Raw genomic sequence first — 50652 nt, forward strand, 5'->3', positions numbered from 1 at the left:
AAGCTTTGCCGGTTCATTAATTATAAGAGAAAGAAGACGAATCGTTGTACCGTTCTCGACTCCTAATCCTAGTCTGAATTCAGTTGACTCCCCCCCCCCCCCCCCCCCCCCCTCCCGCGCGAAGCGCGGAAGCTTTGCCGTTAAAATTAAAGTATTAGAGAAAGAAGACGATTCGTTGTACCGTTCTCTACTCTTAATTTTTGTATGAATTTAGTTTCCCCACTGGGCCCCTTAACGGTACACGTGCAGTGTTACATGATTTGTATATGTGTGTATTGCTAATGAGACAGGGCCTTATGGAAGACCAGTTTTTAATCTGAATGAGATACCCTGTATAAACATGTGAAATTAATAAATAAATAAATAAATGAATACATGTAAGTATGGAACATTCGTGCGCAAATCTTAGCATGCACAGCCCGAGTGTTGGGTAACATGATTTTCTCCCGGCAGTGCTTGTCGCATTAAAGCTTCTGGAAAGGAATTTTCTACTAGTGTTACTGTTAGTGGCCACTAAGGCCCATTATTGACTATAGAAAACATATGCTCTTCCTGGCTATTTGGGAATGTGTTAGTTTGGAACAGAAATGGAGAAACGCGATGTTGAAAATCATATGATATCACGAACATTTATAAATCACTTGTATGTAATTGAAAATAAACAAATCTGGCAGGCACCCAGTCACGTCGACATAGAGGACTGCTACGTGTGACGTCATTTTAGGCACTGCCAGTGCCCTAAAAGGACGTCACATGAAGCAGTCAACTTGTTCAGGACAGCTCTTTTTATTTATTTTAAAAGGAAGGAGGATAGGTGGAAGTTTCTGCCTCCTCCTCTAAATCCTCAATGGTCAAAATCAGAGCTGACATCTTGTCGTCGTCTCTTGATGAGGATCGCTATGATGAAGAGATGAACGACCATGATGGCGTGAATGAAGCCGACGATGATGAACACCATCGTGAATGACTGGGTGACATCAAACAGATAACCTAGGAAATGATCATAACATAATCATAAGTATTTGTCAAGGAATTGTAATATTAAAATTGCAAAGCGTGCTAAAATACAGTTTCGACCATAGCCTTTTAAAACTCCTATTAGTATCCTACCAGGTAGATCTTTGTGACAGAGTTCGAACTATTTGAGGCTACATGAATTGCCTGACCGAGCAAGAGCAATTTCCATAGACGCATCTTTCTCTCTCAACTATATATGACTCGTATACAGAAGCGCCGTCGATAGCTAACTCTCTTCACCTAAAACTCACGAAAGTCTTTGCCTGTTTGTAGCGACTCATTCATTCGCCTTACTTTTATTATACATTCATATTGTACATAATAATTTTCTATCACGGTACTTATTTATATTTATTATTCATAGCACGTGTAAACTTCCAATCGAGCATCGTGGTTCCGTGCACTCGTTCAGCCCGCGTATTTTCAACAACACGATTTTTTTTATTCACTCCCGCTTATTACATCCTCGGTCGAGTCAACAACTCCTGCTTACAACTCAGTCGAGCCAAGCAAGACGTCTGATGATTTTCTCTCCGGGCAGATTCTCTTTCGTGCCTATAACCTCTTTTACGGCAAGCAAACCCTTTCTCTGCCGTCTTCAACGGGTTGGCAGTCCTGCAGTGGAACGTTTAAATCAGGACCCGACATGGCTCTTGATATCCGCCGGGAGCTGCCAGTTTGTTCGTTCCGGTAGCTCTTTTCACACACGAGCTCGATTCACTGTAGCTCGTCTGAACCTTCATCAACGAGTTAGACTCACTGCAACTCTGATGATTTCACTTCAAAGGCCGGCTCATTAATCCATCGAGCAACCCTCTGCCCTTCATCACCACCGGCTTTGATGTCCACATTTCAACATTGGCCTCCGACATCGAGCGACTAGCTGCCTTCTCGCCTGTGAGCTTCATAATCATCATCATCATCACGAGCGTCAGCGTTGAGATTCTTCACGGCTCTTCAGCCACGACAACGAAGCAACATCTCCGCCATCAAGCCTCCGCACCATCATCGCGTGAGCACCTTCCTTCGTGTTACCCGTCATCATCTTCATTGGACTTTCGACGCCATTTCTATCAGTCGTAAGCTTTTATTCATGTCATTCCATTTATCCATGTCCATCTCATTACATGACCATTTAAACTCCGTGCATTATCTTTGATTCTCATTTATGTGATTCGTATTCTGAATCATTTATTCGCTAGCATGACAACACCTTGCAAGTGTTTAGTGTACAGGTCAGTACCTCAATAAAATAACGAAAAGGAAATTCTTGTTATCATGTATTTTATTGCCAGTGTGACCTTGCTTCCTCGTAGCTAAATTAAAAGAGAGTTATGTTGTGTGACCAGTGAACACGCTTTACAATTTCCATTCACAATACCACACATAATTTTAAATGTTTACTGATAGTGACGGAATAGTACTACTAAACATGATTACCAAGAGCTTTGAGAAAATCAAGCTAAGGCAATTTAAACTAGACTCGTGCGTCATCTTTTGAAATGTATGATTAGGCCTGACTAGATAATCTACCTACGTCTCTTAACTTAATAGAGGCCGCAGAGCGACAAGGAAATTGAACTTGAGACACTGGTTTCTCTATAACTTTCTGTCTTCAAATTTTCTATTTAGCTGCTCAAACAGCAATCCAGTCCAAAGCATTGATGCTGTCAGTCCATAATCCGAAAATGATTTATAATGGCAATATATACAATGAGGTATTGAACTTAAGTTGATTTCTCAAAGGTTCATCATGTTTAATAAAAAGAAGCTGGCTATGAATTACTCACCTGAAATCGTTCCTGCACATGTCGCCCCCAGTCCTCCCGCGAATAAACCGAGAGCCACGGCCATGTTAAAATTCCGATTGTCAAAGACTGCATCTTTGAATAAACTGGACATAATAGCATCCTCGATGAAGAAGGAGAAACCCTGGACAAAAGCCAAGGTAGCACGCACCGCGTAAGCAGAACTGATGAAGTCCAGCAGAAATGATGCCGTGCCGATGAGACCTATGGCGATGTAGACGACATAAACATTGATGCCTTTGCCGACGAGGATGATGAAGATGGTCCGACCGATGATGCCACCTATGCCGCCAATTGTGGAGAGGAAGATAGCTTTGGAAGGAGGGATTCCCAGGTGTTCAGCGTGGGGGACCAGAAACAGCATCCACGAATACATGGAGAAAAGGCACAAGAAATTAATCGGGATGGTGAAAAGATAGAGTGGTTCGTTTAATATTCCACAGAACCGTTTGCCGGTTTGAAAGGCGGAGCTTGTCCAAGATGAGCGCGCATTCGGGGATGTTTCCTGTGTACTGGTGTTACGTCTCTCGTTTTGAATCAAACGCCTTTTCTCTAAGACGCACTCTTCACTATCATCTTCCTCCTTATCCTCCTCTCTTTCCACTTCCTCCTCCTCCTCGCGATAACAGATGCCTTCTGTTTGCATTGAAGGCTCTCCTTTAGAGAGACACTTCTGTTTCTCTTTTACTTCATTATCACTTCTGCCTTCATTTGTAGCTGCGTTTCTTGGTGCTTTGCGTATCGTTGCACCGCACGCGAAAAGGTTTAAAGCAATACCGCCAAGGATAATAAAAGCCCCTACATAGCCATATGCTTCGAATGACCGTTCCATTATAATAGGGAGCAGCATGGATCCAGTGGTGTAGCCGTACAACGTGATTGTGTTTATCAAAACGAATTTTTCTCTGAAGAAATCATTCAGTGCAATCACTGTTGGCATGTAGGTCATTGACAAGCCAACACCTGTGGGAAAAAAATGAAAATGAAATATTCTGCGTTCGTCCCTGCTAGTGCTACTACTACTACTACTACTACTACTATACTACTTTTAATATTACTACTGAAGAATGCAGAATTGACAACAGACTTAACTCCGTTTCGTTGACAATCAGCTATGCATGAAGTCTTTCATCTACGGCTGATTGTCTACGAAACGGAGTTAAGTCTTTTGTCAACTCTGTTTGCTACTACGGCAGGCAGCCAGTAAAAACGATTTCGTTTGATAACATTATGGAAATGCAAGCACTACTTTAAACAAACGGAACTTTGGCATTCCTTGCTCATTTTTCATGATTGAGGTGTCATATGAAAGGGCAGAAACTCAACTTTCTAGAAATGTGATTTTCTCTATGAAATTCAGATACCGCCCGCCAAATGTTTGGTTTCCTCTCTTCAAATTGGTTTTAATCACTCATGCGTGAAATATGCACTATATGAGTTGCATCAAATGAAAGAAGAGTATCTAAGCTTTCCAAATATGTGTCATTTATCAATTATAATTGTGATTAAGTTATGATAAAACATCGATGATTCTCGGTTTCGTTTTTTCTTGGACGCACTGTATAATACTTAAACGCTAATAATGATAATAAACAAATAGTGAATGGTCATGAGTGCAATGGTACAAGATTTTGCCCGAGGTGAAAGATAAGAGACGCTATATTCAACGAGGCGCAGCCGAGTTGAATGGAGCGTCTCATCTTTCACCGAATGCAAAATATTGTTCCATTGCACGAATAAAGACCATTCACTATTTGTTTTATACAACACCTCGGACATTAACGGGCTTAACACAGTTTTCCTAGGCCTAAATCTCAGCGATTTTTGTTTGTTTTCAATTCATGAAATTGATGATAGTGAGCGCGCACTATCAAGCAGGCAGCAAACCTTTATGTTTATTGTTACGCGGAGTGCAATTTCGTTTGATCCTTTCGCACCATTGCACTCTGACGTCACTTAGCTTACCATATACTTTGTACATTCTTAGTGACTTCAGAGTGCAATGGTGCGAAAGGATCAAACGAAATTGCACTCCGCGTCAATGATGCCATTCAATGGTACTTTTAGCGCATGTCATGTGATCAAGAATTGACCAATGAGGTTGCAAGAATCTTAGTAGGCGTTGTATAAAATGGCCTATGGACCGCGGGAGTTATAATGATTTAGCAGCCCCATATGTTATGTATTTACTCATCACTTTCGTCAGCATATATGTGCGCCAATTCGTATATCTATCATTCCGTGTTCCTGCTCCAGTAATGCACCAGGTTATATTTTTTTTAATGAATGGAACTACGAATGACTTTATAATATAATTGTATTGACATAATGATATGATTCTCTTGATGTTCTGTCAAATTAATTCAGAAGAAGAAAACTTTTTTTTTTCCATTCAAGCTATCCACTTCAACCAGCCTCTTAAAGGTGAATTTGGAAGAAAGTGGTGAAAATATGCATGTTTGCTATTGTTGCAATGCTTATGACATAAGGAATACAAATAGATTGATTGACAGAAATTGTGCATGTGTTGTTAAATTATTATTAGACTTGGAAAGATCAAAAGTGTAAGCAGAGGAACCCGGAAGCGTTGATATTCTCCTTCGTGACGTAGTATATCCCAGATAACAATACGGCGTTGGGCCAACGTCGGCCACGGTCGGCAGGGTCGCAGTCGGCAAGCCAACGTTGGCTAATCGTTGGGCCATCGTCGCCATTTTTTACTGATAAATGGTGGCTATTGGTTGGCTCATTCGACGTTGGGCCAATGTTGGCTGAACGTTGGTCCATTGTCGCCATTTTCACTGATAAATGGTGGCTATTGGTTGGCTATTCGACGTTGGGCCAATGTTGGCTGAACGTTGGTCCATTGTCGCCATTTTCACTGATAAATGGTGGGTATTGGTTGGCTATTCGACGTTGGGCCAATGTTGGCTGAACGTTGGTCCATTGTCGCCATTTTCACTGATAAATGGTGGCTATTGGTTGGCTATTCGACGTTGGGCCAATGTTGGCTGAACGTTGGTCCATTGTCGCCATTTTCACTGATAAATGGTGGCTTTGGGTTGGTTATTCGACGTTGGGCCAATGTTGGCTAAATGTTGGTCCATCGTCTCAATTATCACTGATAAATATTGGCTATTGGTTGGCTATTCGACGTTGGGCTAACGTTGGCTCATTGTCGCCATTTTCACTGATAAATGGTGGCTATTGGTTGGCTATTCGACGTTGGGCCAATGTTGGCTGAACGTTGGTCCATTGTCGCCATTTTCACTGATAAATGGTGGGTATTGGTTGGCTATTCGACGTTGGGCCAATGTTGGCTGAACGTTGGTCCATTGTCGCCATTTTCACTGATAAATGGTGGCTATTGGTTGGCTATTCGACGTTGGGCCAATGTTGGCTGAACGTTGGTCCATTGTCGCCATTTTCACTGATAAATGGTGGCTTTGGGTTGGTTATTCGACGTTGGGCCAATGTTGGCTAAATGTTGGTCCATCGTCTCAATTATCACTGATAAATATTGGCTATTGGTTGGCTATTCGACGTTGGGCTAACGTTGGCTCATCGTCGCCATTTTCACTGACAAATGTTGGCTTTTGGTTGGCTATTCGACGTTGGGCCAATGTTGGCTGAACGTTGGTCCATTGTCACCATTTTTACTGATAAATGGTGGCTTTTAGTTGGCTATTCGACGTTGGGCCAATGTTGGCTGAACGTTGGTCCATTGTCGCCATTTTCACTGATTAATGGTGGCTATTGGTTGGCTATTCGACGTTGGGCCAATGTTGGCTGAACGTTGGTCTATTGTCGCCATTTTCACTGATAAATGGTGGCTTTTGGTTGGCTATTCGACGTTGGGCTATTGTTGGCTAAATGTTGGTCCATTGTCGCCATTTTCACTGATAAATGGTGGCTTTGGGTTGGCTATTCGACGTTGGGCCAATGTTGGCTAAATGTTGGTCCATCGTCTCAATTATCACTGATAAATGTTGGCTATTGGTTGGCTATTCGACGTTGGGCCAATGTTGGTTGAACGTTGGTCTATTGTCTCATTTATTACTGATAAATGTTGGCTTAATTTGGTTGGCTATTCGACGTTGGGCTAACGTTGGCTCATTGTCGCCATTTTCACTGATAAATGGTGGCTATTAGTTGGCTATTCGACGTTGGGCTAATGTTGGCTGAACGTTGGTCCATTGTCACTATTTTTACTGATAAATGGTGGCTATTGGTTGGCTATTCGACGTTGGGCTAAAGTTGGCTCAACGTTGGTCCATTGTTGCTATTTTTACTGATAAATGGTGGCTATTGGTTGGCTATTGGACGTTGGGCCAATGTTGGCTGAACGTTAATTGGTCCATTGTCTCAAATATTACTGATAACTGTTGGCGTTTGGTTGGCTATTCGACGTTAGGCCAATGTGGGCTGAAAGTTGGACCATCGTCTCAATTTTAACTTATAAATGTTGGCTATTGGTTGGCTATTCGGCGTTGGGCCAATGTTGGCTTCATGTTGGTCCATCGTCTCAATTTTTTTTTAAATGGTGGCTTTGGGTTGGCTATTCGACGTTGGGCTAACGTCGGCTGAACGTTGGTCCATCGTCTCAATTTTAAATTTTAAATGTTGGCTTTTGGCTGGCCATTCGATGTTGGGCCAATGTTGGCTAAACGTTGGTCCATCGTCTCAATTATTACTGATAAATTGTGGCTGTTAATTATTCGACGTTTGGCTATTAACGTTGGCTCAATGTTGGTCCATCGTTTCAAATTTTACTGAGAAATGGTGGATATATGTTGGCTAATATACGCGACGTTGGGCCAACCCGGGGGCCAACCTTGGCTTCATGTTGGTCTATATCGTCTCCATCTTTACTGATAAATAGTGCATGTATATATTGGTTGGCTATATGACGTTGGGCCAAAGTAGCAAATACGACCTAGTACCGCTACATCCGGGTAAAAAAATTGCATGCGTGCGCATGCCCATGTGCTCATGCAATTGCAACGTACGTCAGCCATATCCTGTCCGTTTGTCTGGATCAGTTGCCGGGGAGTACCAACACTGCATGGTAAATGAATGATTTTCTTTCTCTTTCAACGTTATTTTTGTGAGCATGTCGCGTGAAACTGATAAATTGTATAGTGTGAGAACTCCCCGTCACAAAGCGAGGGAAATAGCATGAGAAATTGTTAAAGTAATCATTGATAATTCCCTGTCCAAATGAAAGTGAAAGTGAGTATACGAGCTAGTGTACCGCGCTGAGTACGCTTAGCATGCACACCCGCTGCGTGCAATTGAAGTGTGAGTGATGGCTATGATGGCTATGATGGGGGCCGAAGTGTCGGCATCAGATGCATTGAGTGTTTGCCGTGATAAATGTTAATATGTTCCTGACTTAGAGTTAGACCTAGGTGATGTATTGATGCATCATGTTGCAGCGTCCGTGACAGTGATGATGTTCATCCCAATATGCAATATCGACCATGAATCAAATGATTGTGAATCTGTTGGTGTTATAAGTGTTGAAGGTGCTGATGCATTGTTGGAAAGACCAATTGAATCAAATAGAGCTGAATGGGAAGACGCATCATTTTGTATGCATATCTAAATGATATTATAGTCTCTGATACTTTCAGATTTAGAAGTAGGTCTATACTATACTCCGTAGTAGCTCAATATATTGTGATGATGATTCAGTTCGAAAAGGAATAAATTACGAGATTGAGCTGTGAATTAAAATATCCCGCTAGTACATGTTTCTAGCCTCCTGAAATCTTACAAGGGTGCCAAGTCTGCCAAAATATGCAAGAACTATGTATCAACACATTTAGTGGATTGTGAGTGTGATTTGAAAGAGGTAGCTGGTGGGAATTACCCTCATTTTGGCATTTGCAATCATTTAAAGTCGCAATTGGCCAAGAACCTCAATTTGATCAAATAGTAAATAGGAAAAAATATTGAGGGCGGGGGTAACACTGATCGATCCCATAATTTTCATTCACAATTTTCATTCACAAATTTGATTATTGCTGCATTTTTATTCTCATTTTCAAATTAGTTTTTATTGTTTATGCACATGTATATTAAATTGCTATAATTTGAACTGAAGGTAAATATTCTAATTATTTATTTCTAAAATTCTGACGTTCTTTATTAATACATTCAATTCTATATAGCTCTTCCAAATCCCAATACATTTTTCTCCCATAATCCCAATACTTTTTTCTCCCATAATCCCTACAATTCTGAAATTTAAATATTAAATCCTGCCTTTCATATCGTCAACTTCACAACAAATTTCAGATTCCTCTACCCGTTTAGATCCAGCTACCCCTACCTCGATCATCCAGAACAGCATCAACAGCACCAAGGACCCCTTCGACATCGACCCCATCAACCTCCAGAACACTGTCGACCCCAACGACCCCATTGACCTCAACATTCAGAAATATGGGTATGTCATTTGGCATTTTATTCATTTTGTATTTAGTTATACATGTAGACAGGATAGCACTTCTTAGTATTCGTTATAGTTGTGCCCTGCACACAAAGTACAAATGTACTGGATTAATGTACGTTTGTGTAGGACATAGCTGCTAACGGATGCTAGAATCTTTTTCCTGATTATATTGAGAAACTGCATTGTGATCACTTACAAAACTATTTAACAACAACAAATCATGAAATACTGCTTATAGCCGTATTTTTTGGGAAACAATTCTGAATGCAGGGTGCCACAAAAAACAAAACACAGTCAATTGATTTGTTTCTTGTATAAGCAACTAACGATATAGCTTTGTGTTTTTGTTTCTACTTTGAAGCCCCTCGAGCTCTCTCAAGTATTGGGAGCTTACATAAATACAAAAAAAAGTATTGGGAGCTTCACATTTCACTTCAATGTTATAATGATGTGAAAGAAAATGCCACTCTTCTTCAAACATTTGTCCTAAAATTAGAAAGAATACAAACTTACTAACTAAGGGTTTTGTGTTGTATGCAGAAAACGCAAATTTTGTATTCTTTCATCCATATTCTACTTCAAACGCATTTGTTAGGGCAATATTCTATTTGCAGAAGTGTCCGGGTGTTAATGACATCCTCTTTTACATCATACCATTTAAGTGAGATTGTGCCATCTATTCTTTGGCTAATTTTGGGATCCAACACTTAAGAGGGGCTTTAAACTGTTATCAATCAAGCATCTCAACACTGAGCAAACAGATACTATAAATTGGTTCTTTCTATTGAAGAATATTACTGCCATTTTACCTCAAATGTATATTTCCTTTGTTAAGAAGAGTGTTTGATGCTATTCTAATTAAACAAGACAAAAATAAAAGAAATCCATTCCTTTCTAATTTCCGTACGTCTGGGTCATTCGCTCTAAAGTTTGAACGAAGTTATTTTCATGACAAAGTACTTCTATCCATGAAATTTCATCAAAACTAGGGAGGATGTGCCACTCAGGACTACTTCCCTTGAACGCCGTACTATTTGATTAATATCCGTACTATTTCAAGGTGATGTTTCCATGATCTGCTTTTAAATCTTGTTTGGTTTCTTTCTTCTTCTTTTTTTTTGCCGCAGATGTCGAAGCTGTACCACCACAAGCTAGACAAGATTTTGATTCCGACTAACCCATTCTTTAAAGGTCCATTGCCTTAGGAAATTAAAACTTTTATGTCTTGTATCAAGACCCTTTTAAAGCAACATAATAACAATTGTTTCATAAATAAATGCCTCCTTATATTTTTTACAATTTTTTGAAAACCTCTCCAAGTTGCTCGTCTAATGGTGGACCCCGCCCCTTACAATTCTCAGAGTTCCTCGGAATGATTGACCAAAGGATTAGTGATGTTATATCAAGAACGATCTCCGCTTAGGCAAGCTACAGTGCTTGCTAGCCAGCTCTGCAGGCATTATGTTTTGTACACAAACATAAACAATAACTTTTGTTATTAAATAGTGTGCTATGCATCTTTACTTGTTATTTATTGTGGTGAAATTTCACTAATGGCCCAATTTTAAAAAGAGAGCTATACCATGAGTCGAAGAAGGTCGTAATTGATTTGAATGCCTGTATTACGTGTCAACTAAATGCATGCTATAAAGAATTTCAAAGGTAAGAAAAAAATGTTTCATATATCTAAGTGACTGAATGTTTTTCGTACTACCTTTTTCTCAATTTAAAGAAATATTGAAAGTGGTATATCAGAGTGAAGAAACTTGTGTTTTTCCCTTTACAAGCTCTGCTCTTTCTTACTTCACTTTCAAATTTCCTCTCTCGTTATATAAACATTTAGCGATTGCTTTACTTCACACATTCAAGCAATGTATACTATCCCTCCTAAAAAAAAACAGTTTGTAGATGTGTTAACAATAGATATGGCGACGAAATGTATCAGCATCTCTGAAATGCCTAAGCATCAAAAATGTTGGCAATTTCTCTGAATTTTATTTTTTATTTTTTATGGAACATTGTTTACATTAATTGCCTAGTTCTTGGTATGCAAATGGTGGACACTTTATTAATTTCTTTATATTTTTGTGCTGTACATATGTAGAGGAATCTTGTCATAAGCAATCGTGTTCGTCTGCCAGAAAGTTTGTTTTGTTTTACTCGGGAAGTTGTGAGGATTGTTTATTATATTCGTACAATGAATTTCAGTATGTTATGTCGTGTTACGTGTAAGCGACAATTCATTTTATAACAGCTCCTATCGTCCTAGCATTCATTGATAGTAGGCCTATATTGTGACACATTGAGATACCTTGAACTTGAAACTATGTTTACATCTTTTTCGAATTCAAACGAAAATACAAAAGAAAGATGTACAATAATTGTATTCACATTTACAACAGTTTGTTTATTACACATAAAATAAAGTATGTTTTATCACAAAATCAGTTTATTTTCCTTGTTCTTTTGTTTTGGAGGGAGGGGGATGTATTCAGAGCAAATTCTAAGAAGCAAGATGGTGAACTTTTCATTAAAATGGGACAAATAAGTTGTTATCAAGTTTTGATAGTGATTAAAATGTACAAGATAATAGACATGACGAAATTAAAATAACATGTCCCTCTTGCTTCAATATTGTTATTATACATATCTTCCAGAGGGATCTAAGTCGAGTTCTATAATGAACTTTTCTCAAATTCAGTCTAATTTTGATGAAATTGTTACTATCTTCATTTTGTGGATTTTGCTCTGTTTATTTATTTACTCCAATCTTAAACTACTTGGTTTTTCCTTGTCACGTTGTGATGCATGTGTTTGAATGATTGTACATGTCCGATGTAGTATGATCTTGACGATGTTCTTATGAACGGACGATTGATGTTGGTGTGAATATGTTTTTGAGTTGGTGTTGGTAATGTCAGAAGGATGTTGGCATGAACTGGAAAGGGGAGGTACAACGTCGGCACATGGTGGGATACGGGTTGGCATAACGTTGCTTCTACGTCGGCAAATGGTGGAGAAGAGGTTGGCATAGCGTTGGTCTAGCATTGGCACATGGTGGAGGAGGGGTCGGCACTTGGTGGGAAAAGGGTTGGCATTATGTTAGGACAACGTCGGGGAGACGTCGGCACATAGTGTAAAAGGGGTTGGCATTACGTTGGTCCTACGTCAGGGAGACGTCGGCACATGGTGGAAAAGGGGTTGGCATTACGTTTGTCCTATGTCGGCATATGGTGGGATAGGGGTTAACATGACGTTGGTCATACGTCGAGGGGACGTTGGCCCGATGTTGGCTTAATGTCATTTCGTCGCTGTCGAGCCAACGTTGGCCCGCCGGCAAGAAAGCCGTTGGCCCAACATCACATTGGCGACGATGGCGCAACGTAACAGCCCACGACGTCGGCACATGGTGGGATAGGGGTTGGCATAACGTTGGTGTAATGTCCGAACTACGTCGGCACATGGTGGGATAGGGGTTGGAATAACGCTGGCCCTACGTCGTGGAGACGTCGGCACATGGTTGAAAAGGGGTTGGTATAACGTTGGGCCAATGTCGAGGAGACGTCGGCACATGGTGGGATAAGGGTTGGCATAACGTTTATCCAACGTCGGCACATGGTGGGATAGGGGTTGGCATAACGTTGGTCGTACGTCGGCACATGATTAAAAAAGGGTTGGGACGACGTTGGTCCAATGTCGGAAAGACGTCGGCATACGGTGGAAAAGAGGTTGGCATAACGTTGGTTCAATGTCGGGAGGACATCGGCACATATGGTCGGATAGGGGTCGGCATAACGTTGGCCCGATGTTGGCTTAATGTCATTTTGTCACTGTTGGGCCAACGTTGGCCCGCCAGCAAGAAAGCCGTGGGCCCAACATCATGTTGGCGACGTTGGACCAACGTAACAGCTTACGTTGGCCCCACGTTGGCGTAACGTCGTATTGTTATCTGGGATGTGACGTATTTCCGTGGACTGTTCCTAAACCCGGAAGTACAACGTATTATTTCAATGTAAAAACGTACACAAACATGGGTAATTTTGTTAGTAGATTTTGCAATTTTTGTGATATTTAATGAAGTGTTTTATCGAATTTACAATCAAGAAATAAACATTCTTTCAATTATATAAGCATTGGTTACTTCCCGATGTTTGGTTTCCTTGAAATATTGACGTTTGGTACTGTAAAATTGATCGTCTTGCAGATCCTGACACACCGGCTTCGCCTATGTTTTGTTTTGATAATTAGCGTAACTTGAATTTCGCGGCACGGGGAGAACTCGCGATAGCTCAGCTCACCCGTTCGTAGTGCAGTGTTCAGTGAACACTGCACTACGAACGGCTGAGCTGAGCTGAGCTGCAATTGCAGCGTGACATTTTTTGGAGATAAAGTTGTTTTTCTCGGGTTATAAATTAGCTGAAACGTCTGTCATTCGAACAAATTAAGTATTATTACTCGGCTTGTAATTACTACTGGTCTAGATGAAAATAATGTCTCAGTGCTGATCGAAAAAAAAAACTCAGCAAAGAGACGGCGCGGTAGTGCGGTACTTTCTCTTCGCCATGCATGTTGAATCTACGATATACAACAGGGAAGAATCGTCGGGGTAGGACGAAGAATCTCCCCCTTTTCCCCATCGAAGACTAATACCGGTACTTCAAGTTATAATTTCAACTGGCCAGCAAGATGCTCAGAGAAGTCGAGCAACCTAGAGTCAAAATTGTAATTACTCCCTTCGCATATTTTGAGATAATGTCGCCCCACCCGCTGCATGTTTGAATGTTTCTCTATGCACCCGCCGAAGCTCGCGGCGTCGGAGCTTCCTGGAGTAGGCCTAGCTGGCAGCTTGAACTCCCGCATCACGATTCGATCAGCGTTACATTTTCGTCGTCTTTAATTCGCCCAATTCACCATCATCTTCACTTATATACCATCATCACTGCTACTAACTTCTTCTTCATCATACTCAAAGATCATTTCGAGTTCATCTGAGCTGTTTTCTGTCATTTTTACTGATGATTAATATCCCGATATAACGTCTATATACTTTCACTCTGATATGTACACTGCAGTGCTATCTGATTGCGAATAGAATGCGCGCGGTGACCGTGTTGTGAATAGTCCACGGAATGACGTCACATGCTCAAATCTCCTAATGGTATCGTAGACGAAATTCTCTCAGAAAAACTTGATTCTCGTAACTTCATTCCATTATATCTCCTTCCCCTTATGTTTATTGACAATGAACTTAAAAACAAAAATGAAGAACTAAAAATAACCTTTCTAACGATACCTAATTCAATATGAATGGAATTCAGCTTTAAAGCCCAATGCATTAATCATATCACTAACTCCACCCATCCTAGGACCAACACCATTAAAGGGGAAGGCCACCCTTTGTTGGTTTTTGATAAAAGAAGCAGCTCAGTGAAAGTTTGAGCAAAATTCAATTAAAAAGAAGAATGTTATGAGTGTAGTTGGCAACGTTATGACGTATCTGCGAGCTCCTCTCTCATTTTTTATCTACATAACATTTCTTGTACTTTCATTTTCATCGTTATTGATAACGGAATATATTTTCGTCCATACATGGGTCGTCTAGAATCATATTTGTAATCATTACGAAATGGCGCGTATGTAATTACGAAAATGATGAGGAAATACATATGGGACTGCTACATAATTATAACTCCCGCTGTCCAATGCGTTTCATGCAGCGCAAGTTAAGCAATGCGCATGACGTTCATGACATCATAGTCATGTTTATTCAGCCTGGTACTTTCATAAGCTTTCGTATGTATGGTTCTCTATATACCATGCAGGGCACAACATGAGCTACATAATGAAATATTCCATTACATAGCTAAACTAAAAGATATTTTGCTTACCTGATAAAGCGAGACAGACTCCTACAGTAACTGAGTTTTTGAAGAAAGCGCTGGCAATAATACATGATCCACACAACACTCCGCCTAGCATAGCGACAACGCGATGGTTGATCTTCTTCAGAACAAGTGTTACAAAAGGACCTAATATGTTGACAAATAAGGAGAAACGATACTAAATTAAAGTTACAAATATGAACAAAACGTGATATAATTACGTCCAAAAGTAAACACTGTTTTTAGAAACGTTTAGGAATTTCCCATCATCCAAATGTCAGAGTTATACTTACATGACAACATGATTATACCATATTGCTACCCGAATATGAGGTGACATTTAAACAGATAAATAAGGAATTACATTCAAGGTGGGGGAGGAGGAGGAGGACACATTTGACTTACTTAAGAGGTACATAGATGTTGCAGGCAAGCTACATATCAATCCGACAGTAGCATAATCTGACTCCAGACGCTCGACCATTGTAGGAATAAAAACACCGAAAGACTTCGCGATGCCAGTTACTATAAAAAGTACCACGGATTTGGCAACAACAATCCAGTAGCCCCAATACCACATACTGAATCTTGCTATAACTTGTGTACCCTCAATGCAGATGTATGATTAATCCAATCCAATCGAATCCAACAAGTATTTTATTTAGCCCTGAAGATATCGCTTCACATGATAGGGTCACCAAAGCAAGATTTCACTTAAACAGGACCAATTTGGGCAAAACAATCCAGTGTTGTCTAGCAAAATAGATAGGGCTTCAAACATTCCATGAACTAGACGGATGAAGCTGACTTCCAAAGAGGTATAGGGCCCGTTCCACAATTTTGCACCAAATAAGAGATCATTCTCCTGCGTACAAACGTCCGCCAAAGTTGCTTTTCGAGTCGATGATTATTTCAAAATTAGGTTCACGTTGATTTATTCAGTGTGTAGGCTACAAAGAATAGACGATTCTTCTACTGTATTTCCACAGTACAGTGTCTCGTGGCAAAGTACATGTGCTTTCTTAATATTCCCATCAGCTTCTCTTCAAACAGGTTTTGATGAAATAGCTACAAGTTCATCTAAATGAACACTAGAAAATAGTCGTATACATATCAAAAACTTGGCAGGAACCTCAACAAGAAACCGACATTTGGGCTACAATCGATTTTAAAGTTAAAAGCAGTAGGTCTGTATTGCGAAAATTGACGATTAACTTGCAATATCAACAACATGCAAATACGTGTTAATAGAAAGAGGATGCCTGAATGCCTATGATGTGCAGTATCATTCCCTATGAAAGACCACGGAGTACGCCATTGTCATGTATGCACCTTTCAATAGATTACCTTGGGGAAAACAGATTTGTGTGACATTGTTTGTTTAATCCAATTCATTTGATATAATCTTTTTGTCCATTACTCGATAATTTGTACGTTAAATGAACTTTAAATGACATTTGCAATACAACATATGAAATTAAACGTGTTCGTAATTATAATCTTAATTGTTTACACGTAATAAAATCATCAAATGATATATATAATATACAGGCCTAAGTATATTATAATTTAAGTCTAATCTAAATGAAAAGAGAAATCCAATTAAAAAGCAGAGCTTGTTTTTCCGTGGATTACAAGGAGAAAAAAAAACCCGTAGTATACAGCGCACAGACTCATATTCTGATATGCGCTATATAAGGTATATTATTATTATCTATGCAAATACATGTGCATAGCAAGAGGATGTATGAATGCATATGGGAAAAAGGATATAGAGTATGGGCTTCATGATTCCCTATGTAAGGAGGCATACATTTATTAAAAATGTAATTGTTTATTTATGACTGCATTGAAGAAAAAACGAAAGATTCATCGGAATTTCGAATGACGACTATGCAGAAGAGGAACAGAGTCTGGGCAATGTAATCAGTGGTGGATCAATGTGGGGCCGAATTTGCCGCGACCCTGCTACCCGACATAGGCCCTAAAGCAAAAAGTCTCGTGGCAAAGCAGTTCCTTATATTTATATATTTCATCAGCTTCCCATCAAATAGAACCTACATGAAATATCTACGTGTTCCTCTAAATCAATACTAAACAAAATAAAGTATAAATATTCAAGAACAAAATTATTATCAAACTTGTACTAAAATCAGTGCCAAAGATAAAAGCGATTGGCCTTTATCGCGGAAATGGACGGTGAACTTAACGTGTAGACGTAGGCTGTGCCTAGTTTGAGAGTTACGTCAACGAAATGGAAATCGAAACGCAATGCTTGAATGAATGCATATTATATAGGTCAAAGTCTGTGAATCTCTGGCCAGTATCGGCTTTGTTATTCCCAATGAAAGGCCCCTTATATTCAACAGGAATTATTAAAGACTGGTTTGGGAAATCTATTATTTATCAAATTCATCGGAGTTTAACTGTAACTCGACAATTGCTACCTTGACCTTTGTTTGTTGCATGCACCTCGCTAGGCCTTTATCTTCTACACAGATCAATTTCTTTTAAAATCCGTTTAACGCGGAATCCGTCATTGATTTTAGGTATATTTCAAGAGTTGGATTATGATTGCATATCATGGCAATGTTCATTGAATAAATAAGTGATGGGCAATAATAGTATTTATATGGAATGTAAATGTATATAGGACTGTTTGAAGGTTTGGGTATACATTTCCGTGCAGTGTAAAATGATGTAGTGTACGTTATACACCGATTCGGGCGACTTCTGGTGGAAGTGCGCCGTCATAAGGTGACGCCATAACTGGCGTCACCTTATGAAGATGAAACAATTAAACATTTTATTTTCTATTGTACAAAATACGACAAAGATAGACGTCTCTTAAAAGAAAGGATTAAATTGAACAACCCCAATCTGAAACAATTATTGATGTCTAACCCAATTTTTACTCGTGAATTATTGGGTTACATATACGATACTAATCGTTTTAGATAGCTTTTAAAGCTATCAGGGATCCCCTTAACTTATGTCGATCCTGTAATAATATATAAAATGAAGTATTTGCGGTTTTTCCATGAACAATTGCAACTAACTCCCATCTCGCCTTTTCTGTGCATTTTATGCAATTTTAATATTGCAGCCTTTTTTTTTTTTTTTTTTTTTTTTAAATAAAACCATATCACTATTAATTTCATTTCACCAAGGAAAGTCGCTCGTGGGCTTGATTTCCGAAGCCCACGCCAAAGCTATACACGAAATTGACTGGCGCAAATAATCTTTGAGATTGAAGAGCGCCATCTAAACGAAGAACCAACCAACCGCGTCTGACTGCAGCTAGCTAGCTTACATTGCAACGGGTATGCTATACCTATACCGAACCTCGCCCAGGCCGGCCAGGGTCGCTGCTCCGCTAGCTAGTAACCGCTCTCGAGCTCTCTGTACAGCTGGATCGGAGAAGCCCCCCAGTTATAGCGCCGCCACCGGCGGGCAGGTACATAAAACCCCCAAACCGAATCGGTGTATAGATGAGGTAATCAATATAGATATGTTGGGAACGTAATTATAAAGACATATCACACTTTTGCTTACATAATAGGAGGATAATCATCGCAGGCGTGTTACATACCCCTCAACCATAGTAGTAATAAGAACACAGACACATTTACCGATCACAGTACCATTAACAAGTAGAACAAACCTTCTTATGGCACGAACTTGCTTCTACAACAATCACATACACAGGAATACACAATGGAGCTTGCTATGACAACTTTACCTTCAAAGTAGAAGTGTGATTATTCCAATCCAATTCAAATGATAAGGATTTGAATTAAGCCTTGTGCCTTTTCTTTGCAGTTACAAAGAGCTGCACATATCGAATTATTCACATATAAATAAAGCACAATTTCAACTATGTTAGAAAAATCGACTCGAAAGAATCCTCTCCCGAAAGAAAAAGCGCAGGTAATCTGGAAACTAAGATGTATTTCTGCCCTTTGATGTACAATAGTCCTTGCGAAAATGAAAAAACAGATATATGTCACAGGCCTTCTATATGTCTGCGCCGGTTCAATTGATTAAAGATTATCAAACACGGAGATCCACTAAAAACATAAGTCTGAAACATATATTTTGTGCCAATAATTCCAAAGAGGTATTTATTAGTATCCGATGTCAAAGATACACCGAAAATAAATTCCCAGTGTAACAACTGGCACTGTCTAATTCAAAACAACAGTTATTATAAAATATATTTCATGCAAAGCTTTACAATATATTGTACGGGTAGAATAAATGATAGAGAAGGCACACTCTAAAAAAAAACTGCTCATTTTGAGTCAAAATGTTACTCTTTTGGGTGGTCAAAAGGAAACCACCCGACTTTTGAGTAAACTTTACTCAGCATGTGTTGAGTAACAAATCTTCCCATCTGTTGAGTAAAAATATTACTCAATAAAAGACTAAATATCTACTCAGTTTGAATGAGTCAACCTTTACTCAATATTTAATCTTTGTTTAGCGGTTTCCTTTTTTACTCAGTACTGGGTAGAAACGTAATCAACTCATGTCGAGTAAGAAACTGCTCATGAGTTGAGCCAAATTTTACTCAATTAACGAGTACATGTTTTGACTCAAATTGTTTGAGCGATTTTTTTGCTCAAATATTGAGTATGTTTTCTGGGTAACGCTTAGTTGCTCAATCAATATTGAGTAAAAACATGTACTAAGTTAAGTACATGTTTTTACTCCATTAGGGGTGCAAACCGATGCAATAGCAGCACCTTTAGGGGTTCAATCCTGCACCCTTTAAAAGGTGCAATCCTGCACCCATCATCGAGGAATACTGGTAATATTTGCTCGTACACAAATACATATTAAACATGCATGGTGTTTCTTGGTTAGTAATCATATAATCAATATATCTATTGCTAAAACGTGAATGTAATTGTAACATGATCAGACAAAATAATATATTGGTTAATGATTGCCAAAGGAAAATACAAAATCAAAAAATTGATGTGCATTGTCATAATTTGCTTAACAAATCATGATAAATGTATTTTTATGTGAACACGTGGAAAGTAATCATGAATATGCATGCAATATGCAAACTTTTATTTTGCACCCTCTTTTGGTCAATAGGGTTCATTTTTGTGGGAAGGGTGCAAAATCTTATATTGCACCCTTTTTTTAACCCCTTTTCCTTCAATAGGGTTCATTTTTATGTAAAGGGTGCAAACTCTTATTTTGCACCCTTTTTTGCACCCTTTTTTCTAAGAGTGTATCTCAGTTCTTTCGCATCTTTCTGCACGCGCACATGCATGCACGAGACATGCACATGACAGACAATGAAAGAGTACAAAATATCCAGTTCCTTAGGTAGACAAAGGAACATACAGCTGCTATTATGTAAAAATGTGTAGAACAGGTGTCACATGCATATTGACAGCTAGTTGCACTTTCCATCGATCCAACTTTCACTCGCACCCGAGGTAAATTCGGGTAAGAGATCAATGTTGATTTATTTATCACCTGCCGCAGCGTAATACCCAACCGTAGTTTACTCAAAATTGATACAAACGAAATTCGTACTCAATGTTGAGTCATTGATTTACTCTTTATCGAAGGTAACAAATTACTCGGGTGACGAGTACCACTAAAATCAAGGTCTTACTCCAGCTTGAGTACTGAATTGCTCATTTTGTTACTCAACTTGTTTTACTCGGCACAATTTACTCGCTGCCATTAAGAGTGCACTGCGTAAGCTACACTGTACAGTGCGTCCCAGAAAAAACGAAACCGAGAACTATCGATGCTTTATCATAACTTCATCACAATTATAATTAATAAGTGACACATATTTGGAAAGCTTAGATCCCCCTCTTTGATTTGATGCAACTCTTATGATGCATATTTCACGCATGAGTGATTACAAAAAAATTGAAGAGAGGAAACCAAAAAGTCATTTGACGGGCGGTATCTGCATTTCGAAAGGAAATCACATTTCTAGAAGGTTCAATTTCTGCCCTTTCATATGACACCTCAATTAGGAAAATGAGCCAGGAATAACAAAGTTCTGTTTGTTTTAAAAAATGCTTGCATTTCCATAATTTGATCAAACGAGTTCGTTTTCACTGGCTGCCTGCCGTAGAAACAAACAGAGTTGACAAAAGACTTAACTCCGTTTCTTTGAAGATCAGCCATGCATCAGGTATTTCGTCTTCTTTGTGATGAAGTTATATTTGGTGCCATATATTAATAAAGGGGAACAATTGTAGCTCATTTATTTAAGAATAATAACATTTAGCAGTTGACAAATGGACAAAATGTTGGTAAAAGTTGTACATTTTTCCGGCAGTAAGCTGCCTTAAAGTCTTGAGTTCTGGTAAAAAAGGAAAATAATACAGCATGCATGGCGTGATTGCAAGATGAAGATATCGAGGCAAAATGTTCAGATGATGTACTCCTCGAAAATTGCTGTAATGGAACTGATCAGGCGCGGATCCAGGATTTCTTAGGGGTGGGGGCCCAAATTTGAAATCAATTTTGAATTTAGTGTGCTGAAATATGAAAATCGTGCCGGCCGATTTTTTGCTCGGGGGGGGGGGGGGGAGGTAATGTGCACAATTTTTTGTTGGGATGCCTTTGAAAATCTGAAAAATTGCACCCCCCCCCTCCGCACTCGAGCGCCAGGAAGGGGGGGGGATCTCCATAAAAAAGGGGGAAAATCTTTTCCGGGGGGGGGGCCTGGGCCCCCTGCATAAGCCACTGGAACTGATATACCGGTACTGTTGGGAAAAGGCTTGCTTTAGACGCGTGGGTCTTTATCCGATATAAGGTGACTTGTTACAGGTTAAGCATAAAAGTGCAGGGTTATGTTGGTACTCTCTCAGCCGGGACAGGTAGAGGGGGGGGGTGCACTCTTAGAATCTCGGCCATCGAAAACAGGTAAATAATCTAACTTAGCAAACATAGAATATCTCACAAAGAATGAGTTCATAAAATTTAATATCTATATTTCAAATGATTACTAATGAACTTTACAAATTTCCACAAATTGACAATTCTGCATTGTGTACAGTTCATAATGTTAATAGCGAAATGTTCATTTGTGCTGCATGCTACGCATCGAATTTTGCCTTTACTTTGGTAGAAATTATATAAACTTGGTATCAACAGATAGGTGGCCGGGCGGTGGATCCTGCCCCGGCCCTTTTAGGATTAAAAAGAAGGAAAAAAAGCCTCCCGGGTGGTCGGGACTCTGAGAAGCCCTGCACATTGGCCCGAATTCACGAAAGAGGTTTGTCGACAAACCTGTGCGTTATATGACGCGTTTTGATGCGTTTCAGACCAAGATTTGTCTGAACCTTGGTCAGAAACTTATCAAAACGCGTCATATGATGCACATAGACCTAGGTTTGTCAACAGGCTCCCTTTGTGAATTCGGGCCTGTTTGTCCTATAGACATCAGGTTTGAATTACGTCAATGTTATGTTCACACATTTCAATAAGTGACCTTGGGAAAAACCATGTTTTTGAGGCGTGGTATGTTGAATAAAGGAATGTTGAAAGCTTATTTCAGTTTTATTAACCCAGACAATTTAGAAGTTACTTATCAAATAGTTTGGAATAATCATAATATTTGTGTCGTTTCCATACCCTGTTTTGATAAATGCATGCATATTAACCATGTCATTATCCAGGGCCATTTTCAATGAGTAAACTAGAAAAACAAAACATATGGTTTAGATACATGGGAATACAGTTAGCCATTATAAATCGTTACTAACCAACCACTAAGCCGCGCCCAGGCGTAAGGTCAACCTGACAATACCCTGAACGACCTGAAAAAAAATATCAGTCCACTGCTGTGTCAGGCAGACAGCCAGTCACAATCTGTTCCAAACTTCTTCTTTTTCCGTTAAAGGTTATCAGTCTTGTCAATGAAACCAAAGTTAACATACAAAATGTCCCAATAACATGGCGAAGTATATAAACCTTGAGTAAAAGTTCGGAAGTAATTACAGGGTATACCCCCGACTCATAGATAACTAATAACCATTATCATTTTAAATATGTAAACTAAAACCAATTAAAACAGATAGTTTATAATCATGGAAAAAACAGCTAGTTATTATTATATTAATCGGTTGTTCGGTATCAACTTGTTAAGGGCACCTCCTTTATTTATGTTAAAAGGAAGGAGGATAGGTAGAAGTTTCTGCCTCCTCCTCTAAATCCTCGATGGTCAAAATGAGAGCTGACATCTTGTCGTCGCCTCTTGATGAGCATCCATACGATGAAGAGATTAACGACCATGACGGCGTGAATGAAGCCGACGATGATGAACACCATCGTGAATGACTGGGTGACATCAAACAGATAACCTAGGAAATGATCATACCAGAATTATATGTATTTGTCAGGGATTTGTAATGTTAACATAGCAAAGCGTACAAAGACAAAGCTTTGACCAAAACCTATGTAGACATGCGTATGGGGGCACGATCATAGCTTAACCCTTACTGTACTGGGCTATTTTGAGCACCTAACTGGGGGGGGGGGGGGGGGGGGGGGAGCCCCCCCCCCCCCCCCTATGATCTCTGTCGTTGAATGTCCGAAGAACACGAACATTTGCATGTTTGTAGATATTTCCGTAAGGAACAAGATAGTACAATTAGTTTTGTCCTAATATGCAAATTTGTGTCGTTATAGCCTAATTGCTTATGCAAAATGCTAATTTTACAGAAAACTCTACATTACATAGCGAAGAATGTTGAAAATGTATTGGATAAATGTTTCCTTCTTCTCATTTCATGTGGCTTCATTATTGTTATGATATTTGAAAATGCATAGGTTAATTGGCATAAATTATGAATACGCAAATTACGCATTCATGAATATCAAATCTGGAAATGTACAGGGAACTAGAATCATTCAAAAAATTGTCAGACTCCATTTTTTTAATGTTGAAACTCACTATTTATGTGAAACTTCTTTTCTAACACAAACTAGTTATTTTGATGTAATTATTAATGATAATTTAAGCAAATTGTATGCGATTTTCAAATATTTGGGCCTATTTGAGCTTTTTAGTGATGTTTTCGTTGTTGGAAAGTATGTTTAGGTGTGAAGATCAACCAACAAGTGCATGGTGGGGATAAACGCTTCTTTCTTGAAGACAGGAGGTTTATTGTGATGCACTGCCAAGCAAGTGCACAACAAGGTATTAAAGAACTTAGAGATTAGATATATTAGTAACACATATGCTCTAATCATGTTGGGACAATCCTGTGGTACAACTTTTATACAAGGCTAATGAGGTCTTCAGAAGCCTATTTCAAGTCATATGTATCTCTGTTTTCCAAAAGCTTCATCTCAAAATGTTTTTCTGAAGAAATTTTTTTCGAAATTCATCATTTTATTTTCTTATGTATTTGGTTGTTTTTTATTTCGTATTATATCTATTGTTTTATTTCTAATGTATTTTTGTTCTGGAATACATCAAGTTACTTTGAGAAATATTTAAAAACAATTTGATATCAATTCATATCTCCCACTTAGGAAGAAATACCTCTAAACCTGTATTCACATTTCTACTTGTACGTGAATAGTTGCAATTTTGGCACTTTTTGATGTCATGCGCATACTAATTGTTATGTAACACCTTACAGGTATATCCGATTTCGACGAAAATGGTATCAAATGTGCGTAAGACTTGGAAGAAAATTCAAAATTCCCATCGGTTAAGGCGCTATCTCCGAAAATATTGAGGGGGCCTCCCAGAGTTGTCAGTCCATAATCCGAAAAATAATTTATAATGACAATACATACAATGGGGTATCGAACTTAAGTTGATTTCTCAAAGATTCATCATGTTTGAAAAGAAGAATCTAGCTATGAATTACGCACCTGTAAATGTTCCTGCACATGTCGCCCCTAGCCCTTGCGCAAAAAAAACTGAGAGACACGGCCATGTTAAAATTCCGATCGTCAAAGACTGCATCTTTCAATAAACTGGACATAATAGTATCCTCGATGAAGAAGGAGAAACCTTGGACAAAAGCCAAGGTAGCACGCACCGCGTAAGCAGAACCGATGAAGTCCAGCAGAAATAATGCCGTGCCGATGAGGACTATGGCGATGTAGACGATATAAACATTGATGCCTTTGCCGACGAGGATGATGAAAATGGTCCGACCGATGATGCCACCTATGCCGCCAATTGTGGAAAGGAAGATTGCTTTAGAAGGAGGGATTCCCAGGTGTTCAGCGTGAGGTACCAGAAACAGCATCCACGCATAAATGGAGAACATGTACAAGAAATGAATCGGGATGGTGAAGAGATAGAGTGGTTCGTTTAATAGTCCACAGGACCGTTTGCCGATTTGAAAGACGGAGCTTGTCCAAGATGAGCGCGCATTCGGTGATGTATCCTGTTTATTGATGTTACGTCTCTCGTTTTGAATCAAATGCCTTTCCTCCAAGACGCACTCTTCACTATCCTCTTGCTCCTCCTCCTCATGATAATGGATGCTTTCTGTTTGCTTCGAGGATTCTCCTTCAGAGAGACACTTCTGTTTCTCATTCATTTCATTATAACTTTTGACTTCATTTGTAGCTGCGTTTCTTGGTGCCTTGTGTATCGTTGCACCGCACGCGACAAGGTTAAAAGCGATACCGCCAAGGATAATAAAAGCCCCTACATAGCCATATGCTTCGAATGACCTTTCAGTTACAATAGGGAGCAGCATGGATCCAGCGGTGTAGCCGTACAACGTGATTGTGTTCATCAAAACGAATTTTTCTCTGAAGAAATCATTCAGTGCAATCACCATGGGCATATAGGTCATTGACATGCCAACACCTGCGGGAAAAAAATGAAAGGATGACAATTATTACTATTAACAGAAATAAAACGGACTCGCACTGCTCCATTTCCATTCAGTTCTATTCTCCATGATCTTTAGGAGTTGCCTGTCCTTAGATAAGTTCCTTCTTCTTTCTAACTGCTGTTCAACCTCTGGCACGTTTGTCCCTTAAAGGCTGCCAGAAGAGCATTTGTGAAATCATTTCACCCTTGCTCCTCCAGCAATGACCTTTGGAACGGAGACGGCATTCTCTCAATCCTTTGGCGTTGTGTCTCTATACAACTCTATATTTTCCATAATATAGTCCCCCCCCCCCCCAGCTGACATTCAATGCTCCTCTCAAAAGTCTTGTCTTGTAGTAATGATACTGCTACACCTATAACACTACTTCTACTACTACTATTACTACTACTACTACTATACTCCTACTCCTACAATAATATAGTATTAATGACTGCTTTGAGAGAAATAGTTGTTTTTATACGCTCAAGGGAAGGTTAGAATTGTGCTATTGCCCCGAGGCGTGCCGAGGGCAATAGCCCAATTGTAACCTTCCCGAGAGCGTATAAAAATAACTATTTCTCGAATATTAAAGCAGTCATTAATACTTTTATATGCCGAAAAATAAAGAAAGAAATAAAATTTAAATTTTTTTTTTTGTCGAAGATGGAATTCGATCTCTTAATTACCAAAGGTGATGTAACGAAAACCGCCGCCTTAAACCGCTCGGCTATCATACATAGCAGTTTTTTTTTATATATATACATTAACCCGTTCAACTCGGGAACCGAGATTTCTCGGGTCCCGAGGTACGTACTCACAAACGGGAACCGAGATTTCTCGGGTCCGAGCAAGGGCTTCTTTTATTGCAGAAAAGTACATCTATTCACCTTCTAAATACAATATAAACTACCTGTATACAAACCTTGAACCTTTGGCTACATGCATCTCATTTTTTACCGACTGTAGATGCGTAATTTTTGTTTTATTACAAGTTTAGCATGAGAATGCACGAGTCCTCTTTCAGGATATTCGTATAGAACACATGCAAGTCAGTTTACGTTATTTTCATAGATTTTCGGATTCGCTGCTGCTAGCTAGCTGGGTCTACTATGCCTAGGACTGTGTAAGCCGGACATAATGATTTTGCAAGCAGCGAATTCCACACTCGCTCTGGATACCTTTGTACTCGGCACGCGCGGATACACCGTTCAATGCATGAGCCTTGGCCTTATATGGTCATTGACGCCTATTCATGGTAACGGGCCGATTATTGAATAGCTTATAGTATATTACAGTCTCGTTCGACCTAGCGCTCTCAGTTCAGTTTACTCATGCGTACGTATACAGGGTACCGGGCCGACCTATTATTGGGGAGATTAGCTAGTCTCGATATAGTCCATCCCATTGTTTCGTTTCAAGGTTGTCGGCTATTATTTACTTATCGTGCTATAAAGTGTCGGAGTTTTACTATTTAGTTCAGTTTTTTTATTTTCATGATAGTTGGTTGCACAAATTAGTTCTCAATTATTTGCTTATAACTGCTCTTTATCTATGTAAGATAGTTTCTCAAAATGTCTCGTCATCGGAGAAAGCCTATTTTTAGCGTTGAAGATGCTCGAGAAGCGATCCTTGACTCGGACTCAGAAAATGAATATGATACAAATGGACTTATCAAGCGAAGAAGAGTATTCATCGGACGTAGAAAATGAAGAATATGAAACAACGACATTCGATGATATTTCCATAAGTTATCTATAAAGCCTGTCGTCTCAAAAGTTTTGACTCCACAGCTATCTTTTACGTCATTGTATTTACATGACAATACGCTTTTCATGTTATCAACTTGACCAATTTAGCGAATCATTCATGTATGGACCTCCTTTTTTATGAAAGGCTTATCCAGGCTCCCTCAGCTGCCCCACGCTAAGGGGGAACAAAAGAATGTAAAGAAGTAACTACTCTGGAAGATTGCCGTTTTGAAAGAAGAGGATGTAGGCGTAAATAGGTCAATTTACATTACAATACAAACAACCACTCTAACTTATACACCTTTACGAGGGCATGTAACAGTTTTAGAGCAGGTTGAAGTAAAATATCTTGATCAACCTAAAGCCGGTCTTGGCTTGAGCGGGCATATGAAATGTTCAAATGTTATGTTCTGAAAAACGACCCCTTACTCTTCCTCTCTCTCCCTACGGAATATTACTCTTGTCTTGAGCAACTCCGGCGGTAAAGCCACGAATATGAGACTTTTCCCGGGCAAAGATGCTACCATTGTTGAAAAAAATGCAAGGCAACATAAAACAAGTTTTCTGGCAATGAAGAAAAGCGAGTGCAAGATGAATAAAATAATTGTTATTATTATTATTACTATTTTATTACAATATTGTAAGCATCATCTTCATCATCATCATCATCATCATCATTATCATTATCATGTATGCATGTACATGCCATCTACAGAACTGATCATGAAACGAGGATTATCTAAGTTTTATTGACACGATAGGTTGAACAAGGACACAGATGGAGACGAAGACAAATAAAGTGAATTATCACGTTGTTTGCACTTCTTTCTTTATTGTTCCGTAATATAATGAATTACTATATTTTCAATATCATTTATTTTCGAATAAATAAAAGACTACCAATACTACTGCGATTAACTCCTTATTAGCCGCACCATTTCAAAAAACAAAAAACAAACACAACAACGCGATACGGAAATAAAATACACTGAAGCACAATTCCAATTTCACGAAATTCCTGACGTATTCAGAGAGGGAAGGGGGAGGATAGAGACAGACAGACAGAGACAGACAGAGAAAGATAGATAAATAGATAGAAAGAGAGAGAGAGAGAGAGAGATGATTGTGATGAATTATGATTTTGTTCTAATCTCTGTCATTTATTTATCTCTTTCCATTACATACAAAACAAATAAAATATGCGTACAATGATATTTAATGATATTTGTCTCTCCGGTCACCCCCCCCCCCCCCAACTCTGATTTTTTTTTCTTCTTTTTTTTTGTTTCCTTTTTGTTTGATTATATCTTTTTGCTAAAGTATAATGTCCGACGTATAACATTAAGGATATGTTATAATAATTAATCTCAAGGAAGGGATGATGTCGGCATACATGCAAATGGCGGAATAGACAACATTATGAAGATGAAGATGGAAAACGACATAGACAGAGAGACAGACGGACAGGGAGAGAGAGAGAGAGGGGGGGGGGGAAGATAGAAAGTTGGACGTATAGTCTGTACTGTATTTATTACTATGATATTTTTCTCACCGACCCCCCCCCCCCCCCCCCCCCTCAAGCTCACATTTTTTCTTTCCATTTTTTTGTTTTGTTTTGTTTATATCTTTGGGCTAAAGTATAATATCCGACGTATAATAGTACCGTCAATATAGCATAATAAACAATTTTTGTATCAATCAGTTTGATGCAACAGGGATTTACAATCAAAAGTTTTACTTGGTATAATTGTTGTTCGGTAATGTTCTTCTCATTTCGACATTATCAGCCGCTCGTTCTCTATTTCGTTTCCTATAATAAATATAAGATATAATGTGTACATCATCAGGGATAATTACGTTATAATAATTAATCTCAAGGAAGAGATGCTGCCGGCGTACAGGCAAATGGAGGAATAGAAAACATTATAAAAAAGATGAAGATGGAAAACGACATTGCCAGATAGACAGAAAGACAGAGAGAGAGAGAGGGGGAAAGAGAGAGAGAGAGAAAGAGAGAGAACGAGGGAGAGAGAGAGAGAGAGAGAAAGGGGAGGGGAAAGCTAGGGGGCGGGAGAGATAGAAAGTTGGACGTAGTCCGTACTGTATTTATTTATATAATATTTGTCTCTCTGATAACCCCCCCCCCCCCCCCCAGCTCCGATTTTTGTTTACCCTTTAGTTTGCCCTTTTTTTTCTTCATCATATAGATATCTTTTGACTGAAGTATAATGTCCGACGTATAATAGTATTGTAAATATAGCATTTTAAACATTTTTTTTTATATCAATAAATTTGATGCAACAGAAATTTTCATTCAAAAGTTTTACTTTGGAAATATAATTATTGTTCAGTAATATTCTTCGCATTTCGACATTATCAGCCGCTCGTTCTCTATTTCGTTTCCTATAATAAATATAAGGTATAATGTGTACATCATCAGGGATAATTACGTTATAATAATTAATCTCAAGGAAGAGATGATGTCGGCATACAAGCAAACGGAGGAATAGAAAACATTTAATAAAAAAAGATGAAGATGGAAAACGACATTGCCAGATAAACAGAGAGACATATAGAGGGAGAGAGAGAGAGAGAGAGGGGGAAATAGAAAGAGAAAGAGAGAACGAGCGAGAGAGAGAGAGAGAGAGAGAGAGAAAGGGGAGGGGGAAGGGGGCGAGAGAGATAGAAAGTTGGACGTAGTCCGTACTGTATTTATTTATATGATATTTGTCTCTCTGATCATCCTCCCCCCCCCCCCCACCCCAGCTCCGATTTGTATCGCCTTTAGTCTGTCCTTTTTGTTATCATATAGATATCTTTTCGCTGAAGTATAATGTCCGACGTATAATAGTATAGACAATATAGCATAATAAACAGTGTTTATATCAATTTGTTGCAACAGAGATTTTCATTCAAAAGTTTTACTTTGGAAATACAATTATTCGCATTTAGACATTATCAGCCGCTCGTTTTTCACTTCGCTCGCTATAATAAATATAAGGTATAATAAAGTGTGTACATCATCATTATTTTATAATAATCTATCTCAAAAAAGGAATGTTGCCGGCATACAAGCAAACGGCGGAACAAAATTGGCAGATAGACAGAGAAAGCGACCGAGTGAGAGATAGAGGGAGAGAGAGACACACATAAGCAGAGAGAAAGAGAGAGAGAAACAATCATTTCTTATAATTATCTATTTGTGACATTTTATCTTTATCACATATTCTTGTCCATTCCTTTATCGTGCATGATTGTTGTCTTTGAATGAGTGTTTCAGATAGGGTAAAGTCTGGCTTTACGTTATAGGATTTTTATTTATGAGAATGTCGGAACGTGATCCCATTTAAAATTTTTAAAAACAGCAACGACAACTGCAATAACAACAAGACCCTTCCCTCCCCAAAAACAACATAAAGCAGGGTTATACATGAATACAAAGTCAGTTCATTGTTGTTGTTGTTGTTGTTTGGTATTATCGGCGTTTCATTCTTTTTTTAGAATATTTACGCCTTTCACTTTATTTATTTTTTTCTTCTATTTTTTGGTACTATTTGTAAATTCATACTCTTCTCTTTTTTTTGTTGATAATATAATCTCAGATCTGTCATCCAAGTATTCAATTATACCCTTACCTTACTTCCGCTCTTTAGAGTTTATAGCCATGACAACGACCCGTACCCTCAGCAACGTTCATTGTTCCTCTTACGTAACTCAGCTGTGGGAACATGCATGGGCCAAAGACAAAGACAAAGCTCTTTTCGCACATTCTATATAGGTCCCAAATACTTGCAGACATTTCTGTGTCGGTTTTATTTGTATTTATACTTTGTCAATACATATACTTACAAACTACAATTGTCAAAATTTGGCAATATATTCATACATATTGATATTTATATGGCATAAACATGCTCAAAGCGCTTTACATTAGTAAATAAAACAAACTAATTATTTTGCTCTCCAAATGGCACATCGGTATAGTCTGTACTGTATTTATTTATTATTATTCTATTTTGTCTCTCCTTTCACCCCAACCCTCCCCCATTCTGGATTCTTCTTTAGTTTCATTTTATCATGTCTATATCTTTTCGCTATAGTATAATGTCCGACAAAATAATATTATAACCGTCAATTTAGGCTGGTAAATTATTTCATATGAATATGATGCAACAGAGATTTACATTCAAATCCTTAATTTCTTATAAATTGTGTATTTTTCTCATAAAATTGAGTATCTAAATAAAAAGAGAAAGAAGAAGAACAAAATAAGAATGAGGCGAAGAAGAAGAAGAAAAGATAACGAAGAAGAAAACCCTACGAAAGAGCTGAAAAAACTGAGAGGCTTGGAGCACAGCAGAGAACGGCCGTGCAACGTGTTCTCGACATGACAAGACCGGATTGGCAAATGATCTGCGCATGCGCTAGGTTCCCGTTAGTCGAAGCCTCTGGCCGCTTGAGCGCACACGCATTGTGGCGCGCGCTGAGCGGTCTCACGGTACGGCGTGTTCGATTTTTAATCTCGTTTGTGAGGTGGCTATCAGGCTGAATAATGCCGAGCTGAACGGGTTAAAATGGATTGAAAACGGCTTCGCGTGGTGGAAGCTTCGCGGCTGCTCCATTAAACAGGCCCTTCTTTTACTTTTGCAATGCATATTGGCACGAATTTAGATCAAGATCTATCGGCAGATGTTGTTTTTTTGTTTTTGGAAGTTTATTTTCGTCTTAATGTCAACAATGCAAGATAAAATTGTCGGTAAGATCGATCGAGATTCAATTGTATTAAAATTACCGACCAATTCTTCGCACACGTACGGTATCCTCGATCGCTCAGACCATTTTTTAACATGTAAACCTATGGGGTAACCATGGAGACTGACCTATTTTCCCAATAACCATGGTTATTGGGATTTTGAACTGTTTTAACCATGGTTACTGGGAATTTTCGGGAACAGTTAAAGTTTATGAATGCAATTTCGACCAATCAGATTGCTTGATTACTTAAGTGAAGTATATAACTACTACTAATACATATACTAGCTAGAACAATAATAATGATACTAACTATTATTTTGATGAGACCGGAATAGGAATACCAAGCTTTTTTTATTCAAAAGTTGATGGCGATTATTGCGTTTTCCGTCAAACCTATTCAATATCTTGTAGCTGAGTAATCACGTTGTGAGATGGCGCTCTTTGCAATACCTACACAGAGCTACGGTTTAGGAGAGTTTGGCCAACTCGGTCGCAGTTTGGCTCAATATAGATAATACGAATTCACAAAGGAGGTTTGTTTCGACAAACGTAGGTTTATGTGCGTCATATGACGCGTTTCAAAGCGTTTCAAACCAAGGTTTGTACAACAAAGTTTGAAACGCGTCGAAACAAAGGTCTGTCGACAAACCTCCTTTGTGAATTCTGGCCTTTGCGTTTAAAGGTGCCAGGCTGTGCGATTATGAACAAATATGATCTATGACGCCATGATACGTCATCCTAATCGCTCAACTTAAGCTATTGTAACAACCAAAAAAAGTACCATGTAAGGCGGCTGGGCGGTGATTTTTCAGCCAATTTTGCCCGGACGCGGAGCGGCGACCACCCGGGTACCGATTGTTTGTCTAGGGCATCGCGTTTGGTTGCCGATGAAGTTTTAGCGCGGAGTTAAAATTCGGTTTCGCCTGCTCACTTTTTACTCGCCGCCCAAAATACGCTCGTTGCCCGGGCTGCCTAATTGAGCGTTCGCCGTCGAGCGATTTAGGTCAAAATTGGAAGCCGCTAGGTCAAAGGCTGCCGAGCGACTTTAAACTCGCCGCCCAGTGACCAACTGATAACCCAGTGGCGAACACTCGGCGCCTTTGACCTAAATCGCTCGACGCTGAACGCTAGATTAGGTCGGTGCTCAGGCGGCGACCGCCCGGCTGGATGGAGTTGGTCCTAGGATGGATGAATTAGTGAGAGGCTGGATGAAGTCGATAGCTTGACTGAGAAAGATTGTCTCTGACTGATTTATTTCTTATGAATTAGTTTGACATAATATTAATTGAATCACACTTTAAAGTCATATATAGTTCCATATAATCTTTTGGTAATAGGCTGGTGCAATGCTGGAGTGAAAAATACTGAATGATAGTTCTACGAAATGGTGCGTATGTAGTTACGAAAATGATGAGTAAATACATATGGGACTGCTACATAATTATAACTCCCGCTGTCCATTGCGTTGCATGCAGCGCAAGTTGAGCAATGCCGATGACGTTCATAACGTCATAGTCATGTTAATTCATAACAGCCCAGACTGGCACCTTCATAAGCTACCGTATGTATGGTTATCTATCTACCATGCAGGGCAGGTGAGCTACATAATAAAATATTCGATTACATAGCTAAACTAAAAGATATTTAGCTTACCTGATGAGGCGAGACAGACTCCAACAGTAACTGTGTCTTTGAAGAAAGCGCTGGCAATAGTACATGATCCACACAACACTCCGCCTAACATAGCGACAAAACGATGGTTGATCTTCTGCAGAACGAGTGTCACAAAAGGACCTAATATGTTGACAAATAAGGAGAAAAGATACTAAATTAAAGTTACATATATGAAAAACGTGAGGTAATTACGAAAGACCATTAGTGCCACGAAGAAAAAAAAACACACTTTCTACTAATCTGTTTAAACAGATTACGATATTTCTTCTAATCTGTTTAAACAGATTATAATCTGTTTAAACAGATTACGGTATTTCTACTAATCTGTTTAAACAGATTACGGTATTTCTACTAATCTGTTTAAACAGATTACGATATTTCTTCTAATCTGTTTAAACAGATTATAATCTGTTTAAACAGATTACGGTATTTCTACTAATCTGTTTAAACAGATTACGGTATTTCTACTAATCTGTTTAAACAGATTACAGTACTTCAACTAATCTGTTTAAACAGATTATAATCTGTTTAAACAGATTACGGTATTTCTACTAATCTGTTATAAAAGATTACGATATTTCTTCTAATCTGTTTAAACAGATTATAATCTGTTTAAACAGATTACGGTATTTCTACTAATCTGTTTAAACAGATTACGGTATTTCTACTAATCTGTTTAAACAGATTACGATATTTCTTCTAATCTGTTTAAACAGATTATAATCTGTTTAAACAGATTACGGTATTTCTACTAATCTGTTTAAACAGATTACGGTATTTCTACTAATCTGTTTAAACAGATTACAGTACTTCAACTAATCTGTTTAAACAGATTATAATCTGTTTAAACAGATTACGGTATTTCTACTAATCTGTTATAACAGATTACGATATTTCTTCTAATCTGTTTAAACAGATTATAATCTGTTTAAACAGATTACGGTATTTCCACTAATCTGTTATAACAGATTACGATATTTCTTCTAATCTGTTTAAACAGATTATAATCTGTTTAAACAGATTACGGTATTTCCACTAATCTGTTATAACAGATTACGATATTTCTTCTAATCTGTTTAAACAGATTATAATCTGTTTAAACAGATTACGGTATTTCTACTAATCTGTTTAAACAGATTATAATCTGTTTAAACAGATTACGGTATTTCTACTAATCTGTTTAAACAGATTACGGTATTTCTACTAATCTGTTTAAACAGATTACAGTACTTCAACTAATCTGTTTAAACAGATTATAATCTGTTTAAACAGATTACGGTATTTCTACTAATCTGTTATAACAGATTACGATATTTCTTCTAATCTGTTTAAACAGATTATAATCTGTTTAAACAGATTACGGTATTTCCACTAATCTGTTATAACAGATTACGATATTTCTTCTAATCTGTTTAAACAGATTATAATCTGTTTAAACAGATTACGGTATTTCCACTAATCGTAATCTGTTATAACAGATTAGTGGAAATACCGTAATCTGTTTAAACAGATTATAATCTGTTTAAACAGATTAGAAGAAATATCGTAATCTGTTATAACAGATTAGTAGAAATACCGTAATCTGTTTAAACAGATTATAATCTGTTTAAACAGATTAGTAGAAATACCGTAATCTGTTTAAACAGATTAGTAGAAATACCGTAATCTGTTTAAACAGATTATAATCTGTTTAAACAGATTAGAAGAAATATCGTAATCTGTTTAAACAGATTAGTAGAAATACCGTAATCTGTTTAAACAGATTAGTAGAAATACCGTAATCTGTTTAAACAGATTATAATCTGTTTAAACAGATTAAGGCGGCTGGGCGGTGATTTTTCAGCCAATTTTGCCCGGACGCGGAGCGGCGACCACCCGGGTACCGATTGTTTGTCTAGGGCATCGCGTTTGGTTGCCGATGAAGTTTTAGCGCGGAGTTAAAATTCGGTTTCGCCTGCTCACTTTTTACTCGCCGCCCAAAATACGCTCGTTGCCCGGGCTGCCTAATTGAGCGTTCGCCGTCGAGCGATTTAGGTCAAAATTGGAAGCCGCTAGGTCAAAGGCTGCCGAGCGACTTTAAACTCGCCGCCCAGTGACCAACTGATAACCCAGTGGCGAACACTCGGCGCCTTTGACCTAAATCGCTCGACGCTGAACGCTAGATTAGGTCGGTGCTCAGGCGGCGACCGCCCGGCTGGATGGAGTTGGTCCTAGGATGGATGAATTAGTGAGAGGCTGGATGAAGTCGATAGCTTGACTGAGAAAGATTGTCTCTGACTGATTTATTTCTTATGAATTAGTTTGACATAATATTAATTGAATCACACTTTAAAGTCATATATAGTTCCATATAATCTTTTGGTAATAGGCTGGTGCAATGCTGGAGTGAAAAATACTGAATGATAGTTCTACGAAATGGTGCGTATGTAGTTACGAAAATGATGAGTAAATACATATGGGACTGCTACATAATTATAACTCCCGCTGTCCATTGCGTTGCATGCAGCGCAAGTTGAGCAATGCCGATGACGTTCATAACGTCATAGTCATGTTAATTCATAACAGCCCAGACTGGCACCTTCATAAGCTACCGTATGTATGGTTATCTATCTACCATGCAGGGCAGGTGAGCTACATAATAAAATATTCGATTACATAGCTAAACTAAAAGATATTTAGCTTACCTGATGAGGCGAGACAGACTCCAACAGTAACTGTGTCTTTGAAGAAAGCGCTGGCAATAGTACATGATCCACACAACACTCCGCCTAACATAGCGACAAAACGATGGTTGATCTTCTGCAGAACGAGTGTCACAAAAGGACCTAATATGTTGACAAATAAGGAGAAAAGATACTAAATTAAAGTTACATATATGAAAAACGTGAGGTAATTACGAAAGACCATTAGTGCCACGAAGAAAAAAAAACACACTTTCTACTAATCTGTTTAAACAGATTACGATATTTCTTCTAATCTGTTTAAACAGATTATAATCTGTTTAAACAGATTACGGTATTTCTACTAATCTGTTTAAACAGATTACGGTATTTCTACTAATCTGTTTAAACAGATTACGATATTTCTTCTAATCTGTTTAAACAGATTATAATCTGTTTAAACAGATTACGGTATTTCTACTAATCTGTTTAAACAGATTACGGTATTTCTACTAATCTGTTTAAACAGATTACAGTACTTCAACTAATCTGTTTAAACAGATTATAATCTGTTTAAACAGATTACGGTATTTCTACTAATCTGTTATAAAAGATTACGATATTTCTTCTAATCTGTTTAAACAGATTATAATCTGTTTAAACAGATTACGGTATTTCTACTAATCTGTTTAAACAGATTACGGTATTTCTACTAATCTGTTTAAACAGATTACGATATTTCTTCTAATCTGTTTAAACAGATTATAATCTGTTTAAACAGATTACGGTATTTCTACTAATCTGTTTAAACAGATTACGGTATTTCTACTAATCTGTTTAAACAGATTACAGTACTTCAACTAATCTGTTTAAACAGATTATAATCTGTTTAAACAGATTACGGTATTTCTACTAATCTGTTATAACAGATTACGATATTTCTTCTAATCTGTTTAAACAGATTATAATCTGTTTAAACAGATTACGGTATTTCCACTAATCTGTTATAACAGATTACGATATTTCTTCTAATCTGTTTAAACAGATTATAATCTGTTTAAACAGATTACGGTATTTCCACTAATCTGTTATAACAGATTACGATATTTCTTCTAATCTGTTTAAACAGATTATAATCTGTTTAAACAGATTACGGTATTTCTACTAATCTGTTTAAACAGATTATAATCTGTTTAAACAGATTACGGTATTTCTACTAATCTGTTTAAACAGATTACGGTATTTCTACTAATCTGTTTAAACAGATTACAGTACTTCAACTAATCTGTTTAAACAGATTATAATCTGTTTAAACAGATTACGGTATTTCTACTAATCTGTTATAACAGATTACGATATTTCTTCTAATCTGTTTAAACAGATTATAATCTGTTTAAACAGATTACGGTATTTCCACTAATCTGTTATAACAGATTACGATATTTCTTCTAATCTGTTTAAACAGATTATAATCTGTTTAAACAGATTACGGTATTTCCACTAATCGTAATCTGTTATAACAGATTAGTGGAAATACCGTAATCTGTTTAAACAGATTATAATCTGTTTAAACAGATTAGAAGAAATATCGTAATCTGTTATAACAGATTAGTAGAAATACCGTAATCTGTTTAAACAGATTATAATCTGTTTAAACAGATTAGTAGAAATACCGTAATCTGTTTAAACAGATTAGTAGAAATACCGTAATCTGTTTAAACAGATTATAATCTGTTTAAACAGATTAGAAGAAATATCGTAATCTGTTTAAACAGATTAGTAGAAATACCGTAATCTGTTTAAACAGATTAGTAGAAATACCGTAATCTGTTTAAACAGATTATAATCTGTTTAAACAGATTAGAAGAAATATCGTAATCTGTTTAAACAGATTAGTAGAAATACCGTAATCTGTTTAAACAGATTAGTAGAAATACCGTAATCTGTTTAAACAGATTATAATCTGTTTAAACAGATTAGAAGAAATATCGTAATCTGTTTAAACAGATTAGTAGAAAGTGTGTTTTTTTTTTCTTCGTGGCACTAATGGTCTTTCGTAGGTAATTACGTGCAAAAGTAAACAATGTTTTTAGAAACGTTTACGAATTCCCCATCATCCAAATGTCAGAGTTATACTTACATGAAAACATGATTATACCATATTGCTGCCCGAATATGAGGTGACAATTACCCAAATAAATAAGGAATTCCATTCAAGGTGGAGGAGAAGGAGGACGAGGGGGATGAAAAGCAGGTGGAGTGGGACGGGAGGGGTGGGGTGGGTGTAGATCCTACCCCCTGCATTTCCCCCGGTAATATCCTTTGGCAAGATATCAATTTACATTTGCTACTTTCTACCCAAGTAAAGTGAGTGGGAACCTATAAGGGAATTCGAACAAATGCAATTCGTAATGCTTTTCCTTACTTGCAATAACCATCTTAATTCATTATTACGGGCCTACCACTAATGTTCAACAAGAACAGCAATAATAACTACTACTACTACTTTTGACCAATGATGACAATGATGATTATCATGATGATTGTTATTATCACGATTAATATTTTAGTTGTTGAAGTTGTCGTTAGTATGGTAAGAGTCTTTATCATTTTATTACCCTAAATATCATCATCAATATATAACTCTTATTATTGTTGTTATTATTATTAATAATATTTCAATTACGAAGATGATGATGATGATGATGACGATGAGGATCATACGTAGTAGTATAATTATCGTTATCATCATTACTTTTACATCTACTGCTAACCACCACTAGTACTACTATTACCTAAAGCATGTATATATTTAACACATTTGACTTACTTAATAGGTACATAACTGTTCCAGGCAAGCTACATATCAATCCGACAGTAGCATAATCTGACTCCAGACGCTCGACCATTGTAGGAATAAAAACACCGAAAGACTTCGCGATGCCAGTTTCAATAAAAAGTACAACGAATTTGCCAACAACAATCCGTAGCCTGAAGACCACATACTGAATCTTGCTATAACTATTGTACCCTCAATGCAGAAGTGTGATTTCAAGTGTTTCAAAGTTACAAGCAGTATACGCCTGTATTGCGAAAATTGACGATGAACTTGCAATATCAACAACATGCAAATACAAGTCAATACAAAGAGGATGCATGAAAGCGGCATATCGGTCAAATGATATGCACTACTGGCTTCATCATTGTAAGGCCCCATTTATTGAATAGTCAGATCATAAATTTGCATCAAAGGTTTTTTGTAACGGTTTCAAGTAGTATTCGACCTCAGAAATAACATAATTAAAAGTATACCCAAATCGAAGGTTCAGAAAGCTGTTATTTTCAAGATGGCGTCCAAGATGGCCGCCATCCTCGACTCATATAACACGCATATGTACAAGCACATTTAGTAAACAAGGATGTAGAACCAGCAGCAATGATTGCGCTGACTATTATTTTATTCTAGGGGGCGGTAGTGAGCAGGCAAAACGTCCAAACTATTTACAGAGCGCGCGAAGGGGGTTGGGTACAGGGTGGGAGAGTTTCATTACAATAATTGAGAAATTAAGAAGACGATTCGTTGTACCTTTCACGACTCTTAATCCTTGTCTGAATTCAGTTGTCCCCCTCCTGCGCGAAGCGCGGAAGCTTTGACCATTAAGTAAATTATTAGAGAAAGAGGACGATTCGTCGAACCGTTCTCGACCCTTCATCTTTGTCTGAATTCAGTTTCACCCCTCCCGCGCTAAGCGGGGAAGCTTTGATGTTTCATTTAATTATTAGGGAAACAAGACGATTCGTTGTACCGTTTTCGACTCTTGACTCTTGTCTGAATTAAGTTTTCCCCTCACGCGCGAAGTGTGGAAGCTTTGGCGTTTTATTAAATTGGTTTTATTTATTTATTCATTTATTTATTTCACATATCAACAAAAAAATCAGCATATACACTGAGAATAGGTCTGTGCTTGTAAAGCGCCTTCCGATTTACAATTACAATTAGAAAAAGAAGATGATTCGTTGTATATCGTTCTCGACTCTTAATCCTTTGATGAATTTAGTCCCCCCCCCCCCCCCCCCTCCTCCTCTTCCTGCGTAAGGCTCGGAAGCTTTGACGTCTCATTAACTTATTACCGGAAAGAAGACGATTGGTTGTACTGCTATCGACTCCTTATTCTTGTCTTAATTCAGATCCCCCCCCCCCCCCCCTCTGGAGCGAAGCGCGAAAGCTTTGACGTTTCATCAAATTATTAGCAGAAAGAAGACGATTCGTTCAACCGTTCTCGACTCTTAATTCTTGTCTGAATTAAGTATCATCCCTCTCGCGCAGAAGCTTTAGCGTTTCATTTAATTCTTTTTATTTATTTATTTCAAAAATTAAAAAAGGGGGAGCCTAAACAGCATATACACTGAGAGAAGGTTTGCGCGTGTAAAGCGTCTTCCGAAATACAATTACAATTAGAGAAAGAAGACGAATCTTTGGCTACCGTTTTCGACTCTTAATTCTTGTCTGAATTCAGTTTCCTCGCACGAAGCGCTGAAGCTTTGACGTCTCATTAACTTATTAGCGGAAAGAAGACGATTCGTTATACTGTTATCGACTCCTTATTCTTGTCTTAATTCGGTCCCCCCCCCCCTCTCTGGAGCGAAGCGCGAAAGCTTTGACGTTTCATCAAATTATTAGCGGAAAGAAGACGATTCTTTGTACTGTTCTTGACTCTTAATCCTTGTCTGAATTCTGTTTTCCCCTTCTCGCGCCATTATTTTCATTAAATTATTATCGGTAAAAAGACGATTTGTTGACCCGGGTTGTAGGAGACCTACCCCCTGTACATCCATCCCCCGGATAACCACCCCCTAAGGCAACCACCCTCTAAAACGATTACCACCCCCCCCCCCCCCCCCCCCGACGCGTCATTTTTTCTGCGGCAATAGATTGGGGCTTTTTTAAAAAGAGGCCTTGATTTAACCCTAACCCTAACCCTAAACTTTCCCATAGGCTTAACACACATCAAACCCCAATCTGTGCCGCAGAAAAAAAATACCGTCCCCGGGACAACTACCCCCGGACCAGGTGTGGCCGAGCGACTTCCAAAGTTCGGGGGGGGGGGGGGCACCAAGAAAAAAACCCGGCAATTTCTGAAGAAAAAAGACACCTACAAAGGGAAAATCTCAAAGCGGAAATATACATTTGTTTAGACATTGAAAAATACCCCTACATTGTGATTACATTATCAGGGATAATTTCAATGTTTGTATCACTTTATACACCATACAATATATTGCTTAAGCATCATGCTTGCAGAAGGGTGTGATGTTCTGAAAATTCATTTGAGAAGCGAATCAGGATTTGTGAGGTCGCAGTGCGAAAAATTACATCTTATACAGAGGAAGAAAAACAATCCTGATGGGGTTATAAGCACTTTCTCATATTAAACGGAAGACTGAAAAGACCTTTGATAAGTAACATAAGTATATCATCTATAGATGTTTGCGAGTGTAGCAAGCGAGCTTTGGGGGAAATTGCTCTTAGTCGCTTGAAATTAGGGGCGTTTAATGATGAGAGGAAAAGGGGACACTTATCAGAAAAGAAAAGGCGCATGTGTCGAAGTACATAGAGTAATTATCAGAGGTGAAAATAGGGCACTTCTTAATCTTCAAAAACAGGCACTCACCAGGGATGAAAAAATGTAGTCGTGAAAATAGGAAATGGGCATTTGTCGACGATAAATGGGCTCCCATCCGATTTTGATAGGGGCATTTATAAGAGGTGAAAAGGGTATTTATGAAAAGGGGATAGGTCCCTTATTAGAAACGAAAAGGAGCACGTATCATTGTAAGAGGAACATTATCAGAGGTGAAAAGAGGCACTTATCGCATCTGAAAAGGGGCAATGACCAAATATGAAAAGGGGCACTTATGCGAATGAAAAAAGGGCACTTACCAAAAAGAAAAAAGTGCATTAGTTGAAAAAATAGGCACCGATCATATTTTAAAGGGGCATTTATCTTAGGTGAAGGGGGCACTTATCTGAAGTGAAAAGGAGTAACTTCTCGTACCTGGAAAGGGTCATTTACCAGAGACGGGACTCCCATGAGAAGGGGGAAGGGGCTCTTTTTTAATGGGGCACTTATCATTTGGAAAGGGGGCACTTATTAGAAAGGAAAAGGGGCACATGTGAAAATATTAGGTGCGCTTATCCGAGTTAAAATGGGGGTAGTTATTAAAAGTGCAAGGGGCACTTCTTACAAAGGAAAAGGGACACTTGTCAAGGTAAAAGAGGCACCTCTCAGATTTGAATAGGGCAATTATCAGAGGTGGAGGAGGTACATATCAAAAGTGAAAAGAGACACTACTCATACCTGAAATAGGGCACTTACTAGAGATTAAAAAGGGCAATCATGAGAATGGAAAATGGACACTTATTGCAAAGGAAAATGTCGAAAAAAAGGAGCACGTGTCCAATCAATAGGGGCATTATGTAAAAAAAGGGCACTTGTCGGGTGCTTGAAAAAGTTGGGGGCACTGTGCCCCCTTAAAGGGCCACCTCTGCCCTTGACAATTACCGCCCAGACAACTATCCCCTAGAACAACTTCCCCCGGACAACTACCCCTGGAAAACTACCCCCTAAGACAACTACCCCCCCCCCCAGACAACTACCCCCAGACAACTATCCCCTAGAACAACTACCCCCGGACAACTACCCCCTGGAAAACTACCCCCCTACGACAACTACCCCCCCCCCCCCCGACAACTACCCCCAGACAACTACCCCCAGACAACTACCCTTTACGACAACAATCCTTTAGGACAGCCAACCCCGGAACAAATTTCCTAGTGGGTTGTTGTCCTAGAGGGTAGTTGACTGGGTAGGTTATCGGGGGGCTGGATGTCCAGAAAGTTGGTGTCCGGATACGGTTGCACCGTTCTCGACTCTTAATCCTCGTCTGAATTTTGAAAAATGTTTCTTTGTTTGCTCGTTTTTCTCCCTACTTTTTTTTAAATTTTTTATCTGCTCTCTCTCCCTCTCTCTCCCTCTCTCTCCCTCTCTCTTTGCTCCCTCTCTCTCTCTCTCTCCCTCTCTCTTTGGCCGGCATTTTTGTTGGGGGCGGTCGCCCAACCGTTGTTGTTGTTGTTGTTGTTGTTGTTTTAGTATTAAGGGCGTGTGTCATTCAATCATGAATATTTACGCCCCCTGTAGTGTTAGTCTCTCTCGAAGTCGTCACATTGCATATCAAGTCACAGTACGTAGGGGGACATATTAGCCAGCCGACCGACATTATACATCTCACCGACTTCAAACTTTTTTATTGATATAGTACACGAGGATCGAGCAAGAATCCCGACACAGCTGACCCGACAATCAATGCATATCTTTATTGCTTCCTCGACGAGACGACTCAACCCAACAACTCCCCTCTCTCTCTCTCTTACTCACACCCCTCCTCTTTTTTCTTCTTTTTTTTCCTTTTCTCCATTTCTTTCTTTTCTTTCTTTTTTCTTTTCTTTCTTTTCTTTCCTCTCCTTCCTCTTTTTCTTTTTTCGCTTCTCTTTCTTTTGTTTTCCTTTCTCTCTTTCTTTTCCTTTTCTTTTTTTCTTTTCTTTCCCTTTCCCTCTCATTTCCCCTCCCCTTTCCTAATTTTTCCCGACGGCAGCGCCATTTTACCGACAATATCCTGACAGGTAGGGGTGTCACAAATATTACATAATCGAATAAAATTACACTATTTTCCTTTCAGTGGCAATATGTTGACGTCAAAGCATTCTAATAGCAAACGTGATACATGAAATCGTATCTCTATTTCATGAACTTCAAATTTGATGATATTGACCAAAACTCAACTAATGACGTCGAGTTTATGCACACTAAATATCATGCAGAATTAACAATGTATGACGGAAATATGTACTATATAAGAAATTAACAAAATGGCGCCTAGATGACGTCACGCATCAGTAATAATTTGTGTTATCTTCGTTAGGATCGATAACATGCATATGTGTCTTTTCCAACCAACATCAAATTCTGTAGCACTTTGTAGGTTATTATAAATATGTAATGTTTGTCCTATATGTGGAATTTAAAACATTAGCAGTGTCCTATATTATTCAAATTATGTAAGGAAACCTGTTTATTTGCTAGGCTTCCCTGTCAGACACTAACATTGAGTGAATGAGTGACATCTTTTTTCTTTGGTAATCATAAAATACATAAAAATGAGCTGAAACAAGTACATGGGTATTTGTCTACATCAATAACCCACTACAGTGTGAGTCAAAAAAAAGTTTACACCTAGAAAATTGCTAATCATTTCAGAAATCATATATGAGCAGTAAATTAGTATACATGTTATGAAAGAGTATTTTATCCCGAATCATTTGGTATTATATTTGTGTGGTGTGTGTTGACGCTTGGATGAACAGGAGGCATTGTTTGCGATAGTGCAAAAATTGACTTGCGCCAAAGTTGCTTATATGATGCTTGAATAAAACAATTGGGATTTGGGTATTAATTCGTTCTTTGCAGATCCAAATAACATCCCTAACCAAATTAATCATGCCACACATATCAAATATCGAATATCATATAGCAACGTACATGTGTGCGCGTACGTGAGTGTGTGTTTGACTTTGCTTCTGCAAAAAGCATATGCAATGCATTTCATTTGATACATTCAATTCATTCGTTCACTCCGCTAATCCCAACATAATATATGCTGTATGCATCACGTTGGCGCAACTCGATTTTTGCACTCTTGCAAACAATGCCTCCTGTTCATCCTAGCGTGAACACATACCACACAAAAATGATACCAAATGATTTGGGATGAAGCACTCTTTCATGAGATGTATAATAATGTACTGTTCATAGATGATTTTTTTTAATAATTACCAATTTTCTAGCTGTAAACTTTTTTTGGACTCACACGGTATACTTGTAATGGCCAAAATTAAACTGATTGAACCTTTATGCAACACAAATCATATGACCATTTAGTACATTGGTCTAAAAATCAGACTATTACTTAGATGATTGCAATCACTTATGTCGGTTCGACAACTAATGGTCGTTATTTTCTAAAAAATTTTTTTTATACCTTTTCGTTTTGATGGAAGTTCTGAATAAGTATTGGCATTCAAATGTCGTTGGAATTTAACCATTTCATTGTTTGACCTGCAAATAGGACAAAGTACCTTTAAAATTGTCATTATCATTTACCATGCCATTCATGAGATATAAAATGAACAAAAACCACACAGCAAGAAAGGGAAGATAAAGAAGCAAAAAGATAAATTCTTCCGAAATTTATAGGTGCTCTGCCACGCTTCGCGGCAGATTTTTAAAAGGACAATAAAGACAAAAGACAATGAATAAATGACGCAATACTTTGTTTTCGTACAAGGTTATCACAAGGGTTTGCATTAAAAAAAATAACCTAAGAAAATGGCACAGTGGAATTAATTTAGAAGGTAAACTCTTGATTCAAACAATGCTATTATCCAGGGCCATTTTCAATGTGTTCCTAATCAAATGACAATAGATGGTATAGATTCATGGGGATGAAGTAAGCTATTATAAACCATTACTAACCAACCACTAAGCCGCGCCCGGCGTAAGGTCAACATGACAATAGCCCGACCCGACCTAAAAAAACAAATCAGGTAGGCACCCAATGACGTTCCAAAATGTTACATGTTAATATGGACGTTTAGATTTGCACGTCGACATAGTGGACTGCTACGTGTGACGTCCTTTTAAGGAACTATGTCGCCCTGCAAATCTAAAAGTCCCTAATGACGAAATCGTATGAGTTATTTATTTGGTAACAATTTGGTAAGCTCTTGTTCTTCGTCGATTTTCTAAGACACCGAAATGACAACAAAGATTTTGGCAAAATATTGGAAGTAATTAGAAGGTAAACTTCTGATATATTGAAGGCCAATAGGTCATTCTAAATTGTGCATACTAAAAACAAAACAAAACAATAGGTAAAGTTCATGGAAATACAAGTAGTTATTACTATTAGCCATTACTAACCAATCGCATGAATAGCTTGTTCGGTATCAACTTGTTAAGGGCACCTCCTTTATTTATTTTAAAAGGAAGGAGGATAGGTAGAAGTTTCTGCCTCCTCCTCTAAATCCTCAATGGTCAAAATCAGAGCTGACATCTTGTCGTCGTCTCTTGATGAGGATCCATACGATGAAGAGATGAACGACCATGACGGCGCGAATGAAGCCGACGATGATGAACACCATCGTGAATGACTGGGTGACATCAAACAGATAACCTAGGAAATGATCGTACCAGAATTATATGTATTTGTCAGGGATTTGTAATGTTAACATTGCAAAGCGTACACAGACACAGCTTTCACCAAAACCTATGTAGACATGCGTATGGGGGCACGATCATAGCTTAACCCTTACTGTACTGGGCTATTTTGAGCACCTAACTGGGGGGGGGGAGCCCCCCCCCCCTATGATCTCTGTCGTCGAATGTCCGAAGAACACGAACATTTGCATGGCTGTAGATATTTGCGTAAGGAACAAGATGGTACAATTAGTTTTGTCCTAATATGCAAATTTGTGTCGTTATAGCCTAATTACTTATGCAAAATGCTCATTTTACAGAAAACTCTACATTACATAGCGAAGAATGTTGAAAATGTATTGGATAAATGTTTTCTTCATTTCAATTTCATGAGGTTTCATTATTGTGATATTTGAAAATGCATAGGTTAATTGGCATAAATTATGAATACGCAAATTACGCATTCATGAATATCAAATCTGGAAATGTGCAGGGAACTAGAATCATTCCCAAAATTGTCAGACTCCACTTTTTGAATGTTGAAACTCATTATTTATATGAAACTTCTTTTCTAACAAAATCTAGTTACTTTAATGTAATTAATAATAATAATTTATGCAAATTGTATGCGATTTTCAAATATTTGGGCCTATTTGAGCTTTTTAGTGATGTTTTTGTTGTTGGAAAGTATGTTTAGGTGTGCAGATTAACCAACAAGTGCATGGTGGGGATAAAAGCTTCTTTCTTGAAGACAGGAGGTTTATTGTGATGCATTGCCAAGCAAGTGCACAACAAGGGATTAAAGAACTTAGCGATTAGATATATTAGTAACACATATGCTCTAATCATGTTGGGACACTCCTGTGGTACAACTTTTATACAAGGCTAATGAGGTCTTCAGAAGCCTATAGATTTCAAGTCATATGTATCTCTGTTTATCAAAAGCTTCATCTTAAAATGTTTTTCTGAAGAAAAAAAGTTCGAAATTCATCATTTTATTTTGTTATGTATGTTATTGTTTTTTATTTCTATTGTTTTATTTCTAATGTATTTTTTGTTCTGGAATACATCAAGTTACTTTGAGAAATATATAAAAGCAATTTGATATCAATTCATATCTCCAACTTAGGAAGATATACCTCTAAACCTGTATTCACATTTCTACTTGTACGTGAATATATGCAATTTTAGCACTTTTTGATGACATGCGCATACTAATTGTTATGTAACACCTTACAGATGTGCGTAAGACTTGGAAGAAAATAAGTCATGAAACGACAATTCAAAATTCCCATCAGTTAAGGCGCAATCTCCGAAATTATTGAGGGGGCCTCCCAGCCCCCCCCCCCCCCCCCCTCAGTAGAGTAAGGGTTAAATAATGGAACTCTTAAAACTTCCTCCCATGTAGATATTTGCTAAAGAGTTAGAACTATTTAAGGCTACATGAATTGCCTGACTATTAAGCAGGAGCAACTTCCATAGACGCATCTTTCTCTCTTTAATAACTAGCTATGACTCTTAAACAGAAACGCCATCGACAGCTAACTCTTGTCACCTAAAACTCACGAAAGTCTTTACCTGTTCACTGATAGTGACTGAATAGTACTACTAAACATGGATTTCAGAAATATTAATCTGATCACATGATTACCAACACCTTCGAGAAAATCAAGCTAAGGTAATTTAAACTAGACTCGTGTGTCATCTTTTGAAATGTATGATTAGGCCTGATTAGATAATCTATCTACCTCTCTTAACTTAGAGGCCGTGGAGCAAAAAGGAAATTGAACTTGAGCCACTGGTTTCTCCAAAACTTTCTGTCTTACACATTTTATATTTAGCTGCTCAAAAAGCAACCAAGTCCAAGGATTTGATGTTGTCAGTCCGTAATCCGAAAAATTATTTATAATGGCAATACATACAATGGGGTATTGAACTAACGTTGATTTCTTAAAGGTTTATCATGTTTGAAAAGAAGAAGATGGCTATGAATTACTCACCTGTAATTGTTCCTGCACATGTCGCCCCTAGTCCGTCTACGAATGAACCGAGAGCCACGGCCATGTTAAAATTCCGATCGTCAAAGACTGCATCTTTCAATAAACTGGACATAAGAGCATCCTCGATGAAGAAGGAGAAACCTTGGAAAAAAGCCAATGTAGCACGCACCGCGTAAGCAGAACTGATGAAGTCCAGAAGAAATGATGCTGTGCCGATGAGGCCTATGGCGATGTAGATGATATAAACATTGATGCCTTTGCCAACGAGGATGATGAAGATGGTCCGACCGATGATGCCACCTATGCCGCCAATTGTGGAGAGGAAGATTGCTTTAGAAGGAGGGATTCCCAGGTGTTCAGCGTGAGGTACCAGAAACAGCATCCACGCATAAATAGAGAACATGTACAAGAAATGAATCGGGATGGTGAAGAGATAGAGTGGTTCGTTTAATAGTCCACAGGACCGTTTGCCGGTTTGAAAGACGGAGCTTGTCCAAGACGAGCGCGCTTTCGGGGATATTTCCTGTTTACTGATGTCACGTCTCTCGTTTTGAATCAAGCGTCTTTCGTCCAAGACGCACTCTTCACTATCCTCTTTCTCTTCCTCCTCCTCCTCTTTTTTCACTTCCTCCTCCTCCTCCTCCTCCTCCTCCTCCTCACGATTACGGATGCCATCTGTTCGCCTTGAGGACTCTCCTTTAGAGAGACACTTCTGTTTCTCACTCACTCCATTATAAATTTTGCCTTCATTTGTCGCTGCGTTTTTTGGTGCATTGTGTATCGTTGCACCGCACGCGACAAGGTTAAAAGCGATACCGCCAAGGATAATAAACGCCCCTACATAGCCATATGCTTCGAATGACCTTTCCATTACAATAGGAAGCAGCGTGGATCCAGCGGTGTAGCCGTACAACGTGATTAAGTTCATCAAAACGAATTTTTCTCTGAAGAAATCATTCAGTGCAATCACCATGGGCATATAGGTCATTGACAGGCCAACACCTGCGGGAAAAAAAATGAAAGGATAAAAATATTGACTATTACTAAAAATTTAACGGACTCGCACTGCTCCATTTACATTCAGTTCTAGTCTCCATGATATTTAGGACTGGCTTGCCTTTTGTAAACAAGTTCATTTTCTTTTTTAACTGCTTTTCAACCTCAGGCACGTTTGTCCCTTGAATTATTGCGATTATTGCGTTTTCCATCAAACCTTTTTCAATATGTATTGTTCTTGTAGCTGAGTCATTACGTCGTGAGATGGCGCTCTTAACAATACCTACACGGAGCTACTGATTAGGAGAGTTTGGCCTACTCGGTTGTAGTTGGGCTCAATATAAATAATACGGCTTTTGTTGGGCAAACTCGACTTGGCCCAAATTCACAAAGGAAGTTTGTCGATAAACCTAGTATTTGGTTTATGTGCGTCATATGACGCGTTTTGACGCGATTCAAACCAAGGTTTTACAAACTTGTACAAACCTTGGTTTGAAA

At 38.3% G+C, this 50652-nt stretch overlaps 3 protein-coding genes across 3 annotated transcripts; all 3 read right to left on the reverse strand.

Annotated features, from left to right (window-relative positions):
- Positions 1-202: 202 nt before the first annotated feature.
- On the reverse strand, positions 203-16287 carry LOC115927374 (monocarboxylate transporter 12-like). The gene is made up of 4 exons (XM_030993160.1): positions 15573-16287; positions 15174-15314; positions 2808-3788; positions 203-990 (listed from the first exon to the last, which is right to left on the reverse strand). The coding sequence occupies exons 1-4, from the start codon at positions 15745-15747 to the stop codon at positions 845-847; spliced, it is 1443 nt and encodes a 480-aa protein (XP_030849020.1). The 5' UTR covers positions 15748-16287; the 3' UTR covers positions 203-844.
- Positions 16288-23321: 7034 nt separating this feature from the next.
- LOC100893765 (monocarboxylate transporter 12) lies at positions 23322-39754 on the reverse strand. The gene is made up of 5 exons (XM_030993842.1): positions 39676-39754; positions 36870-37010; positions 34165-34305; positions 25096-26001; positions 23322-23521 (listed from the first exon to the last, which is right to left on the reverse strand). Exons 1-5 carry the CDS (start codon positions 39752-39754, stop codon positions 23322-23324), a joined length of 1467 nt encoding a protein of 488 aa, XP_030849702.1.
- A 5979-nt stretch (positions 39755-45733) lies between these two features.
- LOC115927376 lies at positions 45734-49793 on the reverse strand. Its single transcript, XM_030993161.1, has 2 exons — positions 49159-49793; positions 45734-47135 (listed from the first exon to the last, which is right to left on the reverse strand). Exons 1-2 carry the CDS (start codon positions 49559-49561, stop codon positions 46990-46992), a joined length of 549 nt encoding a protein of 182 aa, XP_030849021.1. The 5' UTR covers positions 49562-49793; the 3' UTR covers positions 45734-46989.
- Between the last annotated feature and the right edge of the window lie 859 nt (positions 49794-50652).

This window comes from Strongylocentrotus purpuratus, unplaced genomic scaffold, assembly GCF_000002235.5.
Source record: "Strongylocentrotus purpuratus isolate Spur 01 unplaced genomic scaffold, Spur_5.0 spur5_scaffold_20, whole genome shotgun sequence".
In the NCBI taxonomy this organism is placed as follows: Eukaryota; Metazoa; Echinodermata; class Echinoidea; order Camarodonta; family Strongylocentrotidae; genus Strongylocentrotus; species Strongylocentrotus purpuratus.

Bases quoted from the DNA above. Each gene is read 5' to 3' on its own strand.
- LOC100893765 (XM_030993842.1), bottom strand. From the start codon at position 39,754: ATGGTCGAGCGTCTGGAGTCAGATTATGCTACTGTCGGATTGATATGT. The intron at 37,011-39,675 runs GTAAGTCAAATG...TCAACATATTAG, and splicing joins AACAGTTATGTACCTATTAA to GTCCTTTTGTGACACTCGTT. The intron at 23,522-25,095 runs GTTTTTTTTGCG...ATCATTTCCTAG, and splicing joins TAACATGGCCGTGTCTCTCA to GTTATCTGTTTGATGTCACC.
- LOC115927374 (XM_030993160.1), bottom strand. From the start codon at position 15,747: ATGTGGTATTGGGGCTACTGGATTGTTGTTGCCAAATCCGTGGTACTT. The intron at 15,315-15,572 runs GTAAGTCAAATG...TCAACATATTAG, and splicing joins AACATCTATGTACCTCTTAA to GTCCTTTTGTAACACTTGTT. The intron at 991-2,807 runs GTGAGTAATTCA...ATCATTTCCTAG, and splicing joins ATGTGCAGGAACGATTTCAG to GTTATCTGTTTGATGTCACC.
- LOC115927376 (XM_030993161.1), bottom strand. From the start codon at position 49,561: ATGTTCTCTATTTATGCGTGGATGCTGTTTCTGGTACCTCACGCTGAA. The intron at 47,136-49,158 runs GTGAGTAATTCA...ATCATTTCCTAG, and splicing joins ATGTGCAGGAACAATTACAG to GTTATCTGTTTGATGTCACC.